Source organism: Lactuca serriola, chromosome 1 (genome assembly GCF_051521515.1).
Source record: "Lactuca serriola cultivar US96UC23 chromosome 1, Lser_US96UC23_V15, whole genome shotgun sequence".
Taxonomy (NCBI): Eukaryota; Viridiplantae; Streptophyta; class Magnoliopsida; order Asterales; family Asteraceae; genus Lactuca; species Lactuca serriola.
This window is the reverse complement of record NC_136408.1, coordinates 12,659,029-12,731,117: the sequence shown is the minus strand read 5'-3', so window position 1 is coordinate 12,731,117 and position 72,089 is coordinate 12,659,029. Positions and strand designations below refer to the sequence as shown.

The following is a 72,089-nucleotide window of genomic DNA, read 5'->3' as shown; positions in this document are numbered from 1 at the left end:
CAATGTATCTCCAAGAAAATCTAGGAATTCTCAATACATTTAAAACTCAAGCGTATGTTTTTCATGGTGAAGAATTAGTGAATCGTCATTCACTTACCTGCAAATTATTTGCATGTTGGATTACGGCATCCCTTTTCTAATATGTAAATAATGTTGTTGGGTCCTAGCCCTAATTTTTCATTTTGGGTGTTTAATTAGGGATTCAATTCTAATCAAACTTTATCCTTTCTATTTATAGATGTCTAACGCAAACAACGTTGTTGCTAGCTCATTCACGCTAATGAGCCTTTGTCAAAAAGTGACTTTCGATGGATCGAACTTTAGCGAATGGATAAGATACATTCGCACGATCACTCGTTACGAGGACAAGGAGTATGTTCTCGATGAGAAGCTCGAAAAGATCAATCCAGAAACCGCTACTCCCAAAGAAATGGTTGTGTTTGAAACACATGAGCATGATGCAACAAAAGTCCATTGCATCATGAAAGCCACTATGAACTCCGAATTCCAAAAGTCCTATGAGGACATGTATCCCTATGAGATGCATAAAGACTTGATGGAGATATATCACCAAAGCGCGAGGAAAGAGTGCTATGAGATCATTACGAATATGATCACTGCTAAAATGGGAAGTGGAGAATCTCTTACCGTGCACTTGCAAAAGATGCAAAGGTATGTCGATCGTCTTCACAAGTTGAATGTCAACTTTGGGGAAGATTTGGCTATCGAAATTGTTCTTCACTCCTTGCCCTCATGCTACAATCAATTTAGGATGACCTACCACATGAATAAGGAAGAGGTCACCCTAAGCAAACTCCAAGGGCTCCTAAGGACTGCTGAGAGCAACCTTAAGGACAAGTCTGTTGCACCAACTCCTAATCCATCCGCTGCTCCTGTTTTGGCTATAGGGCAGGGAAGGGGCAAGAAGAGGAAGGCTCTGTCAAAGAGCCACCGCAAGGGAAAGTCCCAAGATGGTTCCTCTTCTAGTGGGACCAAGGTTGATCCTGCGAAACCCAACCCTAACCCAAAGGAGGCAGAGTGCCATCATTGCCACAGAATAGGGCATTGGAAGAGAAGTTGCCCGGAATATCTGCAAGCCATCAAGGATGGAAAGATCAAGCCATCTTATGCAGGTATATACACAATTAAATATAATGATTCATCTCATGCTATTTCTTGGGTTCTTGATATAGGATGTGGTTACCACATTTGTTCTGATATGTAGGGACTAGGAAGAAATAGGGATGTGGACCCTGGAAGAATAAATCTAATCATTTGGAACAGAAGAACGTCGGTTGTTACCAAGATTAGAGTGTATTCTTTAGTGCTTAGTAGTGGATTGAATTTAGATTTAAATAATTGTTGCTACTCGCCAGATATGGAAAGAAACATCGTTTCTTTTCATGGTTTATTTAGACAAGGATTTAGATATTCATTTAATAATGAGAATGGTTCAATTTATGCTTATCTAAATGGTGTTTTATACTTTGAAGCAATACCTTGTAATGGAATTTACGAAACTGTTATGGTTATAGATAACCTAGGAAATGATGTGTTGTGTATGATTCTTCCAATAGTATGGATAAAGCATCTTTGTGGCATTGTCGTCTTGGACATGTCAACAAGAAGCGCATAGCCAAACTCCAAAAGGATGGAGTGTTGGAGTCATTCGACCTTAGGGAAGATGACACGTGCGAATCTTGTTTACTTGGAAAGATGACCAAGTCACCCTTCACTGGCACATGTGAGAGGGGTGAGGGTTTATTGGATCTCATACATACCGATGTATGTGGTCCCTTTAGATCCACCACAAAGGATGGGAACTGCTTCTACGTGACTTTCACCGATGATTATAGTAGATATGGGTATATTTACTTAATTAAGCACAAGTCAGAAACGTTTGAAAAGTTCAAAGAGTTCAAGCATGAAGTGGAGAATCAATTAGGCAGGAAAATCTAGATGCTTCGATCCGATCGAGGAGGAAAGTACCTAAGTCTTGAATTCCACGACTATCTCAAGGAATGCGGAATAGTTTTGCAATTGACACCACTTAGGACACCGCAGTTGAATGGTGTGGCAGAAAGGCGTAATCGAACCTTTTTAGAGATGGTCCATTCTATGATGAGTCATGCTTCACTACCTATCTCATTCTGGGGGTATGCCTTAGAGACTTCCGCCCATATCATTAACCGAGTCCCTACAAAGAAGGTTGCCAAAACACCTCACGAAATGTGGACATGGAAGGCTCCCTCGTTGGCACATATCAAGGTTTGGGGCTGTGAGGTCTTCGTAAGACGAGAGACTCACAACAAGCTCGAACCTCGTAGTGAGCGATGTATTTTCATCGGCTACTCGCAGAGATCCTTTGGATATCTCTTCTATAGACCGAGTGACAATGTTGTCTTCGTTGCAAGGAGAGGGGTTTTCCGAGAGCGAGAGCTCATAAGCCAAGGAGACAGTGGGAGGCAAATCAATCTTGAAGAGATTCAAGAATCGAGCGATGAAGGAACCTCTACCGCTGGCGCTCAACCCAAGGAGGAAACTCCAGTTGAACCAATTGACGAGTCCTTACCTCTTAGACGTTCTGAAAGAGTTAGAGTTCAACCCTAGTTGTATGGTTTTCATATTACTACCGAAGGGGACATGTATATTAGTAATAGTACACTAGTAAATCTATATGAACCTAACAGCTATAAGGAAGCCAAGGCAGGCCCAGAGTCTGTAAGATGGAAGGAGGCGATGGACAGCGAGATTCAGTCCATGTATGACAACCAAGTTTGGAATTTTGTTGACAATGTGCCCGGACGTAAGACGGTTGGGTGCAAATGGATCTTCAAGAAGAAGACCAACGTGGATGGGAATGTGCACACGTATAAGGCACGACTGGTGGCGAAGGGCTTTACTCAAACTCCCAGAGTTGACTATGATGAGACCTTCTCACCAGTTGCTAAGATAAAATCTATTAGGGTGATACTAGCCACTGCTGCATTTCATGATTATGAGATATGGCAGATGGATGTCAAGATCGCTTTCCTTAATGGGAAGTTGGCTGAGGATGTTTACATGGCTCAGCCAAAGGGGTTTGTCAATACGAAGCATCCCAATAGAGTGTGCAAGCGTGAGAAGTCCATTTATGGACTTAAGCAAGCATCTCGCAGATGGAATCTTTGCTTTGATGAGAAAGTCAAAGAGTTTGGATTTGTACAAAGCGAAGATGAATCATGTGTATATGTCAAGGCCAATGGGAGTATAGTTAGCTTCCTCGTTTTATATGTCGATGACATACTGCTCATAGGAAACGACATCCCGAATCTGCAGGAGGTTAAGTCCCGGCTCGGGAAGTGCTTCGCTATGAAGGACCTCAGAGAGGCTTCCTATATTTTAGGAATAAGGATAGTGAGAGAACGAAGTAAGAGACTAATAGGACTTAGTCAGAATACTTACTTAGATAAAGTACTAAAATGTTTTAGTATGGAAAACTCCAAGAAGGGAGAACTACAGATACAGAGTAATGCCAAGTTGAGTAAGACTCAAAGTCCGAGTACCGAAGCCGAGATAGCAGAGATGAGCCGAGTACCTTATGCTTCCGCAGTTGGCTCGATCATGTATGCTATGACTTGTACTCGCCCTAATGTGGCCTTTTCCTTGAGCATGGTCAGTAGATATCAAGGGAACCCTGGCAAAACTCATTGGATTGCGGTCAAGAATATACTTAAGTACCTTCGGAGGACCAACGAATGGTTCTTAGTCCTCGGAGGGAGTGATGACTTGAAGGTGCGAGGGTATAGTGATGCCAGCTTCCAGACCGACAGGGACAACTACCGTTCGCAGTCGGGCTGGGTCTTTACCCTAAATGGAGGAGTAGTGACTTGGAAGAGTTCCAAGCAGGAAACTGTAGTTGATTCAACGTGTGAATCAGAGTACATTGCAGCGAGTGAAGCGTCAAAGGAGGCGATATGGTTGAAGAACTTCATTGGTGACCTTGGAGTTGTGCCTGCCATAAAGGAGCCTATGGAAATTTTTTGTGATAATGAAGGAGTGGTTGCCTTGACCAAGGAACTGAGGGATCATGGTAGATCTCGACATATCGACAGAAAGTATCACTTTATTAGACATCGAGTAGAAGAAGGACACCTCGTGGTTAAGAGGATATCATCAGAAGATAACCCAGCAGATCCGCTTACGAAGGGACTGAGTAGGGTTAAGCACTTGCAGCACACCAGGAGCATTGGGCTGAAGGATGATGTTAGTTTAGATTAGATAGTTTTAGAAACATGTAATAGATAAATGTTATTGACGTTTGATGATTAAATAAAGGAGTATTATTTATGAGTAAAGTTACTATCTTATTTTAATTGTTTAACTATTGTTTCACTTTGCATGTTTTGACTTCCTGAATAATTAAGTTATTAAGAATAATCGAATTATTCGAATGGTCCACAATCGTTCATATGTTGGAAGTAGGTATGAATGAAGATTTTCATGAATTGGTATGTAAAGTGTCTAAAAGGTATTAGACATAGAAAAGGTTTGCTACAACATTCATGATGCTTATGAACAAATTTTGAGCATTGGAATAAACCCGTGACAAAAAGTGATCGCAAGACGATAATATCATATGGTCTTAAAACCTAGATATATGGTTTTTATTTACTAATTGGTTGTGCATTGATAATGCGAAACCGCATCAGTAAATCGATGCTATAAAACGCATTGTTGTGTATAGTTGATTAGTGGATAAGTAAATGCATATAAGTCGAAGTTTATATGTTACTTCTATCCTAAGAGGGTAAAAGCGATATCACGGTCGCTCGATGATTTGATTTGACTTATGTGTCGGGCCTGGTCAAGACTGAATTGATGTGTTCAATTAAGTTCTATGTCAAATGAATCTGAGATCAAGAAACCAACTGTTGGACAATCAGTTCCATGAAATTGTCCGCACAATATCTAAACAGAGGACTATACGATCCCTTATCTAGAGGAAAGGTTACTGATGAGATCAGAGTTCAACAGCGTCTTTGAGAGCTATGATTACTAATCGAGTTGTATGTTACATTTGTGGTTACTAGACTTATCCAAGTGGGAGACTGTTGGATTAGTGTCTAAGCCCGTAACCATATTTGGTAAATACTTGACCCGGTTGCGCATGGTCCTTTTGGGTTGCCTTCACCAAAGCAACTTGACTAGAGAAATAAATAGAGAAAGATGTTATTATGATTTATTAATATGTTATAATTGTTTAATTAATATTGGTCAATAATTAATTAGGAATTAATTTTGTGATCAAGTGTAATTAATTAAACTAGAGGTGCTAAATTGTAATTATGTGATAGTTGCAAAGTAGGGCAATGGATATCCTTGTTAAAGGATGGACGAATTCAAGGATAAGAATATCCTTGAAATCGTCCAAGGTCCAAGAGATAAGGGTTTTTTCAAGGCTTATCTTGTGGTTGCTTGGTGGGCAAGCAACTAGATAAGGATAAGGACTAAAAACCTAATCTCAACCCTATATAAAGACCCCTAAGGCATAAGAAATCGTCCACAAAATCCCTAGGGTATCTAGATCTTATTTCTACCTCTCCCTTTCTCTCTCTATAGCCTCTCCATTTGCTTGTGGTGTTTGTGAGCCATTAGAGGCACTACACTTGTGGTGCTTGCTTTCAAGACTTAGGGTTTGAATATTTAAATTGTTATTGCAATATAACAACAAGAGGTATGTGATCTAGCCTTCTATGTGATTTTCGAAAATAGCATGCTACATTAGGGTTTTATCCATGTGTTCATAATGTTGTGTATCTAGTAGTGAAAACATAGATCCAAATTAGGGTTGCATACACACATAGGATTGTTTGTATAAAACCCATCAGATTTCTGGTTCCACACGTTCCTTGATCCTAGTTAATTGATCTCCAAGCTTCTTCTCACCAAAAATCCTCTTCCCAAGCTTAAGAACACAAACAGAGTACACTCACACGAATTAGGGTTAAAGGGTGTCAAGTAACTCTAAAGGGGAGGATGGGGAAGGCCAATGATCCTTTAAATAGGGTGAAATACCCCAGGATTTAGGGTTTCATCTGCCAGCTCCTACTCGTCCAGTCCCTTCTTGGACTCGGCTAGTAGGTCACTAAAATACGTGGACCAACCCGCTGCTACTCGACGAGTAGGGCATCCAACTCGTCAAGTAGACCATGAAATCAAAGAAATTCTTATATACATCAATACCTGAGAATCGAGGTGTTAGAATAACTCTTGTAACAAAGACATAATTTTGGAAGGTGTAAGCATACCTTTGTGGCTCAGAATAAAAGGCATCTAAAATGTTAAAATGATCAGGTCCAATATCCTACCATTTATCAATAGGTTCGGGAACAACCTCAACAAGATCCTGAAGCTCAAGAGTCTCATTAGCAATTCTCTTCAAGAAAGTTGTCTTCCCCACACTTATATAAAAGAGGAACGAAAAACGGGCAAACTTCAAATCAACGACCAAAAGCGCACACACCAAAACTAAGGTGGCAAAAGTTTTAAAAGGAAAAAGGTCACTGTTTTACTATTCATAAGGCCGCTCTCATTTGAACAAGGCAATCCGTGTTGAGTCGAATGTAAATCTCATCAAAACTAGTTATACGCAGGGTACGAGTCACATTAGACAACAATTTAGGGTTTTTGGTATAAACCCTTTCGCACTGTTTTCCTTCGTTTTTCATTTCTCGAAGACGCTCTATCGATACACACATTACGTCTCTCTAGCAGTAGGAGATGGTGAGGTATCAATCGTTCCTGTTCACTCAGAGCTGCCATGGGTGGCACATCGCCATTCCATCGGTTTTGTTGGTAGTGTATTTAGGGTTCCAATACAAAAAGGACATCGAGAAGCTTAGTAGCTGTCAATCATATGCTATGCTCACGTATTACGGCATACATTGGTTATCCGCAATTGTCGATCTTTGTTGGTGCTTTGCTGAGGTATCATCCTACTTTCGTATTTTGTTCTTAACATAGTCTAATACCTTTCACAACCTATTTACCCTTCGTTTTAATACCTTTCACAAGTTCCTCAAGAATTCCATCATATTGATCAATGAGCATCTTCTGTTCAGAAAATCTTTTGATTCTATATTGAAAGTAATCTTTATAGGGTCCTATGCTAGAATCAAGCTCTAAGATTCATGGATTTTTTTTATGTACACTTTAATGCTTGTTTTTGATGAGACCTCACCAGTCACACCAGAAGAAGCATGATTCAAGTAATAGAAAATAAAAAAAAATAGAAATAAGTAATTTGACTAGAAACTTGGCTAAAAGGGAGAAACTACAATTCTTAATTATTAATCGCAGACTGTAAAGTTTCAAGTAAACTTGAACCGATGAAAATAATCATTTTTCTGATATCTCTACTATTGTCTCCCCATGAGTATTGACCTTTGTCACTAAGCATCCTTACAAGGTTGACATCTGTTGGCAAATAAGGAGAATAAATTTATGTCATTCATGTAAAATAAACTAAAAAGAAAAAGGGGATAAATAATGAGTATCCTATTAAGCTATCCACATTTAATAATAGAAAAATACCCTTACCATGAGATAGACACACAATTGTTTAATTATGGAATGAAAGCATCAAGAAGGACTTATTTACAACACGATGTATGATGAAAGTCATAGAGACTGAAAATTCCACTTGGCTTGTACGCTTCCTTCATCAGAAATGAACCAAAGCACATAATAGAAAGAACAAATACATGATACATCTCATCCCCATAAGTATAACCAACCTTAAGCACAAAATAGTAATGAAAACCTATAAATTGCCATACAAAAAATTTATCTTGACCGAGAGGTTAGTTGAATGCTAAAGGGATGTAACCTCAAATTAGAAATTTTCAAACCTGAACCCCCAAACTACTTGTCTCTATATGAAGGTATGGGAGTGCATTTCTGAGAAGGTGGTTTCTAGGAACTTATTGACACTGGAACTTATCTGCTACCACACACTGTATCTCCCATTTGTGTATGTGACCTTATTCTCAGATTTCTTCCAGGTAAATAACTAAGGTTGCATTTAGTTACCGAAAAACAATTTTCATTTTCCATTTTCTATTTTCCATTTATAGTTTTTGTTTTCATTGGAAAATTTAGAAAACTCGTTTAGTTAAAACCTATTCCTTTTTCATTTTCGGTTTCAAAAAAATTAGAAAACGTGTCTACATGTCTATTTTTCTATCGATTTTCATTTTTAGAAAACGGTAGTGGTGATAGGGTGGGTGGTGGTGGATTTGGTGGTGGTAGTGGTGGTGTGGATGATGCTGATGGTGGTGGTGGCAGTGGCAACAGGGTGGTGAAGGTTGTGGTTGTGGTGGTTGTGTGTGTTTGTAGAGGGGTGTGTGTGAGTGTTTGTAGGGGTGAGTGGGTATGTGTGTTTGTGGAGTGTATGTGTGTGTGTGTGTGTTTGTGGATGTGGATGGGTCTATGTTTTGTGTGTGGGGGGGTGGCGGTGGTGTGTGTATTTGTGGGGGTGGGTGTGGGTGAGTTGAGGGCGTTACGGTAGGGGTATGTAGAGTTGGGTGGGGTTGGGATGGGTGTATGTCTATATTTTTGAAAATTTTTGGAATTAGAAAAATGTGGAAAACAATGCCCTGGTTATTCTTAAACTAAAAAAAAATTTCATTGGTGTTTACTGCAGACCAGATCATCTGTGCTCAAGGAGAAACATCTTCGTATGTGGTTGTCTACGTGGGTGCAGCTTCTTGGCCTTTGTCCACCCTTTTGGAACCCTTATAACTAGGCCCGTGCTGATTCTGATTCCGGTTCCGATTCCGATTCCTATTTCTGTTTTGATTTTGATCCATGTTCCGGTACAATCCCAATTCCAAGCCCATTCAAATTCCCAGCCCCAGCCCCAGCCCCAAACCCAAACCCAAGTTATGCATGTGCAACAGACATTAGCCACCACCAAACCAAAGAGAACCGTGAAGCGAACTAAAAGATATGACGATTATATTCCTTTTTTAGTTGGGGTTTCTAGTTACAAAGTGGTAACTTGACTCATTTTGTAAATGTGTTGAATACACTACTATATAAGTAACAATTGTGCAGTAATGAAAAAGAAAGGGTGAAAAGAATGAGGGCTTATTTCAATGATTCCTTGCTCTTTTCCAAACTGTTATAGACTTTATTTTTAGGTTTTTTGTAACAGAGATTAGTTTAGGTTTTCTTCTAGTGACTTTTCTCTTGTAAAAATAAGGGTGAGAATCAGTTCGGTTTATGGGTTCTTTGGTTTCCTCGGTTTGAAAATTTTTTTTTGGTCCAATTCGAAAACCCAACCAAATTGAGTTCAAATTCTCTAGACCAAAAAAACGAGTGCGTTGTTTAAATTTCTTTTGACTTGATTTAGAAGTATTGTATAAGGGAGTTTGTGAAACCTCAATTAACTTGATTTAAAGTGGAAAGAACATATAATAAGAGCGAATGTTTTTATTTACATATAAAGGTTGAGATGCTCAAAAGTTCCAAACTTTAGAAAACAAATATTTACTTGCGGTTATTATATAAATTCTAACTTTATATACATTTATTTAAAACGGATCAATCCATCTTTTTAATCTTGTAATCGCAAAATATTTGTTATATGCCATATATACTTTATTGTGGAATAATCAATCTATGGAGGGCATTAAACAAAGAAGCAAGACTATTATTGGGGAATTCTCATGGGTAAAGAGTCAAAATGATTGTAATAAGAATATGGCAACATTAAACTTTACACTCAAAAGTACAATGATCTAATCAGACAGCCACAAGAATTGAAAGTACAATGCTACAATGAGTAAAATTCTCAAACTACAATTTTACAACAAAAAAGTGAAAACAATGCTCTAATATGAAAATGTGGTTATTCTTTGCCATTTCTTGCATTCAACAACTTCATATTCAATGAGTATTTCCATCAAACTCATTATATTTTTTAGCATCAGGTACTCTTCTTAATACACAAAATCAGAATAAGAATTCTTGAATAAGACTTGGATTCTAAACAAATGGCTTGGTAACAGGTGTTCACCTTTGCTTATGTGAATATCCAAGTAGCAGTCACCTCAAGCTGCAAAAATATAAATTAGAAGTCAATAAGTCTACACTTAAATGGAACAAATAGCAACCACAATAGAAGAATAAACATCCTATATGAAGGCTAGGATAATAATGTCCATATTTCAGCAAACCCATAAAAAGACTATAACATCAACATAAAGGGAAAAATTGTCAAAAGCATGGCCTTTGAGCATTCTGAAGGTTGTGATAATACACATTTTGGGCGGTGCAAGTTGTAGAAAGCAAATTAATTATCAACAATTCAACATGCTGCAATAAAGAAACCAAATTAGATATTTACCTACCGGTTAAGAAACCAACTCACAATTAACTAACCCTGGTAAAAGAAAGAAACTCCAGTTGATAATGTTTGTAGCCATACAGCAAATCAGAGCTAGTCCTATAAGAAATATTAAAAAAAATAAAAAAAAATTATAAAATGATAAAAGATTTGAGCTATTACAAAATACCATCAATTATTCATTTTAAAATTGGTCCTGTTACAAATTCTTGAAGTAGAAGGTGAAGTTGTAGGATAATTCTTGGAAAAAGGGGAGTCAACAATAGAACAGATGGCTACACTAATTTTAAAATTTAAAATTAGTCTAATTTCCCATATTTATTTAAAAAGTGGAGTGAAAAGAATAAACCTATAATTATAAATGGATGAAAATATTATAAAATTTAGTTCATACAAGCCCAAAAAGTCCAATTGGCCATGCTTCAACAGTTGCACCAATTTCTTCACCACAACCACAAAGTGAGTCTTGTATATGGAAACAATTAAATGGTTTAATAACCAATATGAAAAATTATTTGCCATAGTGGTGAATAACTAAAAATATCACTTTCTTTGATAAGTATATATATATATATATATATATATATATATATATATATATATATATATTACTTACATGATATGATGTATGAAATATAAGTGATAGATTTTTTTAGTACCAGATAGATATAACAGACGGATGTCACACAAGTAACAAACCATCAAATAACACCCACCCAAAAATGCTTCCAAGTAACTAAAAATATCACTTTCTTTCATAAGTCATGTCATGTATATACATTTTTCCCTATTTGTAACTCTGAAGGATTGTGAAGAGACTTTCATCTCCAAAAATGTTTCCAAATAGCCATTTATAAAGAATCTGTAAGTAGCATCATTTTAAAGAATCACTGTGTTTTGAACCAAAGCACACATTTAATCTTTGCTCTGTAGATTCAATAAATAGCTAATCTTTTTTTGTATAGTGACTTGGAGATGTTGATCTGGATCCATAAATGGAACTTTGTATCCTCAGGCACTCACAAAAAAACATGAAAATAGATTTAAGGAAAAATTAGGACATACACATACCTTACCAGGAGCATCCCATTTAAATAGCCAAGTCTGCACATTTCATATTGTTTAAGATAATTAAAATATATATATATATATATCATCTGTTTCCATTTTTCATGCTATCAATCAATAATTAAACTCATATACAGTTAGAGAATTATTCTTCAACTTTCAATCTAGTCCTAGAATGCCTGCAAATCAGCCTCAAATCATCTCAACAATTAGTTGGTTACAGTTACAGAAATGGAAAATCAAACCATCATAACATCTACTGATGCTTTTTAAGTATAATAAAAGTGAGATATTGTAAACAACATTTACCTTACATACTGATTTTAAGGATTGATGGGGTAAAGAGTACTACTGAAAGTGCAAACTATAGCCCTATCCTTTAAGCCAAACACTAATGCAGAAAGTTATGATAACATCGTTATATTAAACACATATAATGTGCTTCCCTGTTTACTTGTTTCTTTATTGAGGGCTTACAAAAGTCAACCAATACCTTATTTCAACCTTACAAGGCTTAATGATGATTAGACTTAACCATTGTTCCAATTCCTAGTTGCTTTAATAAACACGTGGCCAATTTTCTCTCCAAATCGATAAGTTATAGTTCCATTCAAGAATAAGAATATGATGAGGGCAAAAGCCATGATGATGATGATGATGCAAGGAATCCTAAATCCGAGACCCCAACTAAAAATTTTCTTGAATGTAACTAACAACAAAGATTCCCACAGCAGGAAGCCAAAATGCCACCAATTGAAGAAGGAGTTTTTAGCTTTGCTTTCCTATGGATTGTCAGAATCAAATTGGTTAGCCCCGAAAGCTTAAACACAGGGCTTGTGGCCACCTTGCGCAAATGTGACAAGGTATAGTGAGATGAAGAACAAGATGACTTGGAGTTGAGGAGAATAAGGCAGTTTCACAATCAAAGTGGAAAGAGCCAGAAACACAAGCGCTTGTTAATTGTAATCAAATTTCTCATCGATATTAGTGATGAAATTGATTTGTATAGGCATCACAACCCTGAATTGTAGCAATGGAAAACTATAATTTAGGATTCGTGAATGGATTCAACATCTAGGAGATTAGAAGTTTGACATTGATGGAGGTTGAAGAAAGTAGAAGGAGACGTCATGTTTGGATGGATGCTTGAGGCGGGAGGAAACTTAAGAAATTGTAATTAATGAGTTTATGCGACCAAGATTTGATGTTAAAGAAATACTAACAGCGATTTTTCACTCCCGCTATTAGTAATATTTATAATTTGAAGAATCATGATATCTTGATAATTAATATTTGACTAGAAAAAAACGAATAAATTTTCTGCATTCACCTTCAAGAAGATTGGACAATCTAATTTTTTTTTAACTTTCTAGATTGTTTCAAACTAAATAAGGCTATTATTATTATTATATATAAACATTTCAATAAAACAAACTTAATCTACAATTTCAACACGTTGTAGAGGAAAAATCAATTTTTTATTTTTTTAAAAATAAACACTAGAGACCAAACCTGTTTGATATAATATAATAGTTCGACAACCCTCTTCGCCTCCCTTCTTTCTAGTGCATTTTTACATGCCGCCTGCAAGCAACATTGACAAACACATATGAAGTTAGTTGGTAATACTAAAATATAATCAATAAAGAATATATGAAAATAGCAATGTACCTGCATTACTTCCCAAGATTTCCACTAAACAAAATATAAATAACATGTGTAATATTTATTGAAAGTAAGTTGATTTTTTTCCTCATAGTTGTAAAAGTAATAAACCATGGGAATAACAATAAAAAAACAAAATCTCTCTCTCTCTCTCACTCTCTCTATCTCTCTCTCCCCCAAGCTATTTCTCTGAGTCTTGGCTTTTGGTAAAGTTTACTCCTTTTTGAACGGTTTGTTCGGTAATTAGCCATATATGTTTGGGTTTAGTTTTATTTATATCTAGTTAATTTCTGCAGTTGTATGATTTTTATGGTTATTGACGATCGTCTAGGCATCAAGCTTACTAAAGCAGTTATCTGTTAAAGATCATCACTCGCCCAATAGAAAAAATATTATCTAGAAGACTTTAGCTTATGCTAGAAGGCTCTAGAAGATTTTAGAACATTATGGAAGACTATGGAAGACTTTGGAATATAACGGAAGAGTCTAGAATACTCTACAACAACATGGAAGACCCTGGAAGGTTATGGGTCATTCTAGAAGACGTTGGAGCAACCTAGACCTCTTCAGAACATGGTAGAACATTCTAGAAACATATGGAAGCTTATAGAGTATGTTAGATAGTTCTAGAGTAATCTAGTAAATAGTAAGTGTATACTAGTATCTACAACATTTCTAAGAGGCCTATAAATATGTATGGAGCTCATTTGCTCCAAACCATCCAAGAAAAGCTTCAAAGAAAGAAAAGTGTGTAGTAGTCTCTCAAAGTGTAATTTCTCCTTAAGTGACTTAATAAAAGTATTGTTGTTTCCCATATAAAGAGTCGTGTTTAACATTATCTAGCTTTTAATATTTCCAGCCACTTAACTGGTTAATTAAAGAATCTAACCATGGTAAAGAATCACCCAAACGATCCATTCATTATTTTGATAGTTTGATCAAGCATCACTTCCCATTTCTGACCTTTAAGTGATTTTTCTATATAGTTCTTAATATATGCTACCTCCCTTTACTGTTTTTTTAAACAACCTTTTCAACCTTTACATGCTTGAACTTGAAGATGGTGGTGGAAGAGACACTAAAATTAAGCCCCACCCCACATCGGTGATCCCACATGAAAGCTTAAGCCATTATCAAATTGGTTGTTACGACATCCTTCATAGGATTGTTTTTTTAATCAATGAGTGGGGTATATATAGGAAGAGATCCAAGCACCTACTTGTTTACTATATTGTTGTTTAAATATTCCACTAGAATTCAAGATTATGAGATGTCCTTGTTCAAGTGCAATAGTAGGCTTATAAAAATAGAGATGATGTAAGTCTCACTTGTTAAGAAAGATGATCTCAAATGCCCATCTTGATTTAAATCATCTCCAACCATAATACTCTCTCCCTCATGTATACTTTAATGCTTGTTGTTGATGAAAGCTTACCAGTCACACCAGAAGAAGCATGATTCAAGTAATAGAAAATAAAAAAAAACAGAAATAAGTAATTTGACTATAAACTTGGCTAAAAGGGAGAAACTACAATTCTTAATTATTAATCGCAGACTGTAAAGTTTCAAGTAAACTTGAACCGGTGAAAATAATCATTTTTCTGATATCTCCACTATTGTCTCCCCATGAGTATTGAACTTTGTCACTAAGCATCCTTACAAGGTTGATATCTGTTGGCAAAGAAGGAGAATAAATTTATGTCAGACATAAAGAAAAAAAGGGATAAAGAATGAGTATCCTATTAAGCTATCTACATTTAATAATAGAAAAATACCCTTACCGTGAGATAGACACACAATGGTTTAATTATGGAATGAAAGCATCAAAAAGGACTTATTTACAACATGATGTATGATTAAAGTCATAGAGACTGAAAATTCCACTTGGCTTGTACGCTTCCTTCATCAAAAATGAATCAAAGCACATAATAGAAAGAACAAATACATGAGACATCTCATCCCCATAAGTATAACCAACCTTAACCACAAAATAGTAATGAAAACCTATAAATTACCATACAAACAATTTATCTTGAGTGAGAGGTTAGTTGAATTCTAAAGGGATGTAACCTCAAATTAGAAATTTTCAAACCTGAACCCCCAAACTACTTGTCTCTATAAGAAGGTATGGCAATGCATTTCTGGGAAGGTGGTTTCCAGGAACTTATTGACACTAGAACTTATCTGCTACCACACATTGTATCTCTCGTTCGTGTTTGTGACCTTATTCTCGGATTTCTTCCAGGTAAATAACTAAGGTTGCATTTAGTTTTCATTTTCCATTTTCTGTTTTCCGTTTATAGTTTTCGTTTTCATTGGAAAATTTAGAAAACGTGTTTAGTTAAAACCTATTCCTTTTTCATTTTCGGTTTCAAAAAAAGTAGAAAACGTGTTTACATGTCTATTTTTCTATCGATTTTCATTTTTAGAAAACGGTAGTGGTGATAGGGTGGGTGGTGGTGGATTTGGTGGTGGTAGTGGTGGTGTGGATGATGATGATGATGGTGGTGGCGGTGGCAGCGGGGTGGTGACGGTTGTGGTTGTCGTGGTTGTGGTGGTTGTGTGTGTGTGTATGTGGGGGGAGTCAGTTTGTTTGTAGAGGGGTGTGTGTGTGTTTGTAGGGTTGGGTGGGTATGTGTATTTATGGGGGTATATGTGAGTTTGTGGGGTGTGTGTGTTTGTGGAGGTGGATGGGTATGTGTTGTGTGTGGGGGGGTGGCGGTGGTGTGTGTGGGGGTGTGTGTATTTGTGGGGGGATGTGGGTGAGTTGAGGGCGTTACGGTGGGGGTATGTAGAGGTGGGTGGCGTTGGGATGGGTGTATGTTTATATTTTTAAAAATTTTTAGAATTAGAAAAATGTTGAAAACAATGCCCTGGTTATTCTTAAACTAAAATAATTTTCATTGGTGTTTACTGCAGACCAGATCATCTGTCCTCAAGGAGCAACATCTTCGTGTGTGGTTGTCTACGTGGGTGCAGCTTCTTGGCCTTTCTTCACCCTTTTGGAACCCTTATAATTGGGCCCATGCTGATTCCGATTCCGATTCGGATTCCGATTTCTATTCCTGTTTTGATTTTGATTCCTGTTCCGTTACAATCCCAATTCCAAGCCCATTCCCATTCCCAGCCCCAGCCCCAAACCCAAAACCAAACCTAAGAAAGAGAAAAAATCGCACCTTTGTGCATGTGCAACAGACATTAGCCACCACCGGACCAAAGAGAACCGTGAAGCGACCTAAAAGATATGACAATTAAACTTTACACTCAAAAGTACAATGATCTAATCAGACAGTTGCAAGAACTGAAAGTGCAATGCTACAATAAGTAAAATTCTCAAACTACAATTTTACAACAAAAAACTAAAAACAATGCTCTAATATGAAAATGTGGTTATTCTTTGCCATTTCTTGTATTCAACAATTTCATATTCAATGAGCATTTCCATCAACCTCATTATATTTTTTAGCATCAGTTACTCTTATTAATACACAAAATCAGAACAAGAATTCTTGAATAAGACTTGGATTCTAAACAAATGGCTTGGTAACAGGTGTTCACCCTTGCTTATGTGAATATCCAAGTAGCAATCACCTCAAGCTGCAAAAATATAAATGAAAAAGTCAATAAGTCTACACTTAAATGGAATAAATAGCAACCACAACAGAAGAATAAACATCCAATATGAAGGCTAGGATAAAAATGTCCATATTTCAACAAACTCGTAAAAAGACTATAACATCAATATAAAGGGGAAAATCGTCAAAAGCATGGCCTATGAGCATTCCGAAGGTTGTGATAATACACATTTTGGGCGGTGCAAGTTGCAGAAAGTAAATTAATTGTCAACAATTCAACATGCTGCAATCAAGAAACCAAATTAGATATTTACCTACCAGTTAAGAAACCAACTCACAATTAACTAACCCTGGTAAAAAAGAAAGAAACTCCAGTTGATAATGTTTGTAGCCATACAACAAATCAGAGCTAGTCCTATAAGAAATACTAAAAAAAATTATAAAATGATAAAAGATTTGAGCTATTACAAAATACCATCAATTATTCATTTAAAAACTGGGTCTCTTAGAAATTCTTGAGGCAGAAGGTGAAGTTGTAGGATAATTCTTGGAAAAATGGGAGTTAACAATAGAACAGATGGCTACACTGATTTTAAAATTTAAAATTAGTCTAATTTCCCGTATTTATTTAAAAAGTGGAGTGAAAAGAATAAACCTATAATTATAAATCGATGGAAATATTATAAAATTTAGTTCATACAAGCCCAAAAAGTCCAATTGGCCATGCTTCAACAGTTGCACCAATTTCTTCACCACAAAGTGAGTCCTGTATATGGAAACAATTAAATGGTTTAATAACCAAAATGACACATTATTTGTCATAATGGTGAATAACTAAAAATATCACTTTCTTTGATGAGTATATATATATATATATATATATATATATATATATATATATATATATATATATATATATATATATATATATATATATATATTACTTACATGATATGATGTATGAAATATCCCAAAAGTGATAGATTTTTTTAGTACAGATAGATATAACAGACGGATGTCACACGAGTAACAAACCATCAGATAACACCCACCCAAAAATGCTTCCAAGTAACTAAAAATATCACTTGCTTTCATAAGCCATGTCATGTATATACATTTTTCCCTATTTGTAACTCTGAAGGATTGTGAAGAGACTTTCATCTCCAAAAATGTTTCCAAATAGCCATTTATAAAGAATTTGTAAGTAGCATCATTTTAAAGAATCGTTGTGTTTTGATCCAAAGCACTCATTTAATCTTTAATCTGTAGATTCAATAAATAGCTAATCTTTTTTTGTATAGTGACTTGGAGATGTTGATCTGGGTCCATAAATGGAACTTTGTATCCTCAGGCACTCACAAAAAAAACATGAAAACAGATTTAAGGAAAAATTAGGACATACACATACCTTACCAGGAGCATCCCATTTAAATAGCCAAGTCTGCACATTTCATATTGTTTAAGATAATTAAAACATATATATCATCTGTTTCTATTTTTCATGCTATCAAATCAATAATTAAACTCATATACAGTTAGAGAATTATTCTTCAACTTTCAATATAGTCCTAGAATGCCTGAAAATCAGCCTCAAATCATCTCAACAATTAGTTGGTTACATTTACAGAAATGGAAAATCAAACCATCATAACATCTACTGATGCTTTTTGGGTATAATAAAAGTGAGATATTGTAAACAACATTTACCTTACATACTGGTTTTAAGGATTGATGGGGTAAAGAGTACTATTGAAAGTGCAAACTATAGCCCTATCTTTTAAGCCAAATACTAATGCAAAAAGTTATGATAACATCGTTATTTTAAACACATATAATGTGCTTCCCTGTTTACTTGTTTCTTTATTAAGAGCTTACAAAAGTCAACCAATACCTTATTTCAACCTTACAAGGCTTAATGATGATTAGACTTAACCATTGTTCCAATTCCTAGTTGCTTTAATAAACACGTGGCCAATTTTCTCTCCAAATCGATAAGTTATAGTTCTAGTCAAGAATAAGAATATGATGAGGGCAAAAGCCATGATGATGATGATGCAAGGAATCCTAAATCTGAGACCCCAACTAAAAAATTTCTTGAATGTAACTAACAACAAAGATTCCCACAGCAGGAAGCCAAAATGCCACCAATTGAAGAAGGAGGTTTTAGCTTTGCTTTCTTATGGATTGTCAGAATCAAATTGGTTAGCCCCGAAAGCTTAGACACAGGGCTTTTGGCCACCTTGCGCAAATGTGACAAGGTATAGTGAGATGAAGAACATGATGACTTGGAGTTGAGGAGAATAAGGCAGTTTCACAGTCAAAGTGGAAAGAGCCAGAAACACAAGCGCTTGTTAATTGTAATCAAATTTCTCATCAATATTGGTGATGAAATTGATTTGTATAGGCATCACAACCCTGAATTGTAGCAATGGAAAACTGAAATTTAGGATTCGTGAGGAGAGGGATCATGGGATGGTTAGCCCTCAATGGATTCAACATCTAGGAGATTAGAAGTTTGACATTGATGGAGGTTGAAGAAAGTGGAAGGAGACGTCATGTTTGGATGGATGCTTGAGGCAGGAGGAAACTGAAGAAACTGTAATTAATGAGTTTATGCGGCCAGGATTTGATTTTGAAGAAATACTAACAGCGGTTTTTCACTCCCGTTGTTAGTAATATTTATAACTAGTGTTATACTTGTCCGATGGTCGGGTTGACGGATTTTAAAAAATGGATTGATTTTATTTTTTACCAAATGAACGTAGTTTCAAAATTGTAGGTGTTTCTCTCAATGCTAAAAGGTAAAATTAGCAAAAACCGTTTTCTTCCATGATACGACATCACTTTTGAGCGTTAAAAATTAAAGTTACCCAAAATTAGTAAACAACTAATCCTTGTTAAGATATGTAAACATTAATTGTAATATAAAAATCTCTCTCTCTCTCTCTCTCTCTCTCTCTCTCTCTCTCTCTCTCTCGGCTTTTGGTAAAGTTTACTCCTTTTTGAACGGTTTGTTCGGTAATTAGCTATATATGTTTGTGTTTAGTTTTATTTATATCCAGTTAATTTCTGCAGTTGTATGATTTTTATGGTTATTGACGATCGTCTAGGCATCAAGCTTACTAAAGCAGTTATCTAGCTTTTAATATTTCCAGCCACTTAACTGGTCAATTAAATAATCTAACCATGGTAAAGAATCACCCAAACGATCCATTCATTATTTTGATGGTTTGATGAAGTATCACTTCCCATGACTGACCTTTTGAGTGATTTTTTTATATAGTTCTTAACATATGCCTACCTCCTTTTACTGATTTTTCAAACAACTTTTCAGGTGTACCACAATGTTTCTAAATAAAAATACATGCTTGAACTTGAAGATGGTAGTGGAAGAGACACTAAAATTAAGCCCCACCCCACATCGATGATCCCACATGAAAGCTTAAGCCATTATCAAATTGGTTGTTACGACATCCTTCCTAGGATTGTTTTTTTTAATCAATGGGTGGGGTATATATAGGAAGAGATCCACGCACCTACTTATTTACTAATTATGGAAGGGGGGGGTGTTTGAGAAAACTTTTTAAGGTTAAAAATCTTTTTTATAAAATTACTTTTTGGCCAGTGACTTTTTTTCAAAAAAAATCTTTAAAAAATATTTGTATTTGCTTTTAAGGTAAAAGTTAACTTTTCAGGTTAGAAAGTCTCAAAAGTCACAAAAATATAGAATTTGTAACTTTTGAAACTCTATTTTCCTTCTATACAAAAAGTCATTTTAAAATATCTTTTTCAGTTCCCAAACATCTTTTGGATCTTTTTTAACTTTTTGAAAAAGCTAAAAGCCAAAAACACCGTCGATTTTTCAATTCTCAAACATCTTTTGGATCTTTTTTAACTTTTTGAACAAGTTTAAAGCCAAAAGTTGTTTTAAAAGCAATCCCAAACACCCTCGAGATGTCCTTGTTCAAGTGCAATAGTAGGCTTATAAAAACAGAGAGGATGTAAAGTCTCACTTGTTAAGAAAGATAATCTCAAATGCCCATCTGGATTTAATCATCTCCAACCATAGTACTATCTCCCTCATATATTCTATTCTCACCTCCTTGCTAGAATTTAAATTGATCTTGCATACAAACATGTAAAAGACAAAGTTAGCAAATATTCTCCCCAAAAAACATATCTACAAACACGTTTACATGTATCTTGCATACCAATTAACATTTCCTACTACAAAAAAAGGCTTTTTCACAAATTTTATGACAAAATCCTACTTAGTTATAACCCACAATTTGATGAAGCTACACGAACAAGGAGAGAGAGAGAGAGAGAGAGAGAGAGAGAGAGCTTTTTACAAGCAATAAGCAAAGCAACTATCAAGTAGAGCCAGTCCTAGACATGAGAGACATGGCCTTTCTCAAGTCCAATGATTTTAGAGACTCCGGAAAATTCTTCCCCTGTACCTGTGGTGGGACCCACAACCCACCACTATGAGGCGATAGCACCTGTGATTGGGATGACCCACTTTCTGGAACTTCTTTCGCTTTCTTCACAAATTCAAAGAATTCTGCAACTTGACGAGCATACCTTCAAAAATAGATTATCTAAAAATTAGAATTTAATAGTATTATACGAGTAATTAAAAATAGCTTACTGCTGCTTAGCTTCAATATCCTTTGAAAAATCAATGTTGGGTTCACAATCAAGAACCAAAGCAGGGACCTGTTTGTTACATACACACACACACAAACAAAAATTACATTAGCAACTAACTAACTAACTAATAGATTTAATTAAGCTAATATGGTTGTTTCTTTTACCTTTTGAATACTTGAGTGCATATGATTGCCTTCCAAATAGAAAACCTGATCTTTTATACCAGGATGCAAGGAGGCATCCATGTGAGGGGGAAGCTTGCTGACAGATAAAACACCATGATTTCCAGTTTGAAATGGTAAAAGCCAGCTCTCATGTTTTTCATGCAGACCACGAAGATAATCAAGGCTTACTCCACCTTCTTCTTCCCTCTTGCGTAGCATCATTCGTTTGTGGCAGGTATCAGGGCTTGCTCTCAGATAGATGAATCCATCTGGAATAAGTCCAGGCAGAGATGAAACAACTGGATCAAACCATGAATCATAAATGCTGATTTCCATCTCATTCATCCAGTTTGCTTCATGAACAGCTCTCACAAACACCTTCATCAAGTAAGCACCAAAAGTAAACAACCATCAGGAAAGGTTAAAATTACCTGATTATCTCTAGCTGTTTGGTTCTGATTCTTTTAGTTGCAAACTTTGTCATTCAAGTTAAAGATAAATTGATATAGTAAAAAAAAGGGTCAAATGCAAGAAAAAACATTATACTTTTTCATCTATTTGGTATTATAGCATTCTGCTTTTACTTCTTTTGATTTTTATAGCTTTTTTCTTATTAAAACATTTTACTTTAAAAAATCACCCATTATAGAACTGTACTTCCAATTTGTTTCTTATTAAGACGCTACCATTTGAAAAACCAACCCAATTATAGCAGTGAAAATTGCTTTAAATCTGGATAACATTGATATAATTGGGTGGATTTTTCAAAGTACAATATTGTAATAGGAAGAAATGAAGGTAGTATGCTATGATATAATAAAGATATCAATGGAAGTATAACAAACATATCAATGAAAGTACATTAATTTAACCCTATTAAAAACAGATAATTTATAGAACAAATGGAATAGTTTGTACCATTCTATCACTGAAAACACTTCTTTCCATCAACCTGAGAGGCTTAATTCCACCAGATGATTCTTTCTCCTGCATAACTCTTGTAACAAAGACATAATTTTGGAAGGTGTAAGCATACCTTTGTGGCTCAGAATAAAAGGCATCTAAAATGTTAAAATGATCAGGTCCAATATCCTGCCATTTATCAATGGGTTCAGGAACAATCTCAACAAGATCCTGAAGCTCAAGAGTCTCATTAGCAATTCTCTTCAAGAAAGTCGTCTTCCCCACACTTATATTTCCTTCTACACAGAAAGTAAGTCGCTTCTTTTGGGCTGGAATGGCATCAGAATTGGCACCACCATCTTTCATTTCTTCATTCACGCTCTCTTTGATGAAGGTGGTTATACTCTCAGCATGGTTTCTATGTATAATGCCCACAGAGGATTGTAAAAACTCTACCATCTTCTGATTCGATTTCCCATAAAACTGTTACAAGAACAACATAAAAACTCAATTCAAAATTTTATATTTAAACATCAATCTCAATGTAACTATCTCCAAAGAAGAAATCCATTAAAGCAATCCAAGAACATCAATTTGAGGGAAATACCTTGTCCTTGTAGATTTTCTTGAGCTCAGCAACACCAGCAATGCCATTCTCCACGAGCTTCCTCAAGTTCCTCGGTCCCACGCCTGGAATTCTCAACAAATCTGGATTTCCGGGGAGTAATGGAGGAGGACTACAACTACCACCCAAAGAACTCCTTTGCCTCCTGTTTAATCTCGAGGGCTTCACCTCCGAAGCCAACAATCCTTTCTCAGTCTCACCGCCACCGCCACCGTCGTCTTCACTATTCATGGCAGAAATCGGAAACCCCTTATCGGATGAGGTAGAAGATGTACGAAACCAAGACAAACGAGACCCACTACGACTCTCCTTAAGCACAACCCATGCTCTATCAGGGACAGTTGTAGCACTCTCGATGGAGCACCGGCAAATTCGACACCTATTACCAGAGCTCAAGGCGTAACGAGGGGAACTCGAAGACGTGGCATAATTACACATGGAAATCATGGGGTTCAGACCACTAAGAGAGGGAGGCATACCGGAACTACGTAACTGTAAAGCTGTGGCAGCCGGCGGCATTGAGAAGGGAGGTGAAAAGGGACTGTGTTGCTTAAACCTTTGAAAATGTAAGGTGCGTTTGTGGCTATTTTGCTTAAACCCTAGAGGGATAAGGGAACCATGAGGGGGTAATATAGTGGATAAAGGGCTGAGGATGGGGGCCGCAGAACAAGGGGTTAGACGCAGCAGCTTCTGCATAACTTTCAAACATTTCCTTGCAAAAATCACTATCTTCTTTGTCTTTTTGCTTCGCTTTCACTGTAATTTCGCCGTACGGCAATTCAAGTTGGTATTGAAAACCAGGAATGATGGGAGAAGGAAAGCGTTTTGTGTGTGTTTCACACCATAACCATTTCCTTTCTTTATTCCTTCTTCTTTTTTGCCCTAATATGTTGGGCTTTGGAGCTCCATTAGACTAGAAATTACAGTGAGAAGGAAGCTAAAAACAAACAAGGCATGAGGGAATCTTCAACTTAGTATCAAAAAATACACAAAAATATGACTTTTTCACCACCAATTTGTTTATTTATCGCACACTTATCAAAGAAATATGTTTTTCATATTTTAATAAAAAAAAAATAACTATAGAGAATATAATATTGGAAAATTGAGTAATATATTTATTTTTATATTGTTTTTTAACGACATGGTTGGTTTTTTTTAAAACTAATCATCTTGTTTGTAATGGAATATTCTTAAAGACAATCTCCGATCTATCATTATTTTTTCCATTGGAGTAAAAAATAAAGTAAACAGTATTTTATTTCCAACCTTAGTTTATTTTCTACCTTATTTTTTACCCTAAAAAATATATTTTTAAAATATTCCATTTTTATAATTTATATATATTGTCAAATACATCCCTACTAATTAAACTCTATATTTATGATTAATTAATATAAATTAGTATATAACATGATATTATAAATATTAAATATTGCATTTAAATTATAATTAGTAGATAAAATAAACTAGAAATATATAAATAAAAATGAGAGGGACTAAAATTGATAACCAACTTCACCTCTATTTTTAGAGATATGAATAGTATTCCCCCATATATGGGGGAATACTATTTATATCTCCAAAAATGGAGGTGAAAATAGGGTAGGGTTGGAGAAGAATGAGGAAAAATGGGGAAAGAAATGGAGTTTGGGGTGGGTTGGAGATGCCCTAAGTCCGTTCCGGATTGACGTCATTAGTCTCGGCCCATTCCGATTGGGTTTCGGATACAAATTATTATAAAGATTATTCTAGAATACATTCCAAAATATCATCATATTTCATACTAAGAGAGCGAAAAAAGATATGTCATCTCATTTTGAAGACTTTGAGAATTTACATGAGCAACTCCATAATGATACTTTTAAACTTTGAATGTCCCCAAATTAGGTAGTTTTTTAGTACCTTACGTTATTCCAAATTGAAAATTTGTAGTTCGAAACGCATTCTGGAACACACAGAACATGTCCGGAATGCGATGAACTGCATCGGAATACATTCCAGAAGTATTTTGATATTATTTTTTCGTTATATATATATATATATATATATATATATATATATATATATATATATATATATATATATATATTGCAACATGACAACATTTTTTATGCTTCTCTTACAATATATTGCAAACCTGCAATTGCTGCAGATGTTCTTACTAAACTAAGGGCCCGACTTCCATGCGAGACTATGTTCTGAAAAACGTATTTTGGTAGGTGGTTAGATATTTCTGTCGAGATAGAAGGGGATCATTTGCTTTTACATTACGTTTTCTGCAAAGAAGTTGTGACGTTCCCTCGAAGCCTAGTATAGGAAATGTTTTTTGAGATCGACGAATAGGAGTTGACGTTTAGGAAGAGGGAATTTTGTCTTGTCACCAACTTCCAATTTGGTGAATATTTTGCAGCCTTGGATTCCGGTAACACCTTTTGATTATGTGTGTTTCATAGGGTCAATGCAACTGAATCAGTAAAAGTGAAATGTGTTATTTATGTCTTTGACACATCTTTTCATGAGTTATCGGATGATGATCTGGTCCGAGTCATTATATTATATATGTTGGAGAAGCGGTCCAAAGATTGGTTACCTCGTTGGCCTCTAAATGAGGAGTATTTTAGTTTGGTTTCAGGTATCGTGGCGTTAAATTATAAATATTGTAGTAATGTTATTTACGAAATTGATTGTGTATTTTTTTGGTGTTGCGGATATCTATGAGGGAGGGTAATATGAGATCAATTGTAGTCTCAGTTAGAGACGTTATTCCTAGCTATTATTCACAATTCCAAATGCCACAATAATTCCATTTCCAATCTCAAACCTAATTTCCATCACAACCACCTTTCACACCTTCAATCAAAATTGTTTCTGATTCCAAACACGAAGAGCAACAACAACAACCTCAACAACAAAAGAAAGGGAAGGACGATCCGAAAAGGACACAAAAAGAAGAAGTTGAGTTAGCAAAGACATGGGTCGACATATCTGAAGATGGTGGCGTGGGAAATGGTCAAAATCGTGATTAATTTTGGTTACGTATCACAGAGCGATTTTTTAAGGGAATGAGTCGGGATGCAAATTATCTGACCCCCAACCAATGTAACTCGAAGTGTAATCTTATGAACAAACTCGTAACACATTGGAATGGAATTTACACAAACTTTGAAAAGCAACGGGTTAGGGGAGAAAGTGAAACGAGTTTTTTGAAAAAAACACACACTACATTCCAAGATGATATGCTAAAGCCTTTTAAGTTTATTCTTGTGTGGGAAGTTGTCAAAAGAAGCATTAGGTGGATGGAACTTGCAACACATGAAGATATTGCTAATCCGCCAAAAAGAAGCCGAACATCTTCATATTCGAGCTCACAACAATTCTCATCGGATGGTCATGTAGGCGTTAATCTTAATGATGATAACGACGACATCGAAGAAATACCCCCTCCTCCTCCTCCAATGAGAATGGACAAAACAAAAGCTCGAGCAAAAGGAAAAGGGAAAGTGACACCTTCAAATTTGTCAATCGGACCCACGCGGTCAGCTAGATCCGAGGAAATGATGACACATATGACACAACTGAATTCAACTTTGGAGAGACATATGCTTAAAAAAGTCCGACACACAGAATATTCATTGTTAATGCAAGATGTGAGACACGTCGACCCCGAAGATCAAAAAGCGGTTAAAGCGGTGAAACAGTCGATTCGCGAAAAATATAAGCTAAAGCGCAAATGAAATTTCGATGTTATGTTTTTTTTCTAGTTTTTTTTAATGTAATTTTTAATTTAATGTAATTTTTTATTTTTAGGATTTCTAAAATGTAATTTTTAATTTTAGTATGGTTTTTACAAAAATTCTTATTTTTTATTGACATTAAAAAAGAAAAAAAAACTCATAGGTAAACTATTTATCACAGCCTACGTGACATATTTTATAATTGGTAAAAAAAACACCATACCTCTTAGCCTTAATGGTCGAGAAAATTAATATGGTGTTTTTTTTATTCCGCACACGATCAACTTTACATAAAATTGCTTTTATTCAAGTATGATAGTTTTTTCATTGTTGAAAATTCGCATTTGTATGGCTTCAATCATTGTATAGACAATGATTAATTGTTGGACACAGTACACTCGACGTGTACCATTTAAGGACTAATTAACGATTAGTCATGATTTTGACAACACGGAATAATACATTATTTTAAAAAGATTTATATTTCAAATATTAAAACTGTATTCATAGTTAAAAAAAATTTTGAAAATATGTTAACTTATAGAGAATTAAAATATTTTCGAAAAAATAAATAAATAAGAATAACATTTATTCTTGTGTTTTTTCTATTTCATAATTAGTTATGCTAAACCTTTTACAAATAAAGGCACTTGTAAAAAGTTTTTTCTATTTCATAATTAGTAATGCTAAACCGATTTTTGCTGAGTCATCATGTCAATATGCACTTTTATATATTGGACAATTTTACGAATAAAGATACTCGCCGGTGTATTCTGGATTTATGGGGGGTGGTCATAATTGTTCCATATATATATATATATATATATATATATATATATATATATATATATATATATATATATATATATATATATATATATATATATATATATATATATATATATATTGAAAAAAAACAAAGATATATCAGTTTTTAATTTTTACATCATGATGGATGTGAATCATGTGACACTTATAAAAAAACCAATTTCTATAGATTTTCTTTCACTTCAATCGCTTATAAAAGGATAATGACTTAAGAGGGTAACAAACTTTCAACTTTATTCATATTTAGTCATTGAATTTTTTTTCATGCTTGATTTACCCTTGAATTGTTTGAAATTGCTCACATTTTACCCTTATGACCGGCTATAACCAGTCATAAGGGTAAAATGTGAATAATTTCAAATAATTTAGGGGTAAATCAAACACGAAAAAAGTTTAATGACTAAATGTAAACAAAATTGAAAGTTTGTTACCTTCAAGCCATTATCCCGTAAATGGTTCTAAATGTTATTAAGAATGAGCACAAGCTAAATATGAAGGTGACAAAAATGAGGATATTGTAGCAATCGTGTGATATGCTTTTATGTTATAAGGTACAATAAACAACACATAGAAATACAATAGAAACTACTTTAATCACATAGAAATTGAAGAAACAAAGATTGTAGTGGTTTCAGAAACATACTTAGTGCATAGGCAACAATTTTTACTCCAGCGGGTGGAGACGGTCGTTGTAGATCGTGTGAGGACGAGAGAAGATATGATAAAGAAGCGTGAAGATAATGCAGGGTTAAATTTGAATGAGTTTTTTCTCTTTACAAGGACACAATCTTTGATTAGAGAGTGTGGATGCGTAAGATCAAGGTCGTGGAGTACTACATGAGTAGTCTAGTACTAGTTGCATTTACATTGTTTGTGCATTTTTCCTAGTTTTCACTATTTTTTACTTTCAACTTGTTTTGTCGATACTTTTCTTCATAGTTATTACTTGTATCCATATTTTGTATTTCTATGTTGGTTCTATATGTACATTCTCACCATGCTCGTTTTTATTTTCAATCTATTTTTCATTTTATTGCTCGTATATGTGTCTTTTTGCCTTTGTGAAACTCTACTAATTATTTTTACTTTGTGTGTTAGTGTAAACCACTTATATATGAATAAAGAAACTCTAGTTAAAATTTTATCTCATTGACTAGGATTAAAGCAATGCACTACAACAAGGTTATGTGATACTTATGTAATACTCCTTACAAACACAACACAAAACAAATCGTAGTGACTAAAATCAAAATTATTAATCTAAGTAATTGCTATCAATAAGAAAAATAAACTAAGAGATGATTATAAAAGGGATAATGAATTAAAAGGGTAACAAACTTTCAACTAGTTTATATTTAGTCACTGAACTTCTTTTTGTGCATGGTTTACCCATGAATTATTTGAAATGTTCATAGTTTACCATGACTGGTTATAATCGGTTATAAGGGTAAAATGTGAACAATTTCAAATAACTCAAGGGTAAATCAATCACGAAAAAAAATTCAGTGACTAAATATGAAAAATTTGAAAGCTCGTTACCTTCTCAAATCATTATCTCTAATATAAATTATAGCCCATCAAATTTGATGGGTCACTATTCATCAACATAAATGTGTCAAGTTTGAACTTAAAATGGTTTGCAAAAATTATCCTGGAGTTGCCTTGAAGGATAAAGTTTTATATGTTTTTCATAAAATAAATGTTTATTTGTATTTTCTAAATTTTGTTATTTTTATGCATCTTTCTGTAACCATTAATTTAGAATTTTATATCATGTCATATCAATTATATAACACTTTTATAAACATTTCTTTGATTTTCAAAAGTCATGATTTTATAAAGGGTAATGAAAATGTGTTATTGTTGAACTTAAAATGGATTGCAAAAATGATGTGGAAGGAAAATATTTTGTATGTCATTGATCAAATAAATGTTTATTTATATATATATATATATATATATATATATATATATATATATATATATATATATATATATATATATATATATATATATCTTTCCATAACTACTGATTGAGATAACGTGATATAAAATTTTTATAAACTTATCATTGATTTTCGAAAATGTTATAATTTTACAAATGGTAAGGAAAATGAGTTACAACTTAAAATAAACTGCAAAAATGTACGGTTGGTGGTAAATGCTTTGTATGTCTTTCATAAAATAGGATTTTATTTATTTCAAATTTGTTATTGTAATTGTATTTCTATAAGAGGATTAGGTATGGGTCACACCCATACCCATCCACAATGTTGCCACATCACCATCAACTCTTCATGACTTCTAGAGGGGGGGGGGGGGGTTCCCAGTTTTAACCTCGTTGAAGTGAAGTAAAAAAAAGAAGAAAATAGAGGAAAGAAAGAGATGAAGAAAGAAAGAGTATGGCGTTATTCCAGCAACGAGAAACAACGAGCAACACCAAAATGAGATGCAGGGGCGGTATTTGTGCGTTATGGCAGCGTTATGGAGGTGCCACATAGACACCTCCACGACGTTATGGTTTCGTACCGTATGCTCTAACCAGGGGGTTTCTACAGTAAAGTCTCAATATTTTGGGAAAAGTTTTAAAAAAATCCTAATTTTTTTTGAATAAAAGAACCCAATAAATCGGATAAACCTAACAGTTTAATCTCATTCATCCGGTAAGCCTCATTTAACCGGTTACAAATGTATATGTTCCATCTTAGTGGTGACTATACATTGACTTCATGTGTTTAGGGTTTTTGTTTAAAGAAAACCCCTTTATTCTCGCCTCCTTTATTCCTGACAATCCTTGGATTCATCCTAAGCAAAGCCTGTGTTCCTCCAAAGATTTTGTAGATGTATGAAGTATTTGAGTCGGACACCATCGACGTTCAACTTGATGATTTTTTCAAAAGAAAGCCAGTTTCAAGATGCACAGATGAGTTCTTAACGTTCTGTACTGGGAGGTGAAGGAGAGTATACACGAGTGGAGTCCAACAGTTATGGTGAAGTAGATGATGAGAAAGATACTGAAGAACCTAATGAAGAAGATGGTGATGAAGATCATATCGAATATTCCATCCCTGATCCGAAGGTCAAATGGAATGTTATGAAACCAGTTCTCAGAGAAAGGTATGAGTCCAGACATCAACTCAAATTATGTTTACCAAATTATTCCATCCATAAGGGTTATAAAATTCGTTTCAAGAAGTGTGATAGTGCTAGACTAGTGGATGTATGTGCAACTGATCCAGAAAAATGCCCTTTTATGGTTCGTGCTTCATGGATGAGTACTGAGAAATCATTCCAGGTGAAAAAGATTAATGAAAGTCATACATGTGTTAGGAGTTTTAGTAGTTAAAGACTTATGAATCCAACTTGGTTAGCAAAGCAATTTGTGAAAGAACTGGTAAGGAAACCAAATTTAAAATGAAAGGAAATGTAGACAATAATTCATAGTAAATTTCATTGTAAGGCCTCATGTAGAGATGGCAACGGGGGCGGGGAACACAGGGGACCCCAATCCCCATCCCCATCCCCGAATCCTCATTCCAATCCCCATCCCCATCCCCATCCCCACCGGGGAATATAAATAAACCCCCATCCCCACCCCCAACGGGGACTGGGGATCCCCAACGGGGAAACGGGGATTTTTTTCTCTTTTAACATGCAAACTTTTACGTAAGAAAAAACTCTATATTTCAATTTTACTAGCATAAGTTTAAAGATTTTATAAAATATATAAGTACCCATAAATTGCAGAAAAAATATAAATAAATTTTATACCAAATTTAAATACATACATGAAAAATCAAGTAGAAAAAAATTATCAGATTGATATTTAAGGTAAAATATATCAACCAAAGAGAAAAAAATATATATACACGAGTTTAAATTAGATAAAAGAAAAAACAAAAAGTATAATTTCAACCAAGTAGTTACTAATGAGTTAGGTTACTTAGATCAAATTTTATGTATTATAAACTATACTATAAATATATGTTATGTATTATTTTTATATAGTAATATATGTCGGGGGCGGGTCCGGGGTCGGGGATTAAGAGTATCCCCGTCCCCATCCCCATCCCCACTTTTTTTATTCGGGTATTCCCCATCCTCGTCCCCATCCCCGGTCAACCTAGGGATTCCCCAGTCAAAACGGGTGCGGGTTTCGGGTTCCCATTGGGTATGGGGCTTTTTGCCATCCCTAGCCTCATGGTTAAAGTGTTATAGATCAAGGTGCAGGGCATTGTCCTTAATTTATGGCAAATTGAGTGATCATTATGCAAGAGTGTGTGATTATGGACATGAACTGATGAGGTCCAATCCAGGTAGCACAGTTAGGATTTCTGTTAACCTAAACCCTGATCTGAATACAACTTTTCATAGAATGTATGTGTGTTTTAAATCAATCAAATAGGGGTGGAAGATAGGGTGTCGTAGGGTTATAGGGTTGGATGGACGTTTTTTAAAGGGACAATACAAGGGTGAGCTACTAACTACAAATGGAAGGGATATAAATAATCAAATTTACCCTATAACATAGGTTGTTGTTGAGGTTGAAAACACGGTTAACTGGAAATGGTTCTTGGAACTAGTCAGTGAAAATCTTTAATTGAATGTTGGAAGGGGATTATGTGACATTAGTGATCAACACAAGGTAATGACAAGTTCCTTTATTTACATATAATCTATTGTACTTGCTAATAACAATTACTAATATACTTGTTTGTATACTAGAGTCTTATTGAAGAAACAAAGGAAATTCTACCCCATGTAAAGCACATACAATGTGCTAGGCATATTTATGCAAATTTTAGGAAAGTGTATAGTGGGATAGAACTCAAAAACATGTTTTGGGCAGCTGTAAAATCCACAATAGAATGAGATTTCAAGATAAACATGGAAAGGATCAAGACTTTGAGTGAAGGTGCTTATGATCATCTTATGGCTAGAGACCCTCATTCATGATGCAAGGCATATTTTGGTGGTAGTTAATTTGGCATGTGAGGTTGTAGACAATGGGATTGTAAAGTGTTTTAATGCAATCATAGTAGATGCTAGAAATAAGCCTCTCTTGGCTATGATTAAATAAATAAGACTCTACATGATGGAAAGTTTCTACAACTTAAAAGAGGAAGCACAAAAATGGGATGGTGATGTGTATGAAGCAGTACTTCTGGAGATGGAGGAATTAGGTGAGGATGTAAGGTATAAATTGTATTTCATATTTGAATGTTGGCTTTTAATTGAGTATTTATACTAACCTAAGTGTTTATATTTTCAAGACATGGTATGTAGTGCCAAGTAGTGTAAATACATATGAAATTAGGAATAGCTTTCAAAGTTATGGAGTTAACTTGGTACACCATTACTGCAGCTGTAGACTGTGGGAGATATATAGGATACCTTGTGTGCATGCACATGTAGCAATTTTATACACCAACCAAGATCCAAAGGAATTCATTAGTACTTGGTTTAGCAAGAGTAACTACATGGCTACATATGTTTCTAACATACTTTCAGTAGATGGATGAGGAAATTAGAGGTTCTGAGTGGCAGAGTCTTATGCTATCTATATTTGATCTAGATGGAGAAACTCGGTAACATTGAAAGAGTAGATGCAAGGGATGCTCGCACTACTCAAGCACTTCATTCATCCAGATACAGACGAGAAATGCCTAGGTCGGAAAGAGTTGTGATAGTGCCTCGCCATGTGAGAAAGTTATCGTCGCCCTATAGATGGTAATCTGCATTCACCCAAGTTAATATTAGGATGCAAAGAACCGCATGATTTCCTCCGCGACCAGGAATATTGGACTAAAATAGACAGCAAGTTGCGTTAAGCTTTATAACCCAGGTCATAAAGAAATTGTGGACTAGACACCGGTCTAAATGTTAGTCGACGGGTTATACAAGATCACGCGCTCCCTACAAACTTAAGGAAGCAGACACAATGGAAAAACTAATGGAGCAGGCCATAGAGACTTGTTAGACTACTAGGTGTTCCAAGGAATATCATCTCTAAAGAGATTGCAGAACCACCTCTCGAAATAGTCAGTCACTTCAGAAAATCTCTAAGGGCGAAGCTAGCCCTGATTAGAGACTGCTATCCATGAAACAGTGAACCGAATGAGAGAACGATTCCTTCTTATTAGGAATCTTGCTGTGAAAGCATCTATTAGACTAAGATGAAAATTAGAGTTATCTAAGCATCATCTAGTAAAACCCTCTATCATCCTGACGTTGAGATATTCCGTTAGAAACACCTCATGAGTCGAAAGTGCAGATCCTTTCTGCACTGAGCTGAGGTAGATGCCACGCAACCAATAGATGCCAGCATATAGTCAGCACCTTCAATGATCCAGAAAACCTCCGAAAGCCAACCAATAGGGAATGCGAATCCGAATATGACCTGAGACGCCTAGGAACCAATCAGAAGGACTACACCTCTAGTAAAAGAAAACTTTTGGAACTTCAGAATGGTGATCACGCCAAGTGATGATCTCACCATGGAAGTACATTATGTTTCGAGTACGGAACGTTCTATTTTCCCAAGAACTTAGGACCATCAGAGATTCTTGATAAAAATTGGTCCAGCATCTGTCAGACCCCAACTACTTTAGGGATTCCATAAATTTCATCCTAACCTGTCCACGTATCAGCGAATGAACCAGTTGTATCCGACAAAAACTCTCATCATTTTCTCGACTAAATCCATAAAAACCAGAGTCACGCTCGTTAAGGGAAACATGCGAAATCTGTTTCGGTAAAGGAAACTGAAGAAATCTTATCATGTGTAGCCTAGAGGCCAAAGGAAAAACTATACCTCGTAATGAATGTTCGTTAGGACTCAGTATAAATCGGATTCCCCAAGGGAATGGGCAGATCGGATAGAGCATGAAGTATCCACATCCTTCGCACCTATCCCTGAGTATTCTTTAAGATTCTAATTTTGGGACGAAATTCCCTCTAACGGGGGGATAATGTGACACCCCAAAAATCCTCGTCTTGTAAAGTCCAACTATTCAACTCAGTCGAGTGTCAGCCTTTGTTTTGCTATATTATAACAAAAATGTGGGTCTATATGAGTGTTCTAGGCTTAGTATAACCTAGATATGAGCCTTAAGAAGGGTTAGAAAGTGTGTATCATCACAAAATCGGTCCAAACACACCAAAGAAGGTGTGTGCGGCCGCACACCCGCGTGTGCGGCCAGCCAGCCGCACACCCAGCCGCACACATCCTCCAGCCTCACACTCGACCCTATATATATTGAACACTTAGCCAACCTTACACCCCTTTCTCCCACTCCTTCAAATCTGGAACTTTCTCTCTTTAGAATCTGCATCCAAGAACACTCTAAGGGCCTAAAAAACGTGAAGTACTCCTCCATTCAGTTTGTCATATTGGTAAGGCACCTGAATCTAAGCCTAAAAATCATAGTGTTCTTCGTGTTCTTCACCCTTTGAAGGTGTACGGCCGCACACACATCGTGTGTGACCGCACACACCTCTTTGGCCTTAAAATGGACCTAAACACTCCTTTAAACATAGCAACGACCCAAAACACCTTCTTAGAATCATCCCCAAGCCGTGGAAAATCGATTTGGACACGTTTAGGTGGGAGTGTACGGCCGCACACCTGGATGCACACTCACAAAGGTTGAGTTTGGTGGCCTTACACTCAAATCTAAGGCCCTACACTCATTTAGGGACTTCAATAGGTGTTTGTAACACTTATTTCTAAGTGTTTTCATGTCCCTAAAGTGTGTCCATGTGTCTATTAGTGGTTATATACCCTAAGTGTATTCATATATGTGATGTTACATGCTAAACTAGGATCCGTTTGTGCTCACGACTTCATTCGACACCCGACGATCCTATATCAATCTTTCTTTCGAGTTACCCACTTTAGGTGAGTTCATATCCATTAATTAACCTTTTAAATGATTTTAAATGCTTTTATGGGGGGGGGGTACAATTTGAACTATAGGGTTATTATATCAATCGCATGTGATTAATAACTGTATAGCAAATAGATTTCCGCATGTTAAATTGTTTTATCCAGCTAAAGGTTTTCAAAGTTTGTTTTATAAACTGACATCATGTCATAATTTCTTATTTATAAATTTTCCAAAGGTTTTAACAAAATTTCTTTTTATACTCTTGTATTTTTTTTTTTTTTTGGAAAGGGAACTTCCCTAACAAGGGTTTCCGGGCCAGCTTTCGCGCACCGACTAATCCCCCGCTGCAAACATGAAGCTTTGCCTCATGCCCTGGAGTCACTGCAGGCGAACCTCCATGGCCACAAGGGCTTAGTAGTGCCAGGATTTGAACATGGGTCAATAGGTTATCCACCATATCTTCCACATGCCTTACCAAGTCACCACAACCCAAGTGGTTTACTGTTAAATGCATGCATGTATATGTATAGTTATATAAGTAATGTTTAAAGGACTTAGGAAGGCTAACTCGCTTTAATTCCTTTTCCTTGTTTGGATGTGGCTTTAGGGTAATGGTTATCCGTCCGAAGGTCATTTAAATATTAGTTATATATCATGTATACATATTTAGTCATAAAAGTTTTGTCAGCAGATTCATCACCTTTGGGTAGCAAAGGCATCTAGATAACCTCTCAAGTAAAGTATAATAGGTATAGTTTTGAAACCAACCATAACATTCATGAAGGAGAACTTAGTTATATCTATAACCTAAAACATATACTTCTTAGTAAAAGGAAAGGTTTATAGAAATCAAAACACGAGATACATCCTCATGACGTGGATTTCACCGTTGTCAAGTTGGTAACCAGAGTCTCCTAGAGGGAGAGCGGGCATTGTGTGTATAGATCTATACGGGACAGACACTCCCACATCCTGACTGCTAGCTGCAGTCCCGGCCGGCCAAGCCAAGGGGTAACAAATGTCACATTCATTTCTACGCCAGCAGGTTGTCAAGTATTCGATTGTCAATCAGTATGGTTACGAGTATCTTTAGAGTTACCTTATAATTCATGGCTTTAAGGTAATAAGTATCATCATGGTATCTTCTATATATATATATATATATATATATATATATATATATATATATATATATATATATATATATATATATATATCCCTAGTTATACACTAGGCTACGTTCTAAATCTTTAAATAAACCTACTTAGGATTAAAGATTCTTTTAGACTCTCTGAGGCGTATTGTTCATTTAATACTTCTCGGAGTCTGTATTTCGTTCTTTTAGACTCTCCGAGGTGTATTGTTCATTTAATATTTCCTGGAGTCTGTATTTTGTTCCTTTAGACTTTGTGAGGCGTATGGTTCATTTCATACCACCTGGAGTCTATGTTTTTATTTACTTTTAGCCAACAGTGTTACTGCTGAGGTAAGATATTATTTTCTCCTATTACTTCTGTTTGTGATCTTCTCACATATTCTTTAAAGTATAAACTATATTTTGATAATGATAGTACTTTTGGGAGAAAATATTCCTTAAACATAAAACAATTGGGTCTTGGTAAAAGAAAACTTTTATTTGAAAATATAAGATTTTCTGGAAGAAGTTCTAATACTCTGTAAATTCTAAGCCACTATCTTTTATGTGATTATTTTGAAGGAAATCATGTATTTATATCAATGCCATTAAATACTTATGAACTCACCAACATTAAAATGTTGATGCTCGCTTTCAAAATAACTTGTATTCTCAGGTCGTCAGTAGACAGGTACACTCTGGGAGCTTTTGTGAAGACAACTTTGTACCGAGCTACACCTTATGTTATTCTCTGTATTTACTTCGATGTTGTTAGTAAATGTAACGTATGTAAAATTATTACTATTAATGCAATGGTTGTTGTACTTTGATTACTATACTGCATATGTTGTGATACTTGACATGATGTCCTCCACCCCAGAGCATTTCCGTCGTTCCGGTTTTGGGGTGTGACATTTTATACAAAAGAACATCATATGTGATCATGCAAACCCTAATGCTTGGATCTAGGTTTCTTTATTGTACATGCAATTCATCCAAGACTCAAGAACCCTAATCTAGCATATGCATTTTGAAATTATCACATAACAACAGATCTAGATGATTACCTCTTGTGGAATGGCATGTATCTCTTCAATCTTCTTTCTTTGGAACTTAGAGTCACAAATGTCACTCCTCTAATGGTTTACAATTACCAAGAGCAAGATAATGACTTATGAGAAAGAGGAGGATCACCAAAAACGCCCTAGGGTTCTTCCAAAAGAGTTCACCACGTTTTTGGGGCCATAGAGGTCTTTATATAATGAGGCTATTAGGGTTTTCAACTAGGAAACCCTAATTTGACTGCTTAGGCCCTAAGCAGCCCATGGACTCCCTTTAGAACACCCCTTGGACGAAGTCCTTATGGGCTTCCCATAGAATTTGTACAACCTATGTTCCAAGGTGATCCATAGCCCAATTGCAATTATCTTATAATTACAATTCCAGTCCCCTAAGTTTAATTAATGTCTTTTAGTCACAAAACTAACTATCAATTACTTCTTGACTAATATTAGTTAAACAATATGATTTCTCCTTTAATATATTATTCATATAATATATTATTAAATCATAATTAATCCTCTTTCTCCATAAATCATCCTATCAAGTTACTTTGGTGAAGGCAACCCAAAAGGACCATGCACAATCGGGTCAAATACATACCAAATATAGTTACGGGCTTAGACACTAATCCAACAATTCATTCATGATTACACTAGAAACACTTATAAGTCCTACATAAACATAAACTTGTTAATTCATTTCATTAAATAATGGGAAACAACATAATACATATTCCAAAAGACAGTGATAGTACCCCAGCATACATAACTCAAACACATTAATACTAGCCAAACAAACACAACTAAAACACTACTTTCCGTCAATCTTCTACCTATCCTACTAATCCTTCAACATCACCAAAACAAACAAAAAAGAAACCATAAACACATAAAACAATGATTTCCATCTTCCACCTTCATTTCTAATCAGTTGATGAATGTACACTCCTTCCATGGGTTGTTGTGCTACTGGTTGTTCGACAATGCCTCCAAAAAAAGTTCCCCTTGACTTGTTGTTGTCCAAACTCCCTGAATATTGCATTATTCTCCAAATTACCATTGTTGTGAAATTCTAGTAAGAGATTTGCATACCACTGGTTTAGTAGAGAAGGATCCACCCAATGAAACTATTTGCAGTCTTTAAGTTCATCATGGTAATTTTGGCAGCCTATAAACCTTCTTTCTAGGTTTAACGGAGTCCATGAAGTCCATCTTCCAACATGATCACCATAATAGCATCTACTTCTAAGACGATTCATCCCTCTTCGATTTGCTTCCTACAAAAGATGAAGATGACGATTATGGATCCTCCTCCTGCTTCGATTTCTGCCTGGTTCAATTTTAGGGCACGAGTGAACGAAACTCTTCTATGTGCGTATGAGCTTTATATTTGACTCTCTTTAGTGACTCACATACAGCTCGCCATGTCTAGTCCACATAGACATTTGTAACCGGTTAAATGAGGGTTACCGGATGAAGAGGATTGAATTGTTAGGTTTATCCGGTTTACTTTAGTCTGATATAACATTATATTTTAATATATTATTACGATGTGAGGGTGTCAACCCCCGTTATTCTTAATTCTTGGTTATGCCCCCTGTTTGTTTGTTTCATTATTTATGATCAATGTGTTTTAATATCATTTATTAGTTTGCAGACTTCAAAGAAGAACAACTTTTTTTTGTAGAGATGAGACATTTAATCGACATATTCTTCTGCAATATGGTTTTAAGACTGCAAATGTTTATTTTTGAAAAAAAATAAAAAAGAGTGTTGCAACAAAACAAGTTTTATATGCAACCTTATATGTTTGAGTAAAAATTTCAAATTCAGTTGAAACTTAGGCTCCGTTTGATACCTGTCTGACCGGTCTGAGCCAACGATTTCGGTTGACTCGGTCGGATAGAAGCTGTTTGATGTATGCTGATTTAGTCAACATGTATGGCTGAATTGGCTGAATTGGTCAGCTTGCAAGGCCGATCTGACTGGGAAAAAAGACCTCCCTACCCCGATCTATTCTTCCCTTCATGACCTAAAAGAAAAACGGCAGCCTCATCCTACAGCTCCCCTTCGACAGGTCCCAATCACCACAAGATCGCCACCTTCTTCCTTCAGTCGCCGTCTTCTTCCTTTAGTCGGACATCTGCCCTCCTTCCGTCCAAGGTCTGTATGTCTTCTCCGGCCAGAATCGTCAACACAGGTAACCTGTGAAATCCGAAAATCTCTTAAATATATTAGGAAATCAAAAAACGTTAGCGTATAATCTCTGAAATTCGAATCCTTTTTGCTCTAATGTTATGAAAACTAAAATTGTGTATGTATAATCTCTGAAATCAGAAATTGTGTATACTGTATGAAATCAGAAAAAAAAATTGTCTATAATCTATGAAATCAGATATGTTGTTTCTTCTAATGCTCTCATGTTAAGAATTCCCAATTTATGTATGTACAGATTATGAAATCATTTTTTTTTCTTTGTATAATGTATGAAATCTGGTTTTTTTGGGTGTATAATCTATGTTCTAATGTTATGAAATCAATTTTTTTTGTATATAATCTATGCTATAATGTTATTAAATCGGACTTTTTTTTTGTATATAATTTATGCTCTAATGTTATGAAATCATATATATATATATATATATATATATATATATATATATATATATATATAAATATAAATATATAGTCTTATGGTCTAATGTTATCAAATCTCAAATTGTATATGTATAAGGTATGAAATCAGAATTTTTTTTCTATGTATAAGCTATGAAATTGATAGAAAGTTGTTGACTTTGATTGTGCTATTGTTATTTATGATTATGTTGATCTCATTGGTAGAAAATTGTTTTATGTTTAGATAATTATGTTAGCTTGTTATTTATGTTTTAGGATGTTGGTTTGGAACTAGAGTGAGGATAAAACCTTTCTTGATGCATGCATCCATGAACTAACCACTCATCGTCGTGAGGGTTCTAGGCTTAAGGCAAGTTCATGGAAGACAATATGCGAAAAATTGATAAACGAACACGGTAAAGAGGTTGATCAGAAGCAAATGAGAATCCACTTTGACTACTACAAATCAAAATATGTTGCTTGGGTGAAACTGACAAACAAAACCGACAATATATATGATCCTATAAAAATAAATTTAATCTGATCGATGAACAATGGAAGGAAGAGGGAAAGGTAATACTTTTATAACAAATACTAGTATGATTATTTTTATAACAAATACTAATATTTATAAAAATTGTGAACAGTTGAATAAGTTCGTGTTGTCATTAAAAACTAAACTCCTGTTATTCCCTGATCTTTGCACCCAACTATTTGAAGGCTCGACCTCAATCGGCTTTCAAAGTTGGGGGCCATCTTCTACACTCCCTCGTCCTGTAGAAGAGTTTAGTGCCAATGATTCTGATGATGATGTTCTAATGGAAACATCAACACAACACGTAGGTGCAAGTGAAGAATCTTCGGGGTGTTCAAAAAATAAGGAAGTTGGTGGAAACAAAAGAGTTAGTGGAAAAAAAAGAGATGCAAGGGCATTAGAAGTTGAGGATGAGATTATCAAGTTTGCAAGGTCGTTAGTGGAAAAAAATGAAAGAATTGAAAAAAGTGAAATGGATAAGGATGTTGATGCATGTATGGAGAAATTGAACAAAATGGAATGGGAAAAAGAAGATGAAAGACACAAGAACGCTCTTTTGCTATTTGGTGAAAGTGCCGATGTTAGGAAAGTTTGGTTATGACTTTCGCATACAAGTTGTGAGTCGTGGGTGATGGGTGCGGGTAGGAAGTATGGTTACCTTTGATGATGTTTACTAATTTTTTTTTGTTGCATGACTTTTTGTTACTTGCATGACGTTTGGATGCTATGTTTGATGACTTTTTTGGATGGTACTTTGGATGATATGTTATTGGATATTGAAAGTTTGGTGATGTTTGATGAATTTTTTATTATATGACTTTTGTTACTTGGATGATGTTTACTAGATTTTTTGGTGCATGAATATTTTTTACTTTAACATGTTACCTAATTGCTTGTAACAGGTCAAATATGGCTTCGGATGGCGAAGTTGTAACTTTTCTTTTACTTGTGATTTATTGGTTGAGGTCAAACCGGCGCAGGCTAATCAGAATTCATAGAATTAGAGATAATGATTCAAGCGGGAATGCATATACGCAAGATTTGATGTACGGAGACCCTACACAATGTTACGATATGATGCGTCTTACACAAGAGGCATTTGCATTATTATGCAACCATTTTACCCAAAAAAAATTGGTTGCAACCTAGTAGGACAATAAGCATTGGAGAGAAGATGACTATTTTCTTACATGTTGTAGGACATAATGAACGTTTTCGCGCGGTTAAGGGAAGATTTCATCACTCCACACAAACAATTCATCAATGTTTTCACGAGGTCCTAACTGCAATGATGTGTTTTGCAAAAGAAATTATACTACCAACAATGTAACGCCTGTGTTTCTGGGCCTGTCATTAATATTGATATAATAGTCTAGGTTAACCTTTGTAACCCGTTTTGAAATAATAGAAGTATATTATTTGAGTATTATGTGTTTTGTGCTTAATTGCTTAATTATGTGGTTTGATTAATTAAGAATAAAAATAAGCGAACGGACGATACAAACACTTGAAGATATGATAAGAGCATGTACCTTGGAATTCCTAGGTAATTGGGATGAACATTTACCATTGGTAGAATTTTCCTATAATAATAGTTTTCACTCGAGCATTAAGATGACACCTTATCAAGCTTTGTATGGACAGAAGTGTCGTACGCCGTCTTGTTGGCTTGAGGCTGGGGAAAAGCAGTTTATGGGACCGGAGATGGTTCATCAAACTGCTGAAAAGTTGAAAATAATTAGGGAAAGAATGTTAGCAGCTCAGGATCGTCAAAAGAGCTATGCTGACAAAAAGCGAAGACCGATGACTTTTGAGGTTGGAGATTCGGTTTTGCTTAAAGTCTCGCCGTGGAAGGGACTTATAAGATTTGGTAAAAGGGGAAAATTAAGTCCAAGGTTTATTGGACCGTTTAAAGTTCTTCAGAGGATTGGGAACCAAGCTTACAAGCTCGAACTACCAGAAGAACTGAATGGAATTCATAACACTTTTCATGTGTGTTATTTGAGGAAGTTCACGGGGGAAGTTCCCGACATGATTCCACTTTCGGAGTTGAGAATCGATGAGAACAAAAGGTTGATCGAAGAACCAGAGGCAATTGTTGACCGAAAGACTAAGAAGTTGTGACGCAAGATGGTCGAGTTAGTGCTTGTCCGATGGAAACACACGAATGGGCCGAATCTCACCTGGGAGACGGAGAGTGACATGATGGGTCGCTATCCGCATTTGTTTGTCGATGTGTGATTCCGGGGACGGAATCATTCTAAGGTGGAGAGAATTGTAACGCCTGTGTTTCTGGGCCTGTCATTAATATTGATATAATAGTCTAGGTTAACCTTTGTAACCCGTTTTGAAATAATAGAAGTATATTATTTGAGTATTATGTGTTTTGTGCTTAATTGCTTAATTATGTGGTTTGATTAATTAAGAATAAAAATAAGCGTCAAAATTTAAGTGTAAAATAAACTTGATATCTTTGGATAATGTTGTAGTAGTTGAAATGAGGTTTTTGAATATATATAGAACGCCCAAATCTGACTTCGTATGAGGAAGTTATGATTTATCGAAGTTTCGGCTTAGCGGTATGCAGCCTGAAATACTCGATTTGAGATCGAGCGGTTTTTAGCCAAAACAATCTAAACGAGAATCAAAGATCTCGTTGTTGGTATCGAAGCGATGAAAAGTTAGGCGAGAACGGACGTCAAACGAAGAAGTTATGAATTTATAACGAAGTTTTTCTGTCCCGGCCTATTAAAAATAAATAATAAAAATAAAGTTAAAATTAGCCGACGGAGTCTAAACGAAAGTTGTAGAGCGTAGTCTCACCTTCACGTGGATATAAAGAACGTCGAAAACGGAGTTCGTATGAAGAAGATATGAATTTCCAAAGTTTATTAAATAATTTGTATTTAAATTTAATTATAAAATTCGGTATTATCCGAAGGGGAGTCACCGGGCATATCCGAAGTACACCCAGCGTACTGCTGTACGCCCCGCGTACAGCGAAGCATGACGACCTTCGCACTCGAGTTCTTCGGATGACGAACGCCATGACGATTTCGGACGAGTACGCCCCACGTACAGGCGTACGCCCAGCGTACTCCGAGGCTCCAGCCTCCTATAAATAGGATGCGAGGCTGTCGGGTTCTTTTGCTCATTTTCTCTCTTCTCTCTCCCGTTTTACCTCGATTTGCATACCAGAAGTACCCCGAAGCCCCGGTAATATCCCCGAGACCCGAAGCAAGTCCCGAAGCCCGAAGATCCCGAGAAGTGTGATTCCCGAGCCGAAGCTCTGCCCGCGAGAAGTTCGATTTTTGTAGAGATCTTCTAGATCTGCTGAGGATTACTACTTCTGCAAGTCGTAGTGCTGTCCGATCATCTTCTGATCAAGTGAGTGTATACTACCTTTCACAAACACAATAATAATACAAGTATGGTTTGAGTGTATTGAGTATATTGCTGTTTATACGTGTGAGTGTGTAGTTACTTTCTTCTAACGCATAATTATGAAGTATTTTATACGAAATACGTGTTATGTGTATAATTTTGTTGTTATATGTGTGAATGTATATTCAGTCTCTTCTATCTCATAGATCTGATTTACTTTCTATGAAATACGTGTTATGTGGGTGTGCCTCATCTGTTATGTGGAATATGTATTGAATGAAAATGATATACAGGTTTTAAACTATGTATAAATATTTATATATATATATATATATATATATATATATATATATCTACTAATATGTTGGGTAGAATATAGGTAGATAGTTGGTGTGTAATAAACAGATGAGAGGCCTCGATGTTGTTGTTGTTGTTGATCTAGTTATTCAGCGGAGTATGGATAACAACCACAGACTCTTTCTAGACAGTCCTGTGGAATGCTAGCAGGTTCATAACCTGTAGGTGTTGTGAACGATGTGTTCACCGGTGTACTCTATCCCCCTCATGGTTGCCTTTAGGATATCTATTGTTGAGGAAACCCCTTAGCAGTAATGTCCGTCCCGATGAAAATCCTAGATTAGGTCCCTTGAGATAAATGTTGTTTTAGGGATGTAAAGTGAGGATAACGGGAATGGGTAATCGGGATAGTGATTGGTTGGTGAAATTAAATATAATTTATTTATTGTGGGTTGAAAACCCTATATGCTCACCAGGCTCCCAAGCCTGACCCACTCAGTTTTATTTGTATTACAGGAAGTGGCGCAAGCGCATAAGATGGATGAATCATCGAGTTGTTTTGTTTACAAGTCTGTATATGTATATATTTGTTGAATGACTTGTAATGTTATCGTTTATGCTTTATGGTCTGTATCGGAACATAACATCCCGAGTTTTGATTATATAATGAAAATGCATCTCTTGATGAAATGCTTTGATAAATATTTTTTTATCATGTTTTGTTTTGGGAACAAATTCCGCAACACTTTTAAATCAAAAGGATTTACTCTGAAATTATTTTAAAAAGCATAAATGAAATCGGTCTTTTCTGGCCGAGATTTTGGGGATGTCACAAACAACTCCTAATCCAACAAGACATAACTCAGAATGACATAGACGGTTAAATGAGATTTTTTCCGGAGCAATAAGTGCATTAGATGAAACTCTTGTACATGGGGTTGTACCCGTTGATCAACAAACTCGTTATAGGGGAAGAGGAAAAGGAGAATGTTTTCAAAATGTAATAGGAATTTGTGATTTTGATATGATATTCACCTTTGTTTGGGCTGGATGAGATGGTCTATCACATGATTTAAGAGTTTTGAAGGAAGTTGCATTCGACTCAACTTCTGGATTTCCATTTCCTACACCAAGTTTGTAATCCTTGCATAACTTTTATTATCTATCTTCTTTAATATAATATGTATCACACTCATTTGCAGATAAATATTACCTTTGTGGTGCCGCATATAGAAACACTGATGGGTTTATGACTCCATACCGCAATACTGGGTATTGGTTAGCCGATTTTCGAAGAGGCAGACCTTTAACTAGAGAGGAAAGGTTCAATTATTCTCATGCACAACTTAAAAATGTTATTGAGTGTGCTTATGGTGTATTGAAGGCGAGATTTCCTATCTTAAAACAAATAGTTCTTTATCCTTTTACAGTGCAAAGAGACATAGTCATTGCTTGTGTCGCGATCCATAATTTTATAAGGAAATACAATATAGAAGATGACTTGTTTACAAATTTTGAGGAGAACACTATGGTTACTCCGGACGTCCAAGGTGGAGGAATTGATAGAGAAAACATACAAATTTTGAGGAGAACACTATGGTTATTCCGGACGTCCAAGGTGGGGGAATTGATAGAGAAAACACACAAGGCATAGAATGGGGTTCAGAAACCGTTCAATATATGTGTGTTTTGTGTAATCAGATTGCAAACCAACTACTTTCACCTACTTTACATTAAATTATTATGTTACTAGGTGTGAAACCCGTGTATTACACGGGTTGATTTAAAAAAAAATTAAACATTAAAGTGTAAACGAAAAATATTTTTTAATGTATAACTTTAAATTAAGGAAGATACATATTTATTGCAATTTAATATATCATATATATCATATTTAATACTTTACATATATAAGTATATGACTTTAATTTTAAAAATTGGAACAAACCAAAAATTGACAAGTGGATAATATTTATTTCAAAAATACCACAAAATGACAAGTGTCAAAATTAATGATAAATTGACATGTGGCAAAAAACCTTCATTTATTAAGGAGGATTTTAAATTTCATTATGTTTTTATTTAGATATTAAATTATTTATGTTTAATTTACATTTTGTATGACAATTTTTATTTTGATTTTTAAATGACTTGTGTGTAATTCATATTTTATATGACAATCTGTATGTTTTTATAATTATTCAGCAACTTCATCCATCACTATATACAACAACATGGTAAAATGACTATTTTTTATTAGTCAGCACATTCAGTCAGATGTACAATCAAACAACATGATTTCTTACTCAGTCAAGATTTCTTATCCGGACAGACATTTTTGAGTGAACATCTATCAAATGGGGCTGTAGCCTAATTTAAGAGGCTCTAATATGCATCAAGTAAGCTCTTTTGAAGCAATCAGGGTTATTCCACATCAAAATATACTTTGTATAACCAACTTAATTCAATATTATCTATCCATTTTTAAGACTCCACCACATCTGTCGCGAACTCACGGCACATATAGTCATATACCATAAAAGCTAATATTATTCGCATTTCCATATCATACAAGCAAATACCATATTCCAAATCCAACCCTACATGTTCACTACTATCTGTGTCAAGTAGTAGCTTAAACGAGGAGGTTTGATAATATAATATATAAAATATTATTATATATAACAACCAAAACCATGTGTACGTAGCATCTTATAATGATTCAATTAGTCACTTGCGGCGAGCTTCTTTAACCTTTTTCTTTGGGGCTGTAGTTGGAACTGGAATCGCAATTTCAGAATTGGCACCACCATCTTTCGTTTCTTTACTTACGATCGCAGTTTCAGAATTGGCACCACCATCTTTCGTTTCTTTACTTACGATCGCAGTTTCAGAATTGACACCACTTTCTTTCATTTCTCTACTTACGCTCTTTCTGATGAAGCTGGTTATACTCTTGGCGTGGTTTCTATATTTTATGCCAACAGAGGATTTTAGAAACTCAATCATCATCCGATCCGGTTTCCCAAAAAACTGTCGCCAAAAGAAGGAAAAATTGAGGGATGAACATTTAATTACCACATTATCATGTCAAGTAGCTATATATTGATTAACATCATGCCACATCAACAATCGCGAGAAACCAACATAACATAAAACTGTGTTTATAATTTGATTAAATTAAAATATATACCTTTTCCTTGTAGAGTTTCTTGAGATCATTAACACTAGCAATGCCATACTCCACCAGCTTCGTCGAGTTTTTCGGTCCCACTTCTGGAATTTCCATCAAATCTAGATCTCCGGGGAGAACGGGCGCCGGAGAATTATCCAATCCCGTGGGCTTCACCTCCAAAGCCGACAACCATGTATCAGCGTCATAAACACCCTGGCCTTCAGTACTTTTCTTTGCAGAAATCAAAAACCCCTTATGATCAGATGAAATAGAAGAGATACGAGCTAACCAGGCCAAAGGAGACCCACTTAGACTCCCCTTAAACACAACACATGCTCTGTCTGGAAGAACTGTAATACGAAACCGATTACCAGATCTCAAAGTGTAACGATGGGAACTCAAAGAAGAGGTATAATTACACATGGAAATCGTGGGTTTCGGACCACTAAGAGTGAGCATACCGGAACTAGGCAAGTGTAACGCGGTGGCGGCCGGAGTCATTATGGGAGGAAAATGAATAGGGAATTGAATGTGTTGTTTAAAGCTTAGAGAATGTAGGCGTTTGGTGCTGTTTGCTTAAACCCTGGAGGGATAAGGAGAAAAGGAGGGGGGTAATATAGTAGTAGATGGAGGCACATGATCGGGGGCCCTGATGAACAAGGATTTCAACGCTGTAGCTTATGCATAACGTACCTACAAGTATTTCCTAGCAAAACTCACTCTCGCTTCTTCTTTTTTTTTTTTCCTTTTGAAATACTGGCACTGCAACTCAAAAAGGACACTGCGTAGGAAAACTTCAACAAACCATAGAGGATTATTTTTACAAAGTGTAAAACTAAAAGAAAAGAAAAGACAGAATTTAATGGATATAATACTTGTTGTGTTTGTTTGGCTTAAAACTGTCAAATGTAACAAGCAAGAAACTCTGACTAAAAACTGGACGAAATTAAAGGCGAAGGGTCTTTATGAAACTATCGTGAATGGTTTTAGAAGAATGGGGAAGAAAAGCCTTTTGGTGTGTTTCACACCATTACCTATTTGCTTTCATTTTCCTTTTTTCGCGATAATATTTTTCAGACATCCATTAGACTTTAGTACTTTACAAGCTATAAAAACAAATCTGGATGGGTGGTGAGGGTGCGCGAAAAATTTCCAAACTCCACGTAAAAAAGTTAAAAAAGTGATTCAAATTTTCGCATATTTCTAGTTAAATAAAATGATTTATATATATCTTTGGAGAATTTAGTATATATCTTTGCTAATTGCCTAGCCAAAAATCTAAATATCATATTTGTTTTTTTAATCTTTTAAAATATCGTATTTGCTCAAATTTATTTTTTAAACTCTTTTAATCAGTTTTTATATTTTATAGTCATTTTAATTTATCAAAAATGCTAATTGATCAAACTGTCCTTCAATTTTAATGGTATTCGGAGTTATGAAAGCTTTGTGTTTGTTCTGCGTAATGGGAGGATATGGTGAATTAAGAACAATTTTAAGTGTTTTTATGAGCATTATAGGGATGTTGTGGTGATGAAGTTCAAGAATGGTTAGATTAGGAAGCGGAGAGAACTTGAACATATGTGAGACGAAGGTGAGAAGAGGAGGCTAGGGAGAATAACTAGCTAGGGGTAATTCGGTTAATCCACTGAATGGCAAAAGAGTTTTAAAATTGAATAGCAATTTCATCAATTAGGTTTTTACGATTAATTAAAATGATTATAAAATATAATAAAAAAACTGATTAAAAGAGTTTAAAAAATAAGTTTTGACAAATACGATATTTTAAAATTTAAAAAGGATAAATATGATATTTAAAATTTAAACCGATCAAATATGTCGTTTTGTTGGTGATTTATTTTATTAATTGTATTTAAGTGTAATGAGTTGACATGTTGACCAAAATCAAACTTGATGAATATAAAATAAGTAAGGAAGATGCAGATTACAGAGTGTACACTTGTTTTAAGTTTATTCAAATTAAAAATAGATTGTCATTTAGGGTGAATCGCGTGAACGAACGGAGGTCCGGGGGCAGTGCCCCTAAGAGCGGGGTCCAAGGGGCAGAGCCCCTGGCTGGAGTCGAGCTGACCCGTTTTTGGCTTTGCATTACTCATTATAAAAAAACCCGGATTTATGATAGTCTTTGTCTGTTACAAAAACAGTTTATGACAGTTTTTATACATGAAACTGTTTTGTAACAGTTTTCATACAAAGGATGTATTTAATCGATTTTTTGTCAGATTTTTGGTACTCACGAAAATGATACTCCTCATTTTCTATTCTGAATCTTATATAATCAAAGATTAAAGATTACCACACAAATACTTTGATTTGAAAGTGAAATCACAATTCTTAGAATATCCAAATGTCTTTATTACCCCGAAGTTCTAACAATTTTAAATAGAGAATTTCATATATGCCATTTTTAAACATTAAAATATTATATTTGTCAAATTTAATTTATTAATATCATATTTACCTTTTATAAACTTTCAAAATATTATATTTGTCTAAATCTTTATTTACAATGTTTTTAATATTGTATAATCATTTTTAATATCTTGGAATTATTATAATAATTAAAAGTTTAAACCATATTATTCTTATGTTTGTAACAATGGAACGTCTACTTCTAAATATTTGTTGTTGTTGAATATTATCATGTTGTAAATGAATGATATTTTAGATATTATTATTGATATTTTTATGTTTAAGAACAACATATTCATGATATTTTGATATTTTAGATATTATCATTGATATTTTGATATTTAAGGACATATACGATATTTTAAAAATGACATATACGGTATTTTAAAATTATATGCATGTTAAACATGATATTTATAAATTAAATTTAACAAATATGATATTTTAATATTTAATAAAGATATATACAAAACTTTTTATATTTTAGGACTCAACAAAAAAATATATATATATATACAGAATTCTCCTATTAAAACATAACGCTATCCAATGACTTATTTATTTATGTTAGATATGTTTTTTTTATGTTAGATATGTAAATCCAATAATATGAATAACGGCCCACCAAATGTTATGGATGATTATTCATTCAAATTTCAAATGCAAGAGGGTTGGATCGAAAATAACCACAAATGATGCGTTTGTTGGGGTTTCCCTAAAGAAAAGCGTTTTGTGTGTGTTTCACAAAATCATTGTTTGTTTTCTTTTCAAATTCCATTCAAAATCATGTTTATTCAACCTCCATAAATTAGAGGTTCATATCATTTCGCGTCATACAATATCCCAGATAGTTGGGGATAATCATCGGAACTGTGTACCCGTTAACCGTCTTGAAATCGTCGGTTTCAGAATAGGAATCGCCTTAATCAGTTCCAATTATGGTTCCGGATTTCATTTTTACGGAACCGCTACCTGATGGGTATCCATCTGAACATATATATAGGGTTAGGTTAATGTGAGATCACTATATTTTGTGAAACGGAGAGATGCAATCCTAGCAATTCATTTTATACATAAAATAAACATTTTTAAAAGGCAAAATAATTGAAAATTTTAGAAAAAAAAATTAAAAATATTATTTTCATTAATTTTTTATCCAAAAAAATTAAAAAAATTACCGTTTTTTTGAAATATCTGTGAAATATTCTAGTAAATATTAGAATATTCAATTAGAATATTAGAATATTTTATATATGTGACAAATCTACTAAAATACTTGAATATTCTAACATTCTAAAAATCACATTGAAATATTTACAGTGTAATATTTTATTAGAATATTTCACGTATTTTTCAAAAAAACGGTATTTTTTTTATTTATTTTTATTTTTTTAGGTAAAGAAAATGACGAAAATAATAATTAAAAAAAGAATTTTCGGAGTTTTCCTTTTATTTTGCTTTTTAAAATTTTATTTAGATTGTGTCTCACGGTCTCACAAAATTAACATGGTCTCAAATAAACCTAAATACACACACACACACACACACACACATATATATATATATATATATATATATATATATATATATATATATATATATATATATATATATATATAGGTTTATTTGAGACCATGTTAATTTTGTGAGACCGTGAGACGCAATCTAAAAATAATTTTAAAATGCAAAATAAACCGAAAATTCTTTTTTTAATTAATTTTTCGTCATTTTATTTTTACCTAAAAAAAATAATAATAATAATTCTCGCTTTTTTTTTAAATACGTGAAATATTCCAATAAAATATTACACTGTAAATATTCTAATGTGATTTTTAGAATGTTAGAATATTTTAGTATTCTACTAGATTTTGTCAGACATGTGAAATATTCTAATGTCTTACTAGAATATTTCACAGATATTTTGTTGAGATATTTATGGTGTTGTGTCAATATTAATTTTACATGTATTTAGTCTTTATCGGATGTGGTATGTTCATCCGTCATTATGAGGGTAGGGTTAGACTATAAATATAACATGCATGTATCGTTTTAGGGTTAATGTTTTTGTAGCCCTATATATCTTTACAGAGAAGTTCTAATCGAACTCTTCTAAGATATTGATAATAAAGCATTTGACACTCTTTCAACAACATTCAATCTTTGTTCTTATTGTTTGATTCAACTAAACTGTTCTGAATCTATCGATCATTATTTTATTTTTTCAACAATTGGTATCAGAGTAGGAGATTGTGTAATATTTATGCATATCTTCTGTCGAGCTTACTAGGGTTTTGAGTTTTTATCAGATCTATTCTAGTCGTCTTCATTGTTTTCATCGACTATAGACGTTAGATATGGGTCATTGTTTTACCCTAAGCTCGATTAATATCTTATACATCTGATTCTTTACGGTTTCGATTATCTTGTCAAAGATGAATCTAGAGATCCACATACCCTTTCTTTCAATCTTTCTAGCAGCATTGGATCGACTACTAGGATCCCAATCAATTTCCCTCAAGACTATGAAGTTTGGGCTTTACACTTTGAAGACTATGTTCTTGGTCTTGAAGAACATGGAACCCTAATATGGGAGGCTATCACAACGCAAACTTTCTCTCACACGACTTCAAGGAACGTTGTTAAAACCCAAGCAAGTTACAAAGTTATTCTGAGTGATCATAAAGATACTCCTAATGATGAAAAAGACAAGCTTTTAATCAATGTTAAGGCGATGAGAATCATATGGTTCGATCTTCCCCCAAACAATTTTCGTCTGGTAAGTGCATGTGACACAACCAAGGAAATATAGGATAGGCTGAAGGAACTTTAATCAAGCAATGCAGATCTAGAACAGTCTATGCAAACCTTGCTTTTATCAGAGTTTGGTGCTTTTGTTCAGAAGCCTAAAGAGAAACTCGATCAGACTTTTAATCGCTTCAATCATCTACTAAGCATGATGCTTAAGCACAATCTTAAGCGTGAAAAGATTGAGTAGAAAGTTACGTTTATGAATGGTTTAAGGTCTGAATGGAAATCATTTGTATCAACTGTGAAAGCTCATGAACAGTTCAAAAACTATTCTTTGGCACAACTGGTGGGTATTCTTAGATCTCATGAAGACGAAGTGATGAAGGACGTGAAAGTTGTGTCTAGCATGGGACCGTTGGCCCTAGTTGCGAAGGGCAAAAAGGTTTTAGAAGAAGATTCGGAATCTGAACTCTCAGATTTTGAACTTACCAAGCAAGAACAAGCACTAATGGTTTCTAATCCTAAAAGGTTTATCAAAAAGAACTTTGGACGATTCAAAAATAGAAACAGGTCGGGAAACTTTAATTCGGAGAAATCAAAGGATGAAGGATTTAGAAGCTCCTAAAAGGATGAAGAAAAGCAAGAGAAAATGCTGCTTGGTGATTCTGGTTACGATTGTAACTACTGTCATGGTAAAAACCATTTTGCCAAAGAATGCATGCTGAGAAGGTTGAATGAGAAGAAGGAAGAAAAGAAGAATGAAGCTTACTATCTTCAAAAGATAGAAGAACCGAGGAAGAGAAAGAATGTTGAGAATACGAAACCTGCCTTGATTGTGTAGGAGGATGGGGATGAGTTTGGATGAATTGAGATATGGTCAACTGATTCGGAAGATGAAGAGGACCGAAAGCCGATGCATGGTGAATGCTTTATTGCGAAGGCTGTTGGGCACGAGTATGCTGGGAAATGTCTTATGGTGCAAACCAGAGTCTCGGAGCAGAAGGAATTCACAACTAATGCAGGTAGTCCTACTGAAAGCTGTTTCGCAACGAAGCCTGTCTCAGAACAAGCGAAGGAGTGCGAAAATGTCATCAACAAGGTACACTCCATACTTCAATCTCTTAATATTCCTGCTACACGCTATGAATCTGAATTTGATGATTTGAATTATACTTTCTCTAGTTTTAGTGATAGTTTAAAGAGAATCCGTCTAAATAATTCTAACCTAACTTATCAAATCAACATGATAACAAGTAAAAGTCAAGAGAGATGTATGTGGAAAGAGAAGCTGCAAATTAAGTTGACTAGGTCTAGGGTTGATGTCATTTATTTGAAACGAAATAATTTAGCGCTTTTAAAACAATGGAATATATTTGTTCTAATTACAAAGAGGTTATATTTTAACATTACTCAACTGCCTCATGATTGTGAAATAGGCAAAAAGATTCACAAAATGATTTTACCCTTTCTAGAATTGAAAGAGGAAGAAATCGATGAAGAGTGCTATAAATGTGAATCCATGGTATCTTTCGAAGAGGTTTCAAACGCATATCGAATTGGTCTTGACAAAATTGAAGCCTACATACAATCCAAAGACCTAAGAACATGTTAAAACAAGTTTTGGATGAAAAATATAAAGAGAAAATTAAATCTGATACTGTGCAAAAATTTGACTCGTTGTGCACGAAATTGAGTTCAGAAAACACCTTTGATGCTAACAATGTTTCTGAATTTGATGAGAGCAACATGAGTGAAATTTCTGTAGAGGATGAGATTGACTGTTCGGCTTTTGTTCAAAATGAAAATGAACCTAAAAATAAATTAATTTATGAAAACTCTATTGAATATGTTCTTACTATAGAGAATAAAGGTTCAGGTGTTTTAAAAGAAAAGGTTGCCATTTTCCCAAAAGTCAAAATAGTTCCGAACCAAATGTTGATAACAACTGGACTGGACACAAAAGATACTCCATAACTAACAACCATCGTTAATGATGATAATGCTGATGGTTGTCCCAAATTTTTCTGGGATGATCTTATAGACAATGTAGATGAGATAAGAGGTCTGCTCGAATTGACCTCTTGGAAGATGAAAGTCAAATATGTCTCAAATCCCATCAACTCTGTCAATCCCTATTGCGATTAGACAAGTCTCAGTGGCACCAAAGATGTCTCGTGTGACACCTCTTCTGAAGCATCCTGTCCTAAGATCCGAAAGGAAAATCCTACATCTAAGGTTCATTTGTCTATTGAAGAAATGATTGCAAAGAAAAGGCAATTGAACAAAAGATACAAGAAAAATCAACAAGCTAGGAAACAATTCTATAAAATTCATTATTCTAATTACAATATTATTCATTCAGTAAGATCTCTGGTTCGCAATATGAAATCTACTCCTCTTTAGAGTTCAAAGCCAAATTCTTTTCCGAAACAGGTTGCGAAACCTACGGTTGCAAAATCTGTTGTGAAACCAGAAAAGTATGCAAAATATCAAGTTTCAAAACCATTTGAAAAGGATAAACCAAAATTTTCTCATAAATCCATTTTTTCAAAAACTGCCAATGCATCAAAAGATGTTAAAGGCAAAGGCAAACTAGTTTCAGAACCTAAAATCCCTTCCAAGGATTCTGAAGCTCAATTGAAAAAGGATGAAAATAAAACTGCTAAGAAGGTTTTAACGACCCAATTTTCACGTCCAAAAATTTCATTTTTAAATCAATACTTTGGAAAACATTTGTGAATAAACATCGTTTGATCCTATCATTTCATAAACATATTTCGTGTTCGAAAACCAAAACATAAAAACAACCATAATGTCAGAGTACAAATCCCTAAATAACTCATGGTGCGGAAAACAATGTGCATGTATGATTTGCCGCTACCGCGCCAGCTCCTTCCCCTTCGAAGAAGAGGTACCTGAAAACAAAACTGTAAACTGTAAGCACGAAGCTTAGTGAGTTCCCCCATCGTACCACATACCATACAATCACATAACATACAAATACTGACATGCATATGTGGGTGCCCAACCTACCCCTTCAGTCCTTTCGACCGGACACTACCTAGCATATCTGGGTGCTAGCCTCCCCTTCGGTCCTTTCAACCGGACACTGCCTGGCATATCCGGGTGCCAACCTCTCCTTCGTTCCTTTCGACCGGACACTGCCTGGCATATCTGGGTGCCGGCCTCCCCTTCGGTCCTTTCGACCGGGTACTGGGGACTATTTCACCCCTACTACTACCACTATCACATAACATCATAACATGCTAGCACATAAACATATCAAGTAGTAGCAAACCTAGATGAATATCACAAAGACAATCATCTAACATACAACTCCTACTGGTGGGTCGGCATTGTGGCCGTGGACCCACCGCTACTGGAAGGTAACTCACCTCAAAAGGCTGGCTGTTGAAAAGCTGATCCGCAAATGTCTGACAACTGCTCCGGTGATCCCCCAGCTATATTTCCATAAAACACTTAATCAGACATTGATACTATTCCCAGGGTAAAATGACTATTTTACCCCTAACCGATTCCAAACCAAAGTCAAGTCAAAGTCAAAGTCAACTTCCAGTTGACCCGACTCGCCAGTTGGCTTGCCAACTCGTCGATTCCATATCTAGTCGATTGTCTTTACTCCCGTCTCTACTCGTCGAGTTAGGCATTGACTCGACGAGTTCACTTCCTAACTGATACTCAATGGTCCTTCATCCAACTCACCGAGTTGTATAAACAACTCGTCGAGTTAATCTTCATCCGATGAACACGTTCTGTCCTCGACTCGCCGAATTGATGAACAACTCGTCGAGTTCTATGAAGATTGCCTTGGACTCGCCGAGTCTGTTCATGCACTTGCCGAGTACCATGAATTTCCAGAACAATTTGCTTAGTCCAGAACGTTGGGTCACTCCCCGGGACTCCCTAAAACCTTTCCACACTCATCTAGTCCTTTTGACCCTCACTGATATGGGACAGAAGAAATGGACTCGCAGAGTCGGTCACATTCCTTCCTTAAAACTTTGATTTCTGATGTACAACACTTGTCCAAAAGATAGATCCAAGCCCCTAAACTCGATCTAGCACGTAAAGTTACAAACTTTACGTGCATGCATGGGACTTTTGAGCTTAAAAGGCTCTAAAATGGTTCTTTTGTTGCATGGGGCCTTCGTTGGGTGCAAAAGCAACCCAAATCTGTCTTGTGGCTCTAATAATGACATGATCCAGAAGCTCAAACCCCCAACCATGTTTGCAAACATGGTTGGCCACCAAAAATGGCTTATAAAAGCCCTAAATCACCTCAAAGAGGGATCTAACAAATGAATGAGCAAGGTTCAGACTTTATACCTTCTGTAGACTGCAAATGATGAACCAAACTTGAATCCTTCAGTCTCCTCTTGATCCTTCTATGCTCTTCCTTCTTCCTTGAGGTCAAAACTCACAAGAATCACTCAAAAGCCTTAGATTTTCTCAAGAACGGCTAGGGTTTTCTATGAGAAGTGTTTGGGAGCATAAAGGGGGGAATGGAGGCTGCATAAGGTCGTTTAAATAGGGTGCAAACCCCTGGATTAGGGTTTTTGTCCAGACAGCGGCTACTCGCCGAGTCCGCAACTTAAACTCCGCATCTCATCCCGCTTCTACTCGGTGAGTCAGTCCTTCAACTCGCCGAGTCCAAGGCCAAAAATGCAAAATAATTATAGATTTAATAACAGAATACGTACCAAGAAACAAGTGCTACAAATCTCCCCCACTTATTTTAGACTTTGTCCTCGAAGTCTACTGCTCAATCCTGGAACAACTATGGGTAATGCTCCATCATCTCATCCATCGGCTCCCATGTCCATTCTGAGCCCTTCCGGTGCTGCCATTGCACCTTTACCAGCTCAACCCTCTTGTTCCTCAGATCCTTCGACTTCCGGTCGAGGATCGCTACAGGCCGCTCGATGTAATTCAGGCTGCCATCAACCTGAATGTCCTCCAAGGGTACTACTGCTGAGTCGTCCACCAGACACTTCCGCAACTGAGAGACATGGAAAGTGTTGTGTATCTGACTGAGTTTGGCTGGCAAATCCAGCCTATATGTCACCTTGCCCACCCAGGCTATAACCCTGAACGGTCCAATATACCTTGGGCCCAACTTGCCCCGCTTCCTGAATCGAATGACGCCTTTCCAAGGCGACACTTTCAGGAGAACCATATCTCCGACCTGGAACTCCAGGTCGGATCGACGCTTATCGACATAACTTTTTTGCCGACTCTGAGCAGTCTGAAGCCTGCTCCGGACCTGCTGAATCTTCTCTATCGTCTTGATCACTACTTCGGTGCTCCCCATGACCCTCTGGCCAACCTCGCCCCAGCATATCGGGGTCTTGCACCTCCTCCCATACAACATCTCGAAGGGAGGACGGTCGATGCTCGCATGATAGCTATTATTATACGAGAACTCCGCCAACGGAAGGTAGGTATCCCAGCTACCTCCGAAGTCTAAAACACATGCCCGTAGCATGTCCTCCAAAGTCTGGATGGTCCGCTCGCTCTGGCCATCCGTCTGCGGGTGAAAGGCGGTGTTGAAATGCAGACGAGTACCCAACGCGTCGTGGAATTTCTTCCAAAACCTGGACGTGAACCGCACATCCCTATCTAAAATCACTGAAACTGGCACTCCGTGCCGGGCCACCACCCCTCTGATATAGATATCGGCCAATTTCTCGGCCGAGATGCTCTCCTGAATTGGGATAAAATGGGCGCTCTTGGTCAATCGATCCACGATGACCCATATCGAATCCACTCCTCGCGCGGTCCTAGGAAGCGTGGTGATAAAATCCATCGTAATATCCTTCCATTTCCACAGCGGGATATCCAACGGCTGCATCTTGTCGTGAGGTCTCTGATGCTAGGTCTTGACCTTCCTGCAGGTCAAGCACCGCTCCACGTACCACGCCACATCCCGCTTCATGCAGGGCCACCAATAGTCCAGACGAATATCCCTATACATCTTCGTCGCCCCGGGATGAATGGGGAATCGGGATTTGTGCGCCTCCTCCATCAAGATCTGGCGCACGCCTCCGAGGTATGGCACCCACACCCTGCGGTGTAATGTCAATTATCCCCTGCTGTCATAGTCGAAGGAGGAAACCTGACCCACTATGCGTTCACTCTTCCGATGTTCCTCCTTCATGGCCTCCTACTGGGCCTCCCGAATCCGCTCCAATAGCGGAGTCACCACTTTCATCCACATGCAGATACCCCTGATCGGCGCCACCTCACGGCTAAGCGAATCAGCCACCACATTGGCCTTACCCGGGTGATAAAGGATCTCGCAATCGTAATCCTTTACCACATCCATCCACCGACGCTGCCTCATGTTTAGATTCGGCTAATCCATGAGGTACCTCAAACTCTTATGGTCTGTGTAAATGGTACAGCGAACCCCATAGAGGTAATGACGCCAAATCTTTAGGGCGAACACAACAGCCCCCAGCTCCAAGTCATGCATCGGGTAATTCGCCTCGTGAGGCTTCAGCTGCCTCGACACGTAGGTGATGACATGCCCTCTCTGCATCAACATCGCGCCCAAACCTGAGATGGACGCATCGCAGTACACAACAAAATCCTCCATGCCCTCTGGCAGGGCTAAGATTGGCGCCTCGCACAATCTCTATCTCAATGTCTCGAACGTTGCCTGCTGCTCAGGCCCCCAATGAAAGACCACGACCTTCCTTGTTAGCCTGGTCAATGGTACGGCTATTTTGGAGAAATCCTGGATGAATCTCCGATAATAGCCCGCTAATCCCAGAAAACTCCGAATCTCGGATGGAGACTTCGGAACCTCCCATCTCATCATGGCTTCCACCTTGGCTGGGTCTACCGAAATCCCGTTCTGGTTGACAAGGTGCCCAAGAAACTGCACCTCGCGCAACCAAAACTCACATTTGGAGAACTTGGCATACAAGCTCTCCCTCCTCAAAGTCTCCAGCACCTCCCGCAGGTGCTCCTCGTGCTCCTCTTGCGTCTTGGAATAAACCAAGATATCATCAATAAACACTATCACTAACCGGTCTAACATCGGTCTACACACGTGGTTCATGAGGTCCATGAACGTGGCAGGAGCATTGGTGAGCCCAAAGGGCATCACCACAAACTCGTAGTGGCTATAGCGCGTCCGAAACTCAGTCTTCTGCACATCCTCCTCTCTGACCCTCATCTGATGATATCCTGAACGCAGATCAATCTTGGAGAACCAAGATGCTCCCTGTAGCTGGTCAAAGAGGTCATCAATCCTCGGGAGTGGGTAACGATTCTTCACTGTTACCTTATTCAGCTCCCTATAGTCTATACACATACGATGCGACTCGTCCTTCTTCTTCACAAACAGAATCGGGGCTCCCCAAGGCGAACTACTTGGCCTGATAAATCCCTTGTCTAGCAGCTCCTGCAGCTGCGTAGATAACTCCTGCATCTCGGGAGGAGCCAACCGATATGGTGCCTTGGCTATCGGAGCCGCACCAGGGACTAGGTCGATCCTAAACTCCACCTGGCTCTCCGGAGGTATCCCAGGCAGCTCCTCGGGGAATACGTCCGCGAACTCTCATACTATGGGCACCTCGCCCACCGTCGCTCTACCCGCCTCCCGGGTATCCATAACATACACGACATAACCTGCGCAACCCTGCTGGAGGTAACGCCTAGCTCTCGCAGCTGAACATAAGGTTGGTCCTCGTTGTGGCCTCTCACCCTGAATCACCAGCTCTCCCCCACTTAGGGTCCTGATCCGCACCAACTGTTGCGCGCAGTCGATCACTGCCCCATTGGGGCTTAGCCAATCCATATCAATAATAACCTTGTTCCCCCGCAAAGGTATGGGAACCAGATCCACCAGATAACGCTCCTCAAATAACCTCAGCACACAATCTCGGAACACCGTCGATGCTCACACCGAACGGTCATCTGCAATCTCTACGTCTAGAGGGCAATCCAACATGCCTGAAGACTCGGAAAATCTCTTGCTGAGCACAAGAGAAACAAACGATCGGGTAGCCCCCGAGTCAAACAACACTAGAACTGGGATACCGTTCACATGGAATGATCCCGTCAACACATTGGGTGTGGCGCGTGCCTCCTCTGTAGTCAGCTGAAAGGCCCGACTTCTCACCACTAGAGCCTCCGACTTGACCTGCCGACCATCTATGATCCTCAGGGTCGTTGGAGCTGGCGCCTTCACTGGTGCTGATGTTGTTGTCAACTGGGGGCAATTGGCCTTCTTATGACCCCTCTGGTTGCAGTGGAAACACAACGACTCAGACGTCGAAAAGACAGGTGTAGGGGCGGTACAATCCCTGCTAATATGCCCCGTCTTGCCACACTTGTAGCAGCCCGACGATCCCAACGTACACGCCCCCTCATGTGCCTTGCCGCATTTCCTACAGCGGCCTCGGCTCTGTTGGCCTTTCGGCCCAGCATCTGATCCCTTGGGCTTCTTCCCTGAAGCCCCTGTAACCTGTCCCTCCTCTGCCTTCCTTTTCCGGATATGCTCCAGATCAATCTCCCTCTCCCTAGCCCTGGCAATCATGGAATCCAGGGTAGGGCAAGCTGAAAAACTAACATGCTCCCGAATGTCAGCTCGTAGCATGTCATGATAGCGGGTCCTCCTCATATCCTCATCTCCCGCATACTGGGGCACCAGCAATGCCCTCTCCCGGAACTTGGCGGTGATCTCCGCTACAGTCTCCATAGTCTGTCTCATGTCCAAAAACTCCCTGGCCAGCTGCTGAAGCTCTACCGCTGGCGCAAACTCTGCTCGGAACCGGGTCATAAAATCCGACCATGTCATAGCCTCAACAGCCGAGGCTCCCAATGAGTCACCAACAGACTCCCACCAGTCTCTAGCTCTGTCTCTCAAACACCCTGCTGCGTATCTCACCTTCAACCCCTCGGGGCAGAAGCTGGTCAGCTGTGCAGACTCAATGTCTGCAATCCATCGTCTGGCAGCAATGGGGTCCTTTGCCCCATGGAAGTCTGGCGCACCACTGATCCTAAAGTCCTTAAAGGACAGTGTGCGAGATCCTAACTGGCCAGATGCCATGTCACTCCTGAACGCCCTGAGGCGGTCCTCCATCAGCTCAACTATCCCTTCCTTGATCGACCCGAAAATGATGGGGGTCGACTCAAGGATGCCTCTGGTGATCTCTGACGCAATGAACTCGCGTAGCCTCTCATCTACTGGCTCGGATCCTGATCCCGAACCCGATCCCTCTCCAGAACTGCCACTTGTTGGCCTCTGACGTAGTACCACCATTCTGCAATACACACAGGCAACCATTAGTGATACTGATACCTCTAAAGGGATCACATTTATTACAAGTTCCCTGGTCTTGCCTCAACCTTCCTTAATTCGGGTATGGATCCTCTGCTTTCAGTAGTACGGGCCCATACTACCTTCCACATCTATTTGTACCTTCCTCAAGGACAACTTTGACTCCACCAGATCCCTTTCTTCACTACTGATCCTCTGCTATTCCCATTCTAGGCTTGTCCTAGGGAAATCTCTGACCCACCCAAACCGGTCCTGAGCCACTGAAGGCCTCCTTGTAATGCCAGTTAGCCATTACCTGAATACCATCACATGTGATGAGGCTCAAATAATCCTTCGAGTAACATACTCGTCCCTACAACGGTTAGACTCAAACAAGAGCTGCACAAATCCAGTACTCTGAGATTATTCAACCCTGATCACATGTAATGTGACGTATTCACCTAATGACTAACTTCCACCACGCAGAGTCCCACGTAGCACAAAGCAAACAACATTCGGATGGAGGAAAACTACTCAAGCAAATTTGTCCTCAAAATGAGAAGTTGAACTAGCATATAATGCTAAGCTCATACTACCAGGCATAACCTAATTAGGCTATCCTACTACTGTCTACTCAATACTAGCATGCAATTCTCATAAGTTGAAGCACATAAAGCAGGCACATAAGGCATCATTCCTAGATCCTTAGTCCTATTCTAGCATGTTGTTCTACTGAATCTGATGAACATAATATAACATTGTATGGGTACTTTGGGGAATACTTACTTGATCTCGGTTGGTCGCGCACATCACACACTTCGTTCTTTCTCAAAACTCTTTACTTAATCCTTTAGAAAACTTTTTCTTTTTCGAAATCCTTTAATCCCTTGATTTGAGTTCAGACACCCCCAAAGGTGAGTCCGAATCCCTCAAACCAGGGCTCTGATACCAACTTGTAACGACCCAATTTTCACGTCCAAAAATTTCATTTTTAAATCAATACTTTGGAAAACATTTGTGAATAAACATCGTTTGATCCTATCATTTCATAAACAAATTTCGTGTCCGAAAACCAAAACATAAAAACAATCAAAATGTTAGAGTACAAATCCCAGAATAACTCATGGTGCGGAAAACAATGTGCGTGTATAATGTGCTGCTACCGCGCCAGCTCCTTCCCCTTCGAAGAAGAGGTACCTGAAAACAAAACTGTAAAATGTAAGCACGAAGCTTAGTGAGTTCCCCCATCGTACCACATACCATACAATCACATAACATACAAATACTGTCAGGCATATCTCGGTGCCCGACCTACCCCTTCGGTCCTTTCGACCGGATAATGCCTAGCATATCTGGGTGCTAGCCTCCCCTTCGATCCTTTCGACCGGACACTGCCCGGCATATCTGGGTGCCGGCCTCCCCTTCGTTCCTTTCGACCGGACACTGCCTGGCATATATGGGTGTCGGCCTCCCCTTCGGTCCTTTCGACCGGACACTGCCTGGCATACCTGGGTGTCAGCCTCCCCTTCGGTCCTTTCGACCGGGTACTGGGGACTATTTCACCCCTACTACTACCACTATCACATAACATCATAACATGCTAGCACATAAACATATCAAGTAGTAGCAAACCTAGATGAATATCACAAAGACAATCATCTAACATACAACTCCTACTGGTAGGTCGGTATTGTGGTCGTGGACCCACCGCTACTGGAAGGTAACTCACCTCAAAAGGCTGGCTGCTGAAAAGCTGATCCGCAAATGTCTGACAACTGCTCCGGTGATCCCCCGACTATATTTCCATAAAACACTTAATCAGACATTGATACTATTCCCAGGGTAAAATGACTATTTTACCCCTAACCGATTCCAAACCAAAGTCAAGTCAAAGTCAAAGTCAACTTCCAGTTGACCCGACTCGCCAGTTGGCTTGCCAACTCGTCGATTCCATATCTAGTCGATTGTCTTTACTCCCGTCTCTACTCGTCGAGTTAGGCATTGACTCGACGAGTTCACTTCCTAACTGATACTCAATGGTCCTTCATCCAACTCACCGAGTTGTATAAACAACTCGTCGAGTTAATCTTCATCCGATGAACACGTTCTGTCCTCGACTCGCCGAATTGATGAACAACTCGTCGAGTTCTATGAAGATTGCCTTGGACTCGCCGAGTCCGTTCATGCACTCGCCGAGTACCATGAATTTCCAGAACAATTTGCTTAGTCCAGAACGTTGGGTCACTCCCCAGGACTCCCAAAAACCTTTCCACACTTATCTGGTCCTTTTGACCCTCACTGATATGGGATAGAACCCTTGGACTCGCCGAGTCCAGGAATGGACTCGCCGAGTCGGTCACATCCCCTCCTTAAAACTTCGATTTCTTATGTACAACACTTGTCCAAAAGATAGATCCAAGCCCCTAAACTCGATCTAGCACGTAAAGTTACAAACTTTACGTGCATGCATGGGACTTTTGAGCTTAAAAGGCTCTAAAATGATTCTTTTGTTGCATGGGGCCTTCCTTGGGTGCAAAAGCAACCCAAATCTATCTTGTGGCTCCAATAATGACATGATCCAGAAGCTCAAACCCCCAACCATGTTTGCAAACATGGTTGGCCACCAAAAATGGCTTATAAAAGCCCTAAATCACCTCAAAGAGGGATCTAACAAATGAATGAGCAAGTTTCAGACTTTATACCTTCTGTAGACTGCAAATGATGAACCAAACTCGAATCCTTCAGTCTCCTATTGATCCTTCTATGCTCTTCCTTCTTCCTTGAGGTCAAAACTCACAAGAATCACTCAAAATCCTTAGATTTTCTCAAGAATGACTAGGGTTTGCTATGAGAAGTTTTTGGGAGCATAAAGGGGGGAATGGAGGCTGCATAAGGTCGTTTAAATAGGGTGCAAACCCCTGGATTAGGGTTTTTGTCCAGACAGCGGCTACTCGCCCAGTCCGCAACTTAAACTCCGCGTCTCATCCCGCTTCTACTCGGCGAGTCAGTCCTTCAAATCGCCGAGTCCAAGGCCAAAAATGCAAAATAATTGAAGATTTGATAACAGAATACGTACCAAGAACCAGGTGCTACAAAGGTTGTCAAGCAACATATAGCTTCAGAACAAACAAAAATTCCTTTTAAAAGAAATCCCAATGATGAAAGGATTATTGTTTTCAAAATCATGAAAGGAGAGAATTCTACATTAATAAAGAGATCTTATTCGGTAGATGAATCTATAACATTTCATGTTCTTAAGAAAACCTCACAAGGACCCAAGCAACTTTGGGTTCCTAAATCTCTCTGAATTTTGTAGGTGATACGTGACGAACAATAAGACTTAGAATGGTACATTGACAGTGGTTGTTCACGTCACATGACAGGGAGGAGGGAAGAGCTCAGGGAATTCCAAACATTGAAGGATGGTGGAAAAGTGAAGTATGGAAATAACGCCACAAGAGAGATCAAAGGATACGACATGATCACGAATGAGGAATTCACTATTCGGAAGGTAAATTTTGTAGAAGGCTTGCAACATAACCTAATAAGTGTTCCTAAATTGGTTGTAGGTACAAGGCTGAAGGTTTCGTTTGATGATGAAGGATCTGAAATAATAAAGAAGAAAACAAAGGTGGTGCTATTAAAATCCAAAAGAAAGGGAGAGATTTTTCCTTTGAACATTAAACCAATAGTCGGGAAGCCAACCATTTGACTTCTTGCGAAAGCATCTTCAGATGATAGTTGGCTTTGGCACCGAAGGCTCTCGCATTTAAATTTCAAGGACATCAACAAACTCATTCTTGGCGATCTGGTGTGAGGACTTCCTCTATTGAAGTATGACAAGGAACATCTGTATGCAGCTTGTGAACTAGGAAAGCAATGTCAGAAAAGTCACTCCACAATTATCAATACCCAAATTATCGAGCCACTTGAACTCTTACACGTTGATCTTTATGGCCCATCTGCCATTGAGAGTGTTGGTGGTAACAAGTATATTTTGGTTAATGTAGATGATTTTTCTCGATTTACCTGGGTTTATTTTCTTAAACAGAAATCAGATGCTACCTCGAGGCTAAAGGATTTTATCAAGCTGATTGAACTTCAATTGTGAAATCCAGTTCGGAACGTTCCTAGTGATAATGGTTCAGAATTCAAAAATCAAGTGTTGAAGAATTCTTGGCTGAAAAGGGAGTTGCTCACAACTTCTCTGCTCCTTACACTCCTCAGTAGAACGAAGTCGTTTAAAGACGAAACCAACCTCTTTGGGAAGCTACAAGGACCATGCTTTCATTTGCGAACTTACCACTCTATTTATGGGCTGATGCGATCGGAACTGCCTGCTTTACTCAGAGTCGCTCCTTGATTAAGAAAATATTATCAATCACTCCTTACGAGATTCTTAATAAATGAAAACCTATCGTTAAATTCTTTCATGTTTTTGGTTTCGGGTGTTTCATTTTCAACTCCAAAGAGCAAAGGAACAAATTTGACGTGAAAGCAGACAAAGGAATCTTCTTAGGGTATTATCTTACTTCAAAGACATATAGGGTTCTAAACAAGAAATCCAAAAGAATTAAAGAAACCTACTATTTCAATTTTGATGATAACTATCTCAAGAAGTATCAGAAGTCCAACAGTCCATCCAAAGAGATTTTTCTGTCAACACCATCTCAAACGATTCCTATGATGAACTTGTATGAGGAATTCATGAATTTGTTTTACGAGCCTGAGAAAGCCATCTCCTCTGAATCAAAGGCCAAGGATAATCAAGAGGATGAGTTAAAGCAGATCATCGATGATGATGCAAAAGATGTAATGACACAATTTTCATAAGAAATTTTTCATTTTTATATAGTCAAAAACATTTTCCATAAACCATAAAATCTCAAGTACATTTGTTTTCAAATTCATAACAATAACAATAATATTTCAATCATCAGAGTGTCCCATAAAAACGCCTGAGAGAGAGTGCATGTCGCGTCATCAAGCCTTGCCCTTGCCCTTAGGCTCGGATGTACCTGAAACAAATCCACAAAATGTAAGCTAATTCTTAGTGAGTTCCCCAGAGCATACCCCACACAATCCACATAATCACATAATCATATTAGCTATAAAAGCTACATAAACCACATAAGCCATGCATACAAACATATAAGGATGTCATGGGCTCCTCCCAAGGTCTTACTCCAGGATGTCATGGGCTCCCCACATGTTCTTAGACCTAAGTGCCATGGGCTCCCCTATGGTCTTTAGCTGGAAGGCCATGGGCTCCCCCACATGGTCTTACATACAAGTGTCATGGGCTCCTCCCATGGTCTTTACTTGAGAAGCCATGGGCTCCCCCACATGGTCTTACATCCAAGTGTCATTGCTCCCCCTATGGTCTTCCCTGCAAGTATCACATATACAACTAGCATAACCAACTATCATACCACATATCTCTACAACAACGAGTGTACAACATATCACAATATGGGCTAAACTTGGTGCCTTTGACCTATTGGTATGGTGAGGAGACTCACCTCTCGTGAATGCTGAACTGACAAGATAAGATCAGATAAATCCCAACGCACAGATCCAATTCAACTGCCTATAATCATCATGTGATTAACTTGTCACAATCCCAAAATACCATAAATACCCTCAAGGTTAACCCTGGTGAAATTCAAGGTTAACAGTCCATGTTGATCTTAACTCGTCGAATGCACCCAACAACTCATCGAGTTCCTTTAGATTCGATACAACCGAAATCCCGAGTCAACTCGCCGAGTCACATGGGTAACTCGTCGAGTTCCTTCAATGTCCAGAAGACCGAAAACTTATGCAGACCGAAAACCCTAATCCCTCATCGAAATCACTCATATTCCCAAAAACAGGTAAACCCTACCCAACTCGTCGAGTTGGCTAAGCAACTCGTCGAGTCCCTTCAGTTCTTTTTGTTTTTAGTCCTTTCCAGTGGAATCCAAGGCTCCAAATTACAGATCGAACTCCTTCTAGTGTAGTTACCATGTAAAGTTGTGAACTTTACAAGCATGCAAGGCCTTAAGAGGCTAAAACACTCAAAACTAAGGTTTATACCAAGATTAGAGCATGGAGAAAGGCTAAGGCTGGATAAAGTGAGCAACTTTATGTCCATAGAGGTCTAGGGATGTCCAGATGTGAACTTTATTCTCATAACAAGGTCCAACCCAGAAAGTGACACCATTATGCATCAAAGGTGACCATTTACTTCCATGAAATGAGATCTAAGCAACTAAAGGTCAAGATAGCGACTTTATACCTCAAGATGGTCGCCAATACAGAGTAGATGTCGGATCTACTGCTTCTCTCTTTGCTCCTTCTTCTTCAAGCTTCAAAATCCTTCACAACCACACCAAAATCACTCTCAAAAGCTCTCTCTCTCACTCAAGAAGGTGCAAGGCTCGAAATAGGGTTTCTTTGGCTGTAAGAACGATGAAAGAGGCTACAAATGAGCCATAAGTTCTTTAAATAAGGTACAAATCCCTGAAAATTAGGGTTTCTCTTTACAATGTCTACTCGTCGAGTTGGGGCCTTCCAAATCGTCGAGTAGATCCGAAGTCTCACGTCGTCATAAATGATCTCTACTCGACGAGTTGAAGCTCCCCAACTCGTCGAGTCCTATCACAAAACCCTAAAACTAAGAAAATTAAATGATACCTAGAATAGGTGTTACAAATCTCCCTCACTTGAACTAGACTTCGTCCTCAAAGTCTGCTGATGCAAATAAGTCCGGATAGTGATCTCCCATCTCATCCTCCGGCTCCCATATAATATATATATATATATATATATATATATATATATATATATATATATATATATATATATATATATATATAAGTATTAGTTCTTTAATATTATAATAGTATAAGGGTCAAATTTTAACCTTTTAAAATTCTAGGATTTAGAATTTAATGTTTCATAAATGAGATTTTCCAAATTCCAAAACTTGAGGTCAAGTTTTGAAACTCTTCATAACCTCTTGAATTTTAGAATTGAAATACTGGATGTTTCATAAATGAGACTTTTCAAATTCCATAACTTGAGGGGAAGTTATGAAACTCTTCAAAACCTTTTGGGTTCCAAAACTTGATGACAAGTTTTGTAACTCTTCAAAGTCATTTAGATCAAATTTTTAAACAAGTAAAATAATCACATATTTTATCTCTTGCTAATTTGACCTAATTCAACTCACATAGCAAGACAATTCAAATCAAATAATACAAATAATCAACTTATATCTTAAAATTTGATAATTGTCTTTTAATTGGATGAGGATAATCATCACCATATAAGAAAAAACGAATTTTATGATGCAAAACAGTTTTTGGTAATGATCCTAATCCAATTTTGGCCAAAAAAAACTCGAAAAACTACAAAAAGGAGATCCTACTCGTCGAGTTCATGGCATGGACTCAACGAGTTCATCACATATGATGCAACTCATCAAGTTCCCTTATGGGACTCGACGAGTCCAACAGTCAGTGGCCAGAAATGACATTTTTTCAGATTTGAAAATCAAACAGTTGCATAAATATAACAGAAAACACCCTAGGCTCTGATACCACTGATGGGTTTTGAGCATTATAACATCCCTATGGTTCACATACAACCCTAATGCTTTGGATCTAAGTTTTCTCTAATTATACATGCAATTTCATTTTTCCAAAGCATGAAGCCTAACTAGCATACAACTTTGATAATTGAAACATAAAAACAAGTTAGATGATTACTTTTTTGTTGTAGCTTGTAGAACGTGGGCTTACAAGAGCTTAGCACCTCAAGTGTGATGCCTCAAATGTTTCACAAAACACCAAGAACAAATGGAGGATTATGAGAGAGGTTTAGGAGGCACCCAAAATCGTCTATATTCTTCTTAAAATACACATGTGTCCGATTTTAGGGCTTAGGGGTTACATATATAGTGTAGAATTCCAAGGGTCACTTGTAAACCCTAATCCACCCACTTAGGATTTTGATCCAATAATTCATTTGGACTAATCACTTCATGGACTCTCACATAAGCTTAGTCCATCACTAATCAATCATGGATCATTAGCCCAAACTATATGTATCATTGATTTACATAATCAACCCCTGTTAATTTAATCAGTCTCTTTTGATCACTAAATTAATTCTTGATCAATACCAATAAATAATATGATTTCTAATTAATATATTATTCTTATAATATATTAATAAATCACAAATAACCTCTTTCTCAAATATCTTTCCGATCAAATTGCTTCAGTGAATGCAACCCAAATGGACCATGCTACTATCGGGTCAAGTACATACCAATTATAGTTATGGGCTTAGACACCTAATCCAACATTCCCAACTCTAATCTATGACATAAGCTCTCAACATATCCTCAAGCGTCTGAATGGTCCGCTCGCTCTGAATGTCAGTCTGCGGATGACAAGCAGTGATAAAGTGCAATCTCGTAACCAGTTCCTCGTGGAACCTCTGCCAAAATTGTGAAGTAAACCGAACATCTCGATCAGATACAATAGAGACTAGAAATCCATGTCTATCAGTATAAAACCTGTCAATCTCACCCTTGATTCTCCTTCTTGACTCACTCGACATGAGCCTCTTTGGTAAACTCCACAAGCGGTGAATATATAGAAATCCTCATGCATACACCCCCAACACAAGTACTAGCAGACTTGCGACTCAAAGCGTCAGCGGCTAGATTCGCCTTTTGAGGGTGATACAGAATCTCGCAATCATAATCCTTGACCACGTCTAGCCATCTATGCTGCTTCATATTCAGATTCGGCTGGTCCATGAGATATCTCAGACCCTTATGATATGTGTAGATGGTATACTGGACCCTATATAGATAATGTCGCCAAATATTAAGTGCAAACATCAACGCGTAAGTACAGTAAGGAAAACTCAATGGGTCAGCCTTGGTGCCTTCAACCTGTAAGTACATTGAGGAAAACTCACCTCTACTAATGATAACTGAAACAATACTCGATCCGCGGCGAACATTGCTTCTCACACTAAATCAAAACCAGAAACAAACCCAATCAATAATTAAGGTTTAACCCAAACCCATGGTCTAATCCATAGCTCATCGTCATGAGGGCAAAACACCATTTTGCCCTTTATATACAAGCCCAACTAAACTAAGACCAAAATCCCTAATGGCCTAAGGCCCAAAATCGATCCATTGGGCTTCTGCTGAGAATGCCTGGCGTTCCACCCTATGACGCCTGGCATCCGAACATTGGGCGTTCCCATGCAAACGCTTGGCGTTTGCTCGCTGATTACCAACTTCCAAACCAATGTCTTAATGGCTTAAGATCTCATGTCTAAACTTCAGATCCAATCATAATGGAACACCTAAAGACATAAAGTTGCAAACTTTATGGCCATGCATGGCTACACTGAGCCCAACACCAAGATCCTAACTCAAAATCAACTATAAGGCTCCAAAACTCTTGCATGGAAGATTATTAAGACCTAAGATTGCATTTTTATGATTCTAGACTCACTATTATGCTTGAAAGGACATTCCAAACCTCTGAAGCATTCCAAACTTACAAAGATCAAGTCTTTGGGACCAAAAAGAACATAAACTAGCCCTAAATCAAGATCTAACAAATAAGACTTCAAGATCTGAACTTTATACCTCAAAATGATGCTCCAAGATGTCAAGAGTCCAGATCCACAAGCTAGAGAGCAACCACAATACTCCAAAGATCTTCCTTCTCTAATCAAGAACACTAAATGATACCAAAAAGATGAATCAAGGCTTCAAACTCTCATACACACTTAGGGTTTTCGAAATATTAATGGAGGCTGTAGTGGTGAAGGGTTTTAAGGCCATAATGTTCTTTAAATAGGGTGCAAACCCTAAAAAAGGTTTGGTCTCTGT

The 72,089-nt window shown here is 37.0% G+C and overlaps 2 protein-coding genes and 1 pseudogene across 2 annotated transcripts; all 3 read right to left on the bottom strand.

The window, feature by feature from the left end:
- The window catches only part of LOC145051676 (uncharacterized), a 20,798-nt pseudogene extending 13,706 nt beyond the window's left edge, over positions 1-7,092 (bottom strand).
- Positions 7,093-20,840: 13,748 nt separating this feature from the next.
- Positions 20,841-23,957, bottom strand: LOC145103338 (uncharacterized). Its single transcript, XM_079040884.1, has 5 exons — positions 23,029-23,957; positions 22,437-22,904; positions 21,519-21,896; positions 21,353-21,420; positions 20,841-21,285 (listed from the first exon to the last, which is right to left on the bottom strand). Exons 1-5 carry the CDS (start codon positions 23,740-23,742, stop codon positions 21,075-21,077), a joined length of 1,839 nt encoding a protein of 612 aa, XP_078897010.1. The 5' UTR covers positions 23,743-23,957; the 3' UTR covers positions 20,841-21,074.
- A 23,103-nt stretch (positions 23,958-47,060) lies between these two features.
- On the bottom strand, positions 47,061-48,315 carry LOC145103234 (uncharacterized). The gene is made up of 2 exons (XM_079040821.1): positions 47,722-48,315; positions 47,061-47,561 (listed from the first exon to the last, which is right to left on the bottom strand). The coding sequence occupies exons 1-2, from the start codon at positions 48,202-48,204 to the stop codon at positions 47,259-47,261; spliced, it is 786 nt and encodes a 261-aa protein (XP_078896947.1). The 5' UTR covers positions 48,205-48,315; the 3' UTR covers positions 47,061-47,258.
- Between the last annotated feature and the right edge of the window lie 23,774 nt (positions 48,316-72,089).

What these genes read in the sequence shown, in the direction of transcription:
- LOC145103338 (XM_079040884.1), bottom strand. Translation starts at nt 23,742, where the DNA reads ATGCAGAAGCTGCTGCGTCTAACCCCTTGTTCTGCGGCCCCCATCCTC. An exon ending in AGAAAATCTACAAGGACAAG is followed by an intron (nt 22,905 to 23,028) that starts GTATTTCCCTCA and finishes TTCTTGTAACAG; the next exon opens with TTTTATGGGAAATCGAATCA. An exon ending in GATATTGAAGCTAAGCAGCA is followed by an intron (nt 21,286 to 21,352) that starts GTAAGCTATTTT and finishes CTATTTTTGAAG; the next exon opens with GTATGCTCGTCAAGTTGCAG.
- LOC145103234 (XM_079040821.1), bottom strand. Translation starts at nt 48,204, where the DNA reads ATGACTCCGGCCGCCACCGCGTTACACTTGCCTAGTTCCGGTATGCTC. An exon ending in AGAAACTCTACAAGGAAAAG is followed by an intron (nt 47,562 to 47,721) that starts GTATATATTTTA and finishes TTTTGGCGACAG; the next exon opens with TTTTTTGGGAAACCGGATCG.